General features: G+C 49.4%; 3 protein-coding genes across 3 annotated transcripts; 1 reads left to right on the top strand and 2 right to left on the bottom strand.

Moving 5' to 3' along the window:
- Positions 1-2,544: 2,544 nt before the first annotated feature.
- TUBAL3 (tubulin alpha like 3) lies at positions 2,545-10,221 on the top strand. Its single transcript, XM_014259701.2, has 4 exons — positions 2,545-2,583; positions 5,937-6,180; positions 7,589-7,737; positions 8,975-10,221. Exons 1-4 carry the CDS (start codon positions 2,581-2,583, stop codon positions 9,956-9,958), a joined length of 1,380 nt encoding a protein of 459 aa, XP_014115176.2. The 5' UTR covers positions 2,545-2,580; the 3' UTR covers positions 9,959-10,221.
- Positions 10,222-17,025: 6,804 nt separating this feature from the next.
- Positions 17,026-21,547, bottom strand: UCN3 (urocortin 3). The gene is made up of 2 exons (XM_005530980.2): positions 21,416-21,547; positions 17,026-17,581 (listed from the first exon to the last, which is right to left on the bottom strand). Exon 2 carries the CDS (start codon positions 17,570-17,572, stop codon positions 17,117-17,119), a length of 456 nt encoding a protein of 151 aa, XP_005531037.1. The 5' UTR covers positions 17,573-17,581; positions 21,416-21,547; the 3' UTR covers positions 17,026-17,116.
- Positions 21,548-28,785: 7,238 nt separating this feature from the next.
- LOC148184383 (uncharacterized) lies at positions 28,786-69,435 on the bottom strand. The gene is made up of 29 exons (XM_088055710.1): positions 69,430-69,435; positions 69,220-69,255; positions 68,381-68,506; positions 67,713-67,829; positions 66,152-66,265; positions 62,125-62,328; positions 61,306-61,341; positions 59,811-59,855; positions 54,910-54,954; positions 53,818-53,853; positions 52,954-52,989; positions 51,184-51,240; positions 51,007-51,078; positions 49,585-49,656; positions 49,085-49,120; positions 44,698-44,804; positions 43,706-43,759; positions 43,397-43,450; positions 42,030-42,092; positions 41,559-41,621; positions 40,239-40,355; positions 37,339-37,416; positions 36,281-36,334; positions 36,025-36,029; positions 34,228-34,236; positions 33,578-33,742; positions 31,167-31,223; positions 30,051-30,221; positions 28,786-28,894 (listed from the first exon to the last, which is right to left on the bottom strand). Exons 1-29 carry the CDS (start codon positions 69,433-69,435, stop codon positions 28,881-28,883), a joined length of 2,049 nt encoding a protein of 682 aa, XP_087911836.1. The 3' UTR covers positions 28,786-28,880.
- Between the last annotated feature and the right edge of the window lie 593 nt (positions 69,436-70,028).

The following is a 70,028-nucleotide window of genomic DNA, read 5'->3' as shown; positions in this document are numbered from 1 at the left end:
CAGCAGAATTATTGGCAAAAAAAAAAATCAACATAACCCAGCAAAATACTGGGAGGAAATCAGTGCAAAAATCAGAAAAAAAAAAAATCTGTAAACATCAGCAAAAATCAGCAAAAAAATTGTCAAAAAACAAGTGCAAAAATCAGCAAAAAAATTCAGAAAAATCAGCAAAACCCAGCAAAATATTGGAAAAAATCAGAAAAATATCAGTAAAAAAATTCAGCAAATATTGGAAAAAATCAACAAAAAATCAGCAAAAACAAATCAGAAAAAACCCCAGCAAAACCCAGAAAAATATTGGGAAAAAATCAGCAAAAAAAGTCAAAATCAGCAAAAATCAGCAAAAAATTGGCAAAAAAACAGTGCAAAAATCAGTAAAAAAAATCAGACAAACCCAGCAAAATATTGGAAAAAAATCCGCAAAAAATCAGCAAAACCAGCAAAAATTAGCAAAAAATTGGCAAAGAAACAGTGCAAAAATCAGCAAAAAAAATCATCAAAATCAGAAAGAAATCAGCCAAAAATCATCAAAACCCAGCAAAATATTGGGGGAAAAAATCAGCAAAAAAATCAGCAAAAGAAGTGAATTTCCAAAGGATTGGTTGGATCAAAAAGTGGATTTCCCTTGGGAAATGGAGATGGAAAAACGGGATCAGGCCGAAGTAGAGGTGGAAGATCCCTGGGATTGTTCTGGCACAGAATTCACTTGAAAAACCAACAAATGCCTTGGTGGGGGGAAGAGAGGGTGTGGAAAATTCCCAGAATTTCCACCAAAAAAAAAAAAAATTGGGAATAATGAGAGGTTGAAAAGTGATTTTAGGGAAATTCACCCATGAATCTGAGCAGATTTTAACAGGTGAACAATTAAATCTGGAATTAGAGAGTTTGGAAGTGCCTAAATCCCAATTTTTCAGCTCAACCAACCAGGCCAACACAGGGAAAAATCCCTGGAATTTTTTCCTCCTTCAATTTTTTCCTCCAAACCAAACAAAATTCCCAAAAAATGACCGTTAAATTAAATATTTTCATCTTCCCAGGGCCGAAATCTTTTGATTTTGAAGCAAATTGAAGTGGCCAAGCAGCACCTCCTGAGTTCCTCAGCTCCTGGTGAGTCTGGGCCTGCCCAAAATCCACCTCTGTGGGAAGAGGGAGGAGGGATTTGGGATATTTGGGATGGAGGAGTGGGAAGGAGGCAGCAGCTGTGAGCTCTGGCTATAAAAAGTCCTCTGGGGAGGGGGTGGTCTCGGCTTGATTCTGTTCTAAATCCAGCCTGGAGCTGAAATCCCAGGAAGTTTCTCTCTGCCACCACCAGTTCCAGCAATTCCCTCTTTTCCTTCCCATTTCCCCCCCAAAAAACCCCAAAATTTTGGGTTTGGGGTTGCCCAAAAAGACATTATTTAGTGATGAAAGCACTGAAATTCCTCATTTTATCCAGGAAAGTTGAAATCCCAGGCAGGTGCTCTTTGCCACCTCCAGCTCCAGCAATTCCCTCTTTTCCTTCTCATTTCCCATGGAAAAAAAACCCCAAAATTCTGGATTTGGTGTTGCCCAAAAGGTGATTTAGTGAATAAACCACTGAAATCAGGAAAGATTTGGGATACATCCAAGGATAAAAATTCCCCAAATCTTCACATTCCTCCTCCAAACTCTCTCCGAATTCCTCTTCTCAAGGATCAAATCCCATCCTCCCACATTCCCTGCTCCAAATCCAACCAAATCCCTGGATTTGCTCCGGTTTACCGGTGTGAGTTTTATACTGGGAAGCCCAAACCGGACCCAGGAAGAAAAGAAGATCCCAAAAATGCTGAACAGAGGGAAAAATTCCTTCTCCCAATCCCATTTGGGATATCCTTGTCTCCCCCAGTCCTGGAGAACCTGCTGGGATTGTGGACCAATCAAAGAAAATTTGGGAATTTTTAATGGGAGATGAAGAGGGAAAGAAGGGAATTAGGAAAAAAAGCCTGGAAAATCCCACGGGAACGGGGTCAAAATTGCTTCCCAATCCTCAGCAGGAGGGAAAAAATGAATCCTTAAGGAATCCAGAGGGGCTGAGCCTCCAACTGAGCATCCCAGAGGTGCAAATCCCAGCAGATTCCCATGAAATCATGGATAAAATGGTGGGGGAAAGAAAGACCAAAAATCACAGGATTTTGTCTAAAAATGAACAAAATTAAGAATATCAGCTGCAGTACCATGAAAAGTGATAAAGGCGGATTATTCCCACTGGATAAAGTGAATTATGTGGGAACACACCAAACTTTTCCAGCTTTTCCTTCTTTCTTTTAATTCTTTTTAACCAACCCCACACTTAAAAAAAATCAACTTTTATCCCGCTTTAAAATAATTTAAAAAAAATAAAAAAAACCTCCCATTACGCCGCCTTTAATCAGGGAAATCCTGCAAACTGGGCGGGATTAGATCCCGATTTTTTTTTTTTCTGGGATGGAAGGAAAAGGAGCTCTGCTCCTTTAAGCTTGGAGAAACTTTAAATTCAGGTGGAGTCAGGATTTCCTGGGCTATAAAGTTGCAGGGAGAGGCAGAGGCAGCAGCTGCTTTGCTCAGATCTTACTCAGCCTCACCATGGTAAGAGCGTTAAATTTCCAATATTTCCCACTTTTTTTATTATTATTTTTATTTTTTTTAAATTTTATTTTTATTTTAATTTTTTCCCCCCCTCTCCCAAATTTTCAGAGCTCAAAATTCCCTCTTTTCCTCCCTCTTTTCCTCCCGGGGATTTGAATTTCCAGCGGCTCGGTTGGAATCGCTCGTTACCTTCTGGGTTATTGATTCGGGGTTTGCTCCTTATAAGGGAAAAATGAGGGATGTGCTTGGAATTCTTGGAGTGGCCTCTTGGGGCTTTTCCCTGCAGAGTTTGAGGCTCCTGAGGTGGGGTCTGGAGACTTGGAAAGTTGTTGAAAAGTTGGGATTTTAATTTTTTTTAAACTTTTTTTTTTTTTTTTTCTGTGTGTGTGTGTGTAGGATCAGCATATTTTTCCTCAACTCCCAATTCATAAATTATGGATAACAATTGAATTTTTTGATCCATTTCCCCCAAATTTTCACCTTCCCGATGTGCTGCAACGAGCACAACCTTTAGGGATGTAATTTTTTTTTTCCATAGGAATGAGCTGCCATGTTGCCTTTGTCTGCTCTAAACCCTTGGGTTTAGAAATTAAATGGATAAAAAAAATCCCCCTTTCCCATGGAGTTTTTTTTTTTTCCATGGAATTCCCTGCTCCGGAATGTTTGCAGCTGGAAAACTGAATTTAAAAAAAAAAAAAAAAAAAAAAATCTGGAATCCTGATTATTTCTCAAACTTTTTGGGAAAGAGGATCCCAACTGGTACTTTTTTTTTTTTTTTTTGGTGGATGCAAAGGAGCAACTTGGAAAAATCCGGTTGCAAATGGGAGAAAACTTCAAAGCGGCTCCCAGGGATTTGGCTTTGAACTTTTCCCTTTAATCTGCGGATTTCTGGTCTGGCCTGGCTAGAAAAGTGTTAAATATTTACGTGGTGGGATATTTCCCAGTGGGAAAAATCAGCTGGACAACAATAGGCTGCCTATAGCCAGAGTCTGGAAAAGGCACTTTGGCTGGATGCAAATATTGGGAAGATCCCAAAAAAAAACCCCAAAACCTCTGGAATATTTTAGAGGAGGGGAAAACCTCCGATAAACCGCTGCGATTTTTCCCTTCCAGCAGCTCCTGGTTTTTACATTTCATTTTTGTTTGCCTTTGTTCTCGCTCCCTGAGTGAGGTTCCAGCGAATTCCAGCGCTCCCGGTGCAGCAGGTGCTGGCAGCAGGGATTTGGGAGCGGAGCAGCTGTCCCGGGAAGCGCTGGGAAGCTCGGGGAGCCGGGATGGGGAATGATTGGAACCACGCTGTGGAGAGGGCTGGGCTGGCATTGCCCGCATAGCGACTCGGCAGCTGGGCCACAGGGAGCGGATCCCGGTGATCCCTGACCCCGGTGATCCCTGATCCCGGTAATCCCTGATCCCAGCAGGAGGGAATCCTGGTAATCCCTAATCCTGGTGATCCCTGACTCCAGTAATCCCTGATCGCAGCAGGAATGGGATTCTGACAGTCCCTGATCCCAGCAGGAGGGGATCCCAACAGTCCCTGATCCCAGCAGGAATGGGATTCCGACAGTCCCTGATCCCAGCAGGAGGGGATCCCGGCCATCGCCGGTCTCAGCAGGAGGGGATCCCGGCCATCCCCGATCCCAGCAGGAGGGATCCCGGCCATCCCTGATCCCAGCAATCCCTGATCCTGGCAGGAGGGGATCCCAATGGTCCTTCATCCTGACAATCCCTGATCCCAGCAGGAATGGGATCCCAGCAGCTCCTTATCCTGACAGTCCTTGATCCCAACAATCCCTGATCCCAGCAACTTCTTATCCTGCCAATCCCCTGATCCTGAGAATCCCTGATCCCAGCAGCTCCCGATCCCGACAATCCCTGATCCCAGTGGCTCCCGATCCCGACAATCCCTGATCCCAGCGGCTCCTGATCCCGACAATCCCTGATCCCAGCGGCTCCCGATCCCGACAATCCCTGTTCCCAGCAGCCTCCCCACCCTGCAGAGCTGGGGCTTGGCCCCGCCAGGATTTGGGGCTGTTTCGGCAGCGCTGGGTTGGTGTCCCGGTGTCCCAGGAACGATCCCGTCCTGGTGGCCTCTGGAGCTGCTTGAGGGACGGGAAAATCGGCCCATCCATGCTCAGGGAAGGAGATGGAGAAGTTTCATGGGATCATTTCCCTGCCACGAGCGCCTCGGAATGTCCAGCTGGAATCTTCTGGAGACTCCTGGGCACTTCGGGTGCTCCTGGGCTTCCCTGGAGATTTGGGATCCGCTGTTCCCACCACCCCTCTCTAAGCCGGGCTTATCTGTGGAGACCCAGCTTGGTGAGGTGGGACCTGAGCCCAGCTTCCCATGGATGTCCCAAATTATGGGATCAGCTGCACCGCTTGTCCTTTCCAGGTGGGATCAGCTCCCTTTCCCAGGGATCCCTTGGGAAGAAGCTCTGCCCTGTGCCAGGCACGGCAGTAATTGGGATTCTGGGCTCGGGATCCGGGCCAGGAGGCTCTGCCCTGGCTTTGATCTTGGCGTGGTGGAAGCAGCAGGTGCCAATTCCCCAGGGAAGTGCCACCAGCAAAAATGCCCCAGGAACCTCCAGGAGACGCCGGTCCCTGCGGAGCTTCCCTGGAATCCCAGGCTGCTGGAGATGACCTAGATAAATCCGGGCTCGGAGCCGCTCCCGGGACTCAGCCCGGCCTTGCTCTGCTGCGGGGCGATCCCTGTTTTCTCTGGCCTCTTTCCTGCTGGGACTCCAGCTTGGCTCAGGTTTTCCAAGCTTGGCTTCTCCCTGAGCTTTTTTTTTCCGGGATCAAGAGCCTGGAGCTGCTGGGATGTCTTGTTGGGATTGGAGCTGCCCCAGCGTGGAGCCAGCAGCTCCTTCCTTCCTCCTTCCCTGCCCTGGGAGAGCCTTTCCCAGGAATGCTGTGTCCAGCACAGCAGATCCCGGGTTGATCCCAGGTTGATCCCAGCTCCAGCTCCCACAATGGGCGGATGCCGCCTGTTTCCCTCATCATCCCCAGGATGGCTCCAGGGAGAACCATGGGGGCTGGAGCTCCTGATCCTGATCCACAGGATGTGTCAAGTTCCCTGTTCCCCTTTTCCAGAGGGAGTGCATTTCCAGCTGGAATCCCAATCCCCAGGATGTGTAAAATTCCCTGTTCCCCTTTTCCAGAGGGAGTGCATTTCCAGCTGGAATTCCAATCGTGTAAAATCCCATTTCCCTTTTCCAGAGGGAATGCATTTCCAGGTGGAATCCCAGCCCCCAGATGTGTAAAATTCCCTGTTCCCCTTTTCCAGAGGGAGTGCATTTCCAGCTGGAATCCCAGCCTCCAGATGTGTAAAATTCCCTGTTTCCCTTTTCCAGAGGGAGTGCATTTCCATCCACATCGGGCAGGCCGGAGTGCAGATGGGCAATGCCTGCTGGGAGCTCTACTGCCTGGAGCACGGCATCCAGGCCGACGGGACCATTCCTGGCTCCAAGCAGGTGAAATCCATGGATCCCAACTCCGAGCAGGTGGATTCCTCCTTCGAGACCTTCTTCTGTGAGACAGCATCTGGCAAACACGTGCCCCGGGCGGTGTTCATAGACCTGGAGCCCACTGTCATTGGTAAAACCTAGATTTTGCCCCTGAGCCGTCTTTATCCCTAATTCCCGACCCGTTTTCCATGGGATCCCGTTGCTCCCGCTCCTCTGCTGTGGTTAAACGTCCCCAGCCATCGAAAGCAGGCAGAATTCACACTTCCAAAGGGACCTGGAGTGGCCAAATGCGGGGTTGTTGTTGAGTTGTTCCCTCCTTTTGGCACCTCCAGCGGGTGGAAAACAATCCAGGTTTGCTGGCAGTGGTGGTCCCGGCCTGAATTCCACCCTCCGTGGGCAGATGTGGCACATCTGGTTCGGATGCTGCCCACAGAGAGGGGTGCCACACATCCCATGGTGTTCCTGGTGGGCCACCTTGACCTTGGAGATCTTTTCCAACCTGATGGATTCCAAGATTTCTGCTTTCCCTCAGGGATCTCCAGGTGTTTGTGGGACCTGCCTGTCCTGGTGGGCCACCTTGACCTTGGAGATCTTTTCCAACCTGATGGACTCACAAAGATTCACAATTCCCTAACCAGCTCCCTCAGGGATCTCCAGGTGTTTGTGGGACCTGCCTGTCCTGGTTGTCCATCTTGATCTTGGAGATCTTTTCCAAACTGATGGATTCCCAAAGATTCCTGCTTTCCCTCTGGGATCTCCAGGTGTTTGTGGGACCTGCCTGTCCTGGTGGGCTACCTTGACCTTCGAGATCTTTTCCAACCTGATGGATTCCCAAAGATTCCTGCTTTCCCTTCCAGCTCCCTCAGGGATCTCTGGGTGTTTCAATTTGAGGTGTCTTCCTAGAAAATAACAATGATTTTTTTTTTTTTGGAGGTGACTCCAAATCCAACCACCTGCTTCTGCCTTCCGGGCTTCTCCTCCTATCTTTCCATCTGGGATGTGACTCATTAGCTCTAATTAAAGGATTACAGACTCTTGTTTGGGTTCTGTTTCATTTTCAGACACCTCATTGAGGTGTAAAGTGGAGAACTTGATGAGCGAGCCAGGAGATGACGGAATGTGTCAAGTTCCCTGTTTCCCTTTTCCAGAGGGAGTGTCCAGTGTTGGGATGGAGTGGATTTAAAAACCCTCTGGAGCGGGATCAGGTGGAAATGTCAGCACTGGAGGGGATTTGTCCCTGTCATTTCCGTGCTGGAGAGGATGGAGAAGCTTCCAGATTTCTCCAAGCTGCCTGTGGTAACCAATCCCACAAAAACCTCTGGAATTGTGCTGTCCTAACTCATTAAACCAGATTAATTTAGGATTCCAGGACAGGTGTAGGGTGAAGATGCACTTCTGGTAGGACCTTACCTACGGGAATTTATCCCTCCCCCTCCCGTCATTCCCACAACCCTTCCCTAACCGTGCCGTGCCATTCCATGGATTTTTCACCCTTCCTTGGGGTGTTTTGCTCTCCCTGATTTCTCCTCCCGGCGCAGATGAGATCAGGACCGGGACCTACCACGGGCTCTTCCACCCGGAGCAGCTCATCAGCGGCAAGGAGGACGCCGCCAACAACTACGCCCGCGGCCACTACACCATCGGCAAGGAGATCATTGACACCGTGCTCAGCAGGATCCGGAAAATGGTGAGGGGAAAACCCTTTGGGTTCAAACGACACCGTTTTGGGTGTTTGGGAGTTTGGGGTAGAAGTCTTGAAAGACAAAAAGTCTTAAATGAGAAGCTGTGTTTTGGTGAGGTCCAAGGGTTGTTGCTGCTGTTGGGATTTGGGGATCGGGAGAACCCCTGGATTTGTGTGTTCGTCCTAAAAGGAGAGGATTGTTGTTAAAACTGGGCTTAAGGTGCTCGGGGAGTGCTCCAAGCAGAAGTTTGTGCTGTATTACTTGGGGTAATTATTCCAGTCTTTAAATGGATAAATATCCATTATTGGGATGGTTATCCCAGTCTTTAAATGGATGAATATCCATTATTGGGATATCATTAAATGGATAAATATCCATTATTGGGATATCTTTAAATGGATAAATATCCATTATTGGGATACCCTTAAATGGATAAATATCCATTATTGGGATGGTTATCCCAGTCTTTAAAAGGATAAATATCCATCTTCTTGGGATAATTAAGAATAAGAATAAGAAAATAATAAGGACCCCAGTCCCTACAGGGAGAAATATCCAATATTCTTGAGATGGTTATCCCAGTCATTAAATGGATAAATATCCATTATTGGGATATCCTAAAATGGATAAATATCCATTATTGGGATGGTTATTCCAGTCCTTAAATGGATAAATATCCATTATTGGGATGGTTATTTCAATCCTTAAATGGATAAATATCCATTATTGGGATATCCTTAAATGGATAAATATCCATTATTGGGATATCTTTAAATGGATAAATATCCATTATTGGGATATCTTTAAATGGATAAATATCCATTATTGGGATATCCTTAAATGGATAAATATCCATTATTGGGATGGTTATTTCAATCCTTAAATGGATAAATATCCATTATTGGGATATCCTTAAATGGATAAATACCCATCTTCTTGGGATAGTTATCCCTGTCCTTACAGGGATCAATATCCAATATTCTTGGGATAGTTGTTCCAGTCCTTAAATGGATAAATATCCAATATTCTTGGGATATAATAACTATATTCCAGTCCTTAAAGGGATAAATATCTGTTTTCTTGGGATAATTATCCCAGTCCTTACAGGGATAAATATCCATTATTGGGATGGTTATCCCAGTATTCTTGGGATAGTTATCCCAGTCCTGAAAGGGATCAATATCTAATATTCTTGGGATAGTTTTCCGGTCCTTGGGATAAATATCCAGTGTTCTGCTGCAGGCTGACCAGTGCAGTGGCCTCCAAGGCTTCCTGGTCTTCCACAGCTTCGGAGGAGGCACCGGCTCCGGCTTCACCTCGCTCCTCATGGAGCGGCTCTCTGTGGAGTACAGCAAGAAATCCAAGCTGGAATTCTCGGTCTACCCGGCCCCGCAGGTGTCCACGGCCGTGGTGGAGCCCTACAACTCCATCCTGACCACACACACCACGCTGGAGCACTCGGACTGCTCCTTCATGGTGGACAACGAGGCCATCTATGACATCTGCCACCGCAACCTGGACATCGAGCGGCCCACCTACACCAACCTGAACCGCCTGATCGGGCAGATCGTGTCCTCGGTCACCGCCTCGCTGCGCTTCAACGGCGCCCTCAACGTGGACCTCATCGAGTTCCAGACCAACCTGGTGCCCTACCCGCGCATCCATTTCCCGCTCACCACCTACGCGCCCATCGTCTCGGCCGAGAAGGCCTACCACGAGCAGCTCTCCGTGCCGGAGATCACCAACGCCTGCTTCGAGTTCTCCAACCAGATGGTCAAGTGCGACCCTCGCCGCGGCAAGTACATGGCGTGCTGCCTGCTCTACCGCGGCGACGTCGTCCCCAAGGACGTCAACGCCGCCATCGCCGCCATCAAGACGCGCCGCTCCATCCAGTTCGTGGATTGGTGCCCCACCGGTTTCAAGGTGGGCATCAACTACCAGCCGCCCACCGTGGTGCCGGGCGGCGACCTGGCCAAGGTGCAGCGCGCCGTCTGCATGCTGAGCAACACCACGGCCATCGCCGAGGCCTGGGCCCGCCTGGACCACAAGTTCGACCTGATGTACGCCAAGCGCGCCTTCGTGCACTGGTACGTGGGGGAGGGCATGGAGGAGGGCGAGTTCTCCGAGGCCAGGGAGGATCTGGCGGCTCTGGAGAAGGATTACGAGGAGGTCGGAAGGGACTCGGGGGACGGAGAGGAGGAGGAGGGCGATGAGGATGAGTATTGACAAACTGCTGCCTGGTCTCGACCTCGGCTGGAATCCAAACTTCTGTCCCGAATTCCTGAGGGCCTGGAGGGTTCCGAAGGACCGGCCCGGACCTCGATGCCGCGTTTGATGTATGAAACCTCCCCTGCTTGCGTAGTTTGGGCTCACAGAGCTGCTCTGTGGCCTGGGTGTCTTGAGCTTTATCCCGCTGCTGTTCCCTGGTGAGTCAGGCCTGACATCCCGCCTAGCCGGGAGATCCCGGCTCCTAATCCAGGGAATGTCGCAAGCCGCCTGCTTTGGCTGGAATGGCAAACTCTCGCTCTGGCTTTTTCTTGTAAAAGCACTTTGGAATTAGAAACGCACCTGTAAACTTCCGTGGCTTTTTGTATGTGAATAAAAACGGGGGAGGGTGGGGGTGTGGTGTTTTTTTTGGCTTGGAATTCCTTGGATTCATCCAGGGTGGTTTGTTTTTTTTTTTGGGAGGTTCCAGCTCAAAGATGTCCTGAGGGGAAGAGCAAATGCTGATCGGGGTGTGCTGATTAGAGAGTCATCAAGCTTAATTAGTGCCGTGGGGGAAATGTCCTATTTCCTGTGGGAATTTCTGTCTGGAGCTGGATGCTGCTCAGGGAACTCCATGTCTGGATTCAGGGAATCCCTTTGGAGTAGTGGGGAGCACTTCTTGGTGGGGTTTGGCCTCCTGCCCACCTCCCCTCCTCCTCACCTGGTGAAGCTCAGGTGTTGCCTGAGCAAATCCTGGCGGCTGGGACAGTGCTGAGGATTTGGGAAATATTCCCAAAACAGGGAAATCCAGCCAGGAATGGGGAGAGGGGAGGGGAGCTGTGTCTGGCACGCGGGAGAGGGAGGTGGAAGCATCCCAGAAACTCTTTGGTGGCCCTAAAAGTCCAGGGCTGGCAGGACCAGGTTGGAGGTGGCCCCTGAAGAGTTCCAGGTCCCTTGAGCCACCCCAAAGTTGTCACCCCAAAGCCCTGATTGTCCCCTGAGGAGATTCCAGATCCAGCCAGGAACGGGAACAAGGAAGGGGAGGTGTCCCTTGGATGGAGGAGAGGGATTTTGGGGAAAATCCCAGAGTTTTTGGGGGAGCTGGAACCCCCAATTCTCCCCACAAGAGGTGAATCCTCATTGAGCGATTTCACCTTTATTTTCCCTACTCGGGAATGGCAAAGCTGCTCTCACAACATTCCAGCCAGCAGGAATGTTCCCATCCCTGTCCCAGCCCATCCCCCATTCCCAATCCCGTTTTTCTCATGGTAAATAAATAGGAATATTTATATTCCTAAATAAAATTAAGGCACGGAGTGAACGACTTCGCACCCGTGGTCAATTCTACGGAACCTTTCGTTAAATCATTATAATTAGGCCCTTAATTAAGTGCTTTTAATTTTTTTAATTTTTTTAATTGAAAGGTTTAAACCTTTAAACTGTGGATGAAGGGGCCCCCTCCGAACCTCAGAATTCCACACGGGAAGATCTCCCTTATTCCTTTTATCCATTCCCAACCTCCACACAGCTCATTTTTGTTTATTTTTACTTTCAGATTGCTCAAATCCAGGTTTTATTTGGATTTTTCCCTGAGTTTTACCCATCCAGTAAAAGCTGCAGGGCGAGCTTTGCCAAGGAGCTCTGTCACGCTTTGGCTTTTAGGTTAAATCCCCTTTTTTCCATACTTTTCCCTAAGGAATCCTTAAACCACTCGTTCCTGCTAAAGCAATCCCCGTCCTGCTGCCAGGGCTGGAAATTTAACTGGAATTGAGATGGGAATTCCAGCGCTTTGGCTCTGCCAGACTCCTATAAAACTGTGTCCGAGCTCCCTGTCTCCCTGGAAAAATTCCTTCCCTCTCCTGCTCTTGGCTGGCTGCTCCCAGACGTTATGCAAGAATCCCTGGAAGCTGCAGAGGAGCTGGAAAAGGGGATTGAGCCTGACCTCTGCTTTTCCCTGGATTCCAGCAGGGTTGTTCCTCCTCCTCCGGGGACTCCCCGCGTGCCGTGACTGGATCCAAGACGGGAGGGGAAAAAAAAAAGGAAAAATCCAAGGAAATAAAGCTGGATCGGGCTGGAATTGAAGGGCTGCCTCGGGAATGATTAACGGAATCAATTCTTGATTGGATTTCAATCCAAATTTCCCTGTGTCGTTCCTTGCTGGAGCTCCTGGAGGTCACCGAGGTGGGAAATCCCAGGAGCTGCCTCACCTCCAGCTGCCCCTTTCCTTGGAGCATTCCCAGGAGCGGGAATGAGGTTTTTCCATGCCTCCTTCCAGCCTCCCAGCAGGTTCAGGAGCTGGGAAAAGCCTCTTTAATTCCAAGTGATGCTCCAGCAGAGGACAGGGCAGAGCTCCGGGAGCTTTGGGAAGCGACAATTCCAGCTCTGCCCTCCTCTCCTGGGAGCTCGGATCAGCGGGAATGTGGATATCATGGATCTAGGATCCAGCCAGCACCCATGGAATATCCTTGGGATTCCTCCCAGATATTCTTGGGATTCCTCCAAGATATTCTTGGGATTCCTCCAAGATATTCTTGGGATTCCTCCAAATTTGCCCTTTGTGGAATCCACCTGGCTGGAAGTGGGAACACCACACCTGAACAGATCCAGAAGATCCCAAAAACCCCCCGGATCGTGCAGGAATTGCGGGAATGATGCTCTCCCAGGATTGTTTGGTGGTGGCTCATTTTCCAAACTTCCCTCGCAGCCTTCAGGGCTGGGAATGGGATTTTTGCTTTCCACCCTCGTTTTCCAAAATGTTGGAACTCCTTGGGATGGACAGGATTTGCTGGATGAGGCTCCTGGGTTGGGATCATGGGATGGTTCTTCCAGCATTGGATCCATGAAAATTTGGACTGTCCCAGCTCCAGGGCAGCTCCAGCTCCTTGATCCCAAATATTCCTGAATTTTGAATTCCAGGGAGGAACCCTGACCCCAAACCATGGATAATGAAAAGCCAAATCCTTCCCCATGGAGCTGGATCCCACTTCCAGAGGGAATGAGGGGACTCTTCCATCCCTCAGTGTCCCTTCCCTGAAACAGGGATAAAAATTCCATCAGAGATGTGGGATCAGGAATGTCCTGGAAAACCTGGAAAAGCTGTGGGAGAGGGGATAAAGCCAGGACTGAAGTCACCAGTGAGACCAATCCCATTGCAGGTGGACAATGGTTTTATTTTCCATGCAAAACAGAGGAAATCAAGGAATTCATGGATACCAGGTGTCCCAGAGGCCAGAAAAAGGGATTTTAAAACTTTATCCAGATTCAGGATGTGGGAGCAGCTCCCTGGGAATGATCAAACCTCATGGATTGGTCCCCTTGGACATTCCTGGTCTGTCCCAAACCTTGCTTGGGTTCGGTGGAGGGTTGGGATCATCTGAGGAAAGTGGGAAATGAGGCTGTTCCTGGGAAAAATCCTTAAAAGCTGGTCAGGAAGGGAATGGATGGAGAATCAAGGGAGAAGCAGATTCTTGGGAATCGTGGGAATGACATGGAGCAGATCCCAGCCAGCAGCCAACCGAGCTGGGGCTGGGATTTGGGGAAGGGTCCTGGATTTTCCATCTCCTGTCCATGTGCTGGGGAGATCCATGAGGAGCTCCTGCCTGGTGGGAATTCCTCAAATCCCGGGATAAGTGCTCCCAGCCCCACCCAGAGCAGGCAGGAATGCCAGGAACATCCCAGCTGTGGGAGAGGACATTCCAGGAGCAGGGACAGGAATCCCGGGAAGGGGATCCATTCCACCAGGGATGGCTCCGGGTGGACCTGCACCGCAGCCCTGCTCCAGAGCTCCTGACAGAATCCCCTGCAAATCCAGCCCATTCCTTGGTCACTGCTGGGAATTGCCTTGGTTTTCCCAGCCAGAACCCCATGGATGTGAATTCCCAAGATATCGGGAATGTGTTTTTGGAATCCGTCCCTCACCAGGTGGGGCTGGATCCTCCTCGATCCCAGGATGGAATTCGGGATCCTGCTGTGCTTGGGAATATCTGAACTCTTGTAGCACCTCCGGTTTGCTCCGATGGGAGTGAAAAAAGTGGGGAAAAACCTTGGAGTGTTGGCACGTGGAGGAGGAAAAGGAGGATGAGGGGATTCCTGGAGGCCAGGGAAGAGCTGGATGCCTGGGGGATTTGGGATGGGCTGGATGGGATCTGGCAGTGGGAAGGATTTGGGATCGGCTGGATGGGATCCAGCAGTGGGAAGGATTTGGGATGGGCTGGATGGGATCCAGCAGTGGGAAGGATTTGGGATGGGCTGGATGGGATCCGGCAGTGGGAAGGATTTGGGATGGGCTGGATGGGATCCAGCAGTGGGAAGGATTTGGGATGGGCTGGATGGGATCCGGCAGTGGGAAGGATTTGGGATGGACTGGATGGGATCCAGCAGTGGGAAGGATTTGGGATGGGCTGGATGGGATCTGGCAGTGGGAAGGATTTGGGATGGGCTGGATGGGATCCAGCAGTGGGAAGGATTTGGGATGGGCTGGATGGGATCTGGCAGTGGGAAGGATTTGGGATGGGCTGGATGGGATCTGGCAGTGGGAAGGATTTGGGATGGGCTGGATGGGATCTGGCAGTGGGAAGGATTCGGGATGGGCTGGATGGGATCAGCAGTGGGAGCAGAAGGATTTGTTGGTCTGGATGAGCAGCTCCAGCTGCAATTCCCAGAGTTTGGGTTTCATCCCTGTGAGAAAAGGCAGGAAAGGCCGAATCCTGCCTGGAATCCTCCCTTGGATCCTACAAAACCCCACAAATCCCCCCAGGCACCGATGCTGCCCTTCCCAAGCGCTCCCAAACTCTGGGTGCTCCCAGCCCCACAGGGGCATTGCTGGAGGTTCCAGGGCTCCATTCCCATCCCGTTCCCTCAGGAGATCTGCCCGTGCTGCAGCCCCTCCGGCACCCGGGTCCCGCTGGGCAGAGCCTGGGAGGGATCCGCTTGGGAGGGGTCAGTTTGGGAAGGGTTCATTTGGGAAGGGTTCATTTGGGAAGGGTTATTTTGGGGTTATTTTGGGAAGGATTATTTTGGGAAGGATCCATTTGGGAAGGGTTAATTTGGGAAGGGTTAATTTGGGAAGGGTCCATTTGGGAAGGGTCCATTTGGGAAGGGTTAATTTGGGAAGGGTCCATTTGGGAAGGGTTAATTTGGGAAGGGTCCATTTGGGAAGGATCCATTTGGGAAGGATTAATTTGGGGAGGGTTATTTTGGGAAGGATCCATTTGGGAAGGATCCATTTGGGAAGGATCCATTTGGGAAGGGTTAATTTGGGAAGAGCTAATTTGGGAAGGATCCATTTGGGAAGGGTCCATTTGGGAAGGATTAATTTGGGGAGGGTTATTTTGGGAAGGATCCATTTGGGAAGGATTAATTTGGGGAGGATTAATTTGGGAAGGATCCATTTGGGAAGGGTTAATTTGGGAAGGGTTAATTTGGGAAGGATCCATTTGGGAAGGGTTAATTTGGGAAGGGTTATTTTGGGAAGGATCCATTTGGGAAGGATCCATTTGGGTTCCAGGTGTGGGTGGGATTCTCCCGCCGGGATGCAGCTGGGAAGGAGGATCCTGCCTTCCCCCTCCCTCCTTCCCAGCTGTCCCTGCCTCAGCTCAGCCTGGAGCCAGCAAATCCCTGGGCTCATCCCTTCCCAATTCCCTGGGAATTCCTTTCCTTCGTGGGGAGAGGAGGGAAGCTCCAGGGGCAGCTCCAGGCAGGCGACCTTTGGATTTCCGGCCTCTCCCACAGGGTTGGGATGTTCTCCTTGTCTCCGGGGCTGGGAACGGATCCCAAGCCGGGCTGGTGGTGGAGAAAAGCCATTCCCAACCTGGACTGGGATCCTGGGGATCCGGTGGAAAATCTCTCCCGACTTTCTGCTCAAAGCGGGGATTTGTCCCTCGGCTCTGAGCAAATCCCTCTGTCCCTCCTTCCAAGGATCCTCTGCACATCCCAAGGTCCCAATGGAGCCTGGAAAACCTGGGGACACCTGGACAACCCACAAAGGGATGAGTGTCCAGCTGGACATGGAGCTGGTGTGACCTTGTTCTCCCCGTGCCTCAGTTTCCTCGGATTGGAAAACGGGGACGATGCCCGTGTCCCGCTGGATGAGAGCACTGGGAATTCGCTGGGCTATAAAAATCCACGTAATCCAAGATTCCAGCGGATTGCCATGGGAACAGACCCTCCCCGTGCACCCTTGGAGCTGAGGCCGGAGTCATCGTCCCTCTGATGATTCTCCAGGACATTTCCAACCCACCTGGACATTTCCATGTCCCTTGGTGTCCCACCTGGAACCTCCCCGTGGCCACGCCCTGGATGGGGCTGGTGGGATCTCATTTCCTCCTCTTGCTGAGCATCTCCAGGGGAAGAGCAACCAAATTTCCTCCCCAGATTTCTTTCCCAAATTTCTCTCCACCTCCCAAACCTACCGAATGCAGGGACGAGGGAAGAGGTGGAATTTCGGCGGGGCTGGGAGGTGGAGAGAAAGGTTTTGAGGAAGGAGGGCCGGGAAAGAGCAGGATGAGCACGGATGGTGTGTGGATGAAGAGCTGAAGCTGGACCAGCTGGAAAACCGAGGTCGAGCCACGGGAAAGTGGGAAGGGACAAGTGGGAATTGTGGTGGGACCCAATGGAGCAGCCATGGAGCTGCCTGCGTCTCCTGGGATCCAAACCCCCCCGAGGCCGTGGGGTGGCCCTGGTGTCCCTGTGGGGACACAGGGGCCCTGTGGGTGGGGAGCTTGATGGTGACAAATCCAGGGAAAACCCAGGAGGAGGATCTGGGAGATCCCTCCTGAGGTTGTCCCGGTACTTTTCCCTTCCCAGTGGATCGCTGGCTGCGGCAGGGACAGCTTGTGGTGGGATTTGGGAGGGTGGGGACATGGCCACGAGGCCGAGCTGGGGGAGGTTTCGGAATCCCTACGGGGACGATGATCCCCGGAGCAGCCGGGGCAGGAGATGGGACACCAGAGCATTGGAAACTCCAGAAATGGCAGCTTTAATCAGGAACCTTCCCGGGTGACGCGTCCCCCGTGCCCCGCTGGCGACGGGAACCTCTTCCCTGCGCGTGGAAATGTCCGGAAGGAACGACGGAGGAGGGCGGGGAGGAGAGAAGGGCGGGAGAAGGATGCGAGGTCGCTGGATGGGTCAGAACCAGACAAGGCCGCTGTCACACATCGGTCCCCTCGGGCGGTGGCCCGGTCACTTCCTCCGCCCGATCTGGGCCATGAGGTGGGCGTTGGCCGCCGCCTTGGCCCGCAAGTTCTTGGCCTTGGCGATGTTGAAGAGGATGTTCATGATGTTGGTGGGGACGTCGAGCGACAGCGTGACCTTGGTGTGCCGGTCGCTCTTGGCCCGGTTCTGCGAGCTCTTGCCCTTCAGCCGTGCCTGGGACGAGTATCGGGAGTGGCCGTCCCCCGGGAATGTCCTTTTCCCCAGCTCTTCCTCCGCGTCCTCCTCGGACGCCTCCTCCAGGGACAGCGACTCGGAGCCGCGCTTGTCCAGGACGGCGTTTTCCTCGGGATGGATCTTCTGCGCTTCCGACAGGGCGGCGTTGAGGCAGCTGAAGATGGAGGCGGCGTTGGAGAGGCTCAGGGCCCGGCCGGTCCCGGCAGCTCCGAGCAGGATGAGGAGGAGCAGCAGCCTGGGGTGGGACATGGCGGTGGCCTGGCCGTGGAGACACCGAGGAGAGGGATGTGAACTTCCCGTGGGACCTGGGGAGATCCGGCCTCTCCTCATCCCTTCCCAATCCCTAAACTCCCCTCCCTGCGCCCTTGGAGTCTCCTGCCAGGTCCCATCTAAAGGTTAGGACAGGTGGGAATGAGCTTCCTTGAGATTTGGGGTGCTGGTGGCAGGTGGGATGTCCAAGGAGCTTCCCTTCCATGGAGCTTCAGTGGAGCTTCCATGGAGGTGAGGATTTAACCTTTGGAACTTTCATGGAACTTCCATGGAGGAGAGGATTTGGCCTTTCCTTCATGGAACTTCCATGAAACTTCCATGGAAGGAAAGATTTGGCCTTTCTTTGGAGCTTCCATAGAGCTTCCATGGATGGGAGGATTTGGCCTTTGTGGAATTTCCATGGAACTTCCACAGAGTTTCCATGAAGGTGAGGATTTGACCTTTGGAGCTTCCATGGAACTTCCATGGAGGAGAGGATTTGGCCTTTGCTTCCATGGACCTTCCATGAAACTTCCGTGGAAAGAAAGATTTGGCCTTTCCTTGGAGCTTCCGCAGAGCTTCCATGGAGGGGAGGATTTGGCCTTTCCTTTGTGGAATTTCCATGGAACTTCCACAGAACTTCCACAGAAGAGAAGATATGAACTTTGCTTCCATGGAACTTCCACAGAGCTTCCATGGATGAGAGGATTTGACCTTTGCTTCCATGGAACCTCCGCGGAGAGGAGAATTTGGCCTTTCCTTCACGGAACACACGTGGCTGCTGCTGGAGACCTGGTTTGGACCACGGGGACGATTCCCATGGATCCCTCTCCACCTCCTCCTACTTGAAATATCATCATTTTTGGGGTCATTTTGGGGTCATTTTTTGGTCTTTTTGGGGTCTTTTTTTGGGTCATTTTTGGGTCTCTTTGGGGGCTGTAAATCCCTGGAAAACTCTCCTGCTCCACAACCCCTCCCCATCTCCCTTTATCCCCAAAAAGCCACCAAGGATCTGCGGGGCTTTTTGCCCATTCCCAGGATGGAAAAATATCCCAAGCTCATGGAATCCTTCTGGAATTCCCAAAAAGCTGGAATCCTTCTGGAATTCCCAAAAAGCTGGAATCCTTCAGGAATTCCCAAAAAGCTGGAATCCTTCAGGAATTCCCAAAAACCTTGAATCCTTCTGGCATTCCCAATCTTCTGGCCCCATCTTGTGGCCAGCGGCTCTCACGACAATTCCTGGCTGGGGAAAATCCCCAGGGATTCCAGCTGGGGCTGGAATTCCATCCTTGATTTTGGGGTTGGGAGCTGCTGGTTCCATTCCCGCGCGGGCTTGCGGAGCAGCCGGATTTCTTGGGAATATCCCTGGGAATGAGGGATCAGATCCATCCAAACTCAATCCATGGCCCGGGATCTGTCATGCTCCCTGAAAATGCCCTTCCCTGTCCATGGAGGTTTGGGAATTCTCATCCTCTAAATTCTGCCTTTTGTCATTCCTTGGAGAGGGAATTTTGGAAAGGTTTATTCCCTGAATTCTGCCTTTTGTCATTCCTTGGAGAGGGAATTTTGGGAAGATTTATTCCCTGAATTCTGCCTTTTGCCATCCCCTGGAGGAGGAATTTTGGGAAAGTTTATTCCCTGAATTCTGCCCTTTATTGTCCAGGGAGGGGGAGATTTGGGAAGGTTTATCCCCTTAACTCTTCCCTTTTCCATCCCTTGGAGATGGAATTTTGGGAAGGTCTTTTCCCTTAAATCTGCCCCTTGCTGTTCCTCAGAGTGGGAATTTGGGAAAGTTTATTCCCTGAATTCTGTCCTTTATTGTCCATGGCAGGGGAATTTTGGGAATTTTCATCCTCTAAATTCTGCCTTTTGCCATCCCCTGGAGAGGGAATTTTGGCAAAGTTTAATCCCTGAATTCTGCCCTTTGCCATCCCCTGGAATGGGAATTTTGGGAAGATCTCCCCCCTTCAATTTTCCCTTTGCTGTTCCTCAGAGCGGGAATTTTGTGCAGCTTTATCCCTTTGATTCTGGTCTTTGCTCTCCACAGAAAAAGGGAGAGATGTGGGAATTTTGTTCCCTTTCCCACCTTCCCGAGGCGAGGTTTGGTTGTTCCAATCCTCCCTCAGGATTCAATTTCCGCTTCTTTCCCTCTCATTTCTCCCTTCCCAAAACTCCTCAGGGCTTCCCAAAAATCCATCCCCTCAACCCTTCCCTGGATCCGGCTGGGAGAGGATGAGGAAGAGCCATGGAATGATCAAGGGAAAGCAGGAAAACCCTTCCCAGGATCCCACATGGGAACATTTAGGACCCCAAACTTTCCATTCCTCCAGCCCCAAATCTCACATTTGGAGATTTAAACATGGGAATATTCCAGGATTTAATTTTTCTTGGAAAAGAGGATGGAGATTTGGCAACAGGGATTTTTCCATGTGTTCCAAGGCTGAGGCTCCTGAAGGACTCAGGATTTCTCCCACCCCAAAATTCCCCTTTTTTTTTTGTTTTTCCCAGCTGTTTCACCTCGCTCCACCCTCACCAAATTCCCGGAGCTCCTGCGGGATGGGATGCTCGGGGTGTGAATTTTGGGATCGGGGATTTTCCCAGCCCTGGGGGATGGATCATTGCGTGATTCCCAAATCCCGGATGGGGAATGGGAATGTTGCCAAAAACTCTTCCCGAGCTTCCTGGGGGACTCCTGGGATTTTCCTGCCCCGCCTGGAATCCCGGAGCTGCATTTCCTCCGCGGCTCCTTCACCACTGACTGAATCCAGCGCCTTTTCCTGGGATTTTTTTTCCCAGCTTTTCCCGCTTAACAAAACTCTGGGAATTTCAGCTGAGTAAAGGGTAAGGCAGAACAAGAGGAAAATGCGGCTGGAGCCATCCACACCCATTCCTGCACCTCGCCGGGATGGATATCCTGACAAAACGAGCAGAATTCAAAGGAAAAAAAACAAGGAAAAGCTGATTTTTTGGGATTGGGTGCATTTTTGCCGGGGGGTTTGTGCCCCACCGCTCCAGGAAGTTTTTATGGAGCAGGAAAAAAAGCTGGAATTGGGTTTTTCTCCTCTCTAAAAAATGGCAGGAAAAGGAGGAAAACCCACCCGCGGTGGATCCGAGGAGATGGGAATGAAATCCGCGCTGCCGGAGGGAGCCGCTCCTCCCGCTGGGATACCCAGGAGCGTTTTCCAGGAATTTTCTCGGGATGCTGCCGAGCCGGCAGGAGCGTTTGTGTCTCCTGGGAAATCTCCCGCTTGCTTTGGAAGGAGGAAAACGCCCAAATTCCAGCTCTGGAAAAGCGGGATTGGAGCTTTCCGGCCGCTCCTCGGGACCGGGATCGGGATGGAGCGGGATTCTCCCTGATCCAAAGTAAGTCTGGGATAAAACTGTGGATGGGACCTGGAGACTTCTTAAACTCTGCCTGCCTCCGCTTCCCTGAGGAGCTTTTCCCGGTGCTGATTACCAAAATCCAGTGCCTCGCTCTCCTCCCCATCCCTGCGGTGCCAGCAGGGATTTATCTCCCGGTTTTTCCTTTTCCCAAATTTTCCCAATCCTTCCCCATGCTCCCTATTCCGATCCACCTCCCAGAATTACCGGAATAATAATAATAATAATAATAATAAAAACAAATAAATTATTTTTCCTAGGAGGGACAGCGATGGGAATTTTGAATCCCTTGATATCCAAATACCTTGGATTGCTTTTCCCAATTCTGCCTAATTTTATTTTTCCCTAAAAAAACCCCAAAAAAACCCAAAAAAACAACCCTGGAATCTGATTTCCCAAGGAAAACACTGAAATATTGAAAGTTTCTGGAAACTGGGGAATAAATAAAACCCCTGCACTCACCTGCTTCTCCTGGATTCTTGGGATGGGAAGGATTTGCCGTGGAATCACTCCCGGGAAAGAGGCATCGGGAGCCTTTCCCGAACTTCTCCTCCCTGGCTCTTCCCTGATTCCTTTTTCAGGGACCGGGATATTTTTTTCCCTCTCTCTGGAAACCTTTTCCCCCCTCCCTGGTGTATTTATAAAAAATGAGGGATCACGGGGTTGGAGTCGTAATTCCAGACGCGGAGCCGTGCTTTGGGAATGATTTCATTAAAATGAGATCAGAGCGAGCCGGCGACGTCACGGAGCCTCTCCCCATCCATCCGCAGGGAAAAAATCCGGGAAAAGGAGCGGGGGGAGGGAAAAGACGTCGGATCCCAAAAAATCTGGGAAGAGTCACCCCAAAGTGGGGCTGGCATTTTGTAGGATCACGCATGGCTTTGTCCCCGGGGTTTTGGGGGCAGGGATGTTTTAATTCCAAAGGTTTTTCCGGCTCTGAAGATTGTTGGCGTTCCAGCATGGATTGACGTTATCCCAATGAATGTGGTTTTATTCCCAGAGTGGGGATTTGGGAGGGTTTTCCCTGTTTTTCCCCATTTCCAGGGAATTTTTCCCATTCAAGCAGGGAAAACCCTGGGAAATGGAAATTTTGGGAAACTTCTTCCGGGATTTGTTGGCACGATCCCGGGTGGAGCTTTGGAAGAGGATGGGAAGGACGAGGTGTGGGATGAGGGAAGAAATCTCCAATTCCCTGAAACTCCAGCAGGATTAATTTGGGATTAATCCCAAAAATCCAGCAGCCGGGTGGGAAAAAATTCCCAGTTTGGGCTCCCAGCACCAGACTGGTCCCAGTGTGGGATTCCCAGAGAGGAAATTCCTGGAATCCCCCAAGGTTTGGGAGCAGGAGAGACGGGGATGGGAATTTGGGAACAAGGATGGGGATTTGGGAACAAGGATGGGGATTTGGGAACAGGGATGGAGATTTGGGAACGGGGATGGGAATTTGGGAACAGGGATGGGGATTTGGGAACAGGGATGGAGATTTGGGAACAGGGATGGGAATTTGGGAACGGGGATGGGGATTTGGGAACAGGGATGGAGATTTGGGAACAGGGATGGGGATTTGGGAACAGGGATGGAGATTTGGGAACAGGGATGGGAATTTGGGAACGGGGATGGGGATTTGGGAACAGGGATGGGGATTTGGGAACAGGGATGGAGATTTGGGAACAGGGACGAGGATTTGGGAACAGGGACGAGGATTTGGGAACAGGGACAAGGATTTGGGAACAGGGATGGAGATTTGGGAACAGGGATAGAAATTTGGGAACAGGGATAGAAATTCGGGAACAGGGATGAGGATAGGGATTTGGGAACAGGGATGGAGATTTGGGAACAGGGATGGAGATTTGGGAACAGGGATTTTCCATGGGATCCAAGGAAGATCTCAGGTCTCTGGTGCTCCCTCCAAAGGGTCCCACCATGGATTTGTGGCTGGGCCGGGTTCTCCTGGAGGCTCCAGGACCAAATTATCCAAACTTCCTTCCTGAAACTTCCTTGGGAAAGCCATCACCGAGCTGGAGGGGAGCTGTTATCCCTGGGAAAGGGGAAAATCCTGCAAAAAGTGGGAAAATCCATGGAAAAACCCCCGGAACTGGCAGAGACCCAGGATGGGCTCTGATTTTGGGTGGGGAGATGTTCCCACTCCTGGCCTGGAGAGAAGGAGCCAAAATCATGGGAATTCCTGGATGAGGATCCAGGATCTGAGCTGGGAATGGTGGGAGCTTCCCTTTGGCTCCAAACTTTGGGAATTCTGCCCAACGGGATCCGCCTCTCTGGCAATTCCTTCCTCTCTCACCGCAATTCGGAGCTTCCGGCTCCTGGAATGAGGTTTTGGCTTCCCTCCTTCCCCGAGGTCTGGGTGGGAATTTTCTTCTCCCAATGTTTGGAATTTTGGAGCTGTTTCTGGCAAAGAAAACTCCCAAAAAACTTCAACACAAGGAGCTGGGTGGGAAAATCCATGGAAGGGATTTTTCCAAGGAAAAGGATAGGGGCACGGCCCCGAGAGATTTTTCCACCTCCGGATCCAATCCTGGGGTGTTTTCCCGAGTTTTATTCCCCCACAGATTTATTTTCCCGTGAAAATCTTTGCTGGGAAGGGAAAAATGTCCTGGTAGGAGGCTCCAGACCCGGGAATTTCCGTGTTTCAGACATGGAATTTTCACGGTGGTTTTCCTAAGGAAAAATAGGAAAGAGAGGGGAAAAAAGAAGGAATTTCCTGGTTCATCCCTTGAAAAGTAAATCCGACTTTTTTGGCTGCCACGGTTTGGATTTCCCCAGGAGGAGCAGAGAGGAGAATTTGCTGCAGGAAAATTGTATCTCCAAGGGAAAAATCTGTAGAAACATCCCTAGGGAAAGATGGAGCTGAGCCAGGAACATCCAGGGGCACCCAGAGGCCTCAAACTTTCCGGAAGTTTCCCCGATAAATCCCAAACTTTTGAAAAAGGCAGGATGAGAGGAGCATTCCCACACATCCCTCGGATTCCGGAGGATCAGGACCCTTTTCCCACCTCTCCTCACCTTTCCCGGGAGCTGAATTTCCGGGAGTGAATCATCGCTTGGAGCTCATTAAAGTTTCATCTCCGCAAGCCGGGGAAAATCAGGGATTTGGGCTCTTTTCATCCCAGGAACTTCGAAAACCAAAATAAAATCCCAAATCCAGGAAGTTTTTCCAGGCCCAGGAAATCCCGTTTGGTGCTTCCAGCACTGGAATTCCATGGAGGAGTCAGATGTGGATGCGCCGAGGGACAAAAAGGATTTTTCCGCTCGGTTTTGTCCCTTTCCCCCCAATTTTTAGGACTCGATTTGCGTTTTCCAGGCTGTGGAAGGAGGAGAATTTCCCTGGGAAATTCCCAGTTTCCCCAAAATCCTACAATGAACTCTTCCTCTGCCTCGAGGCTGATTTAGGGAATTTTATGGGATTTTATGGGATTTTTTTTCCTTAAAATCCCATTTTGGGGGTGGTTTTCACTCCTTCCGACAGCTCAAATCCACAAAGTTTTCCCAAGGTGGCCAAATATTGGAAAGCTCCATCCAATGGGAAGAGAAGAGCCGGGAAGAGAGAATTTGGAGGAATTATTTTGCCTTTTTTGCGCTTTTTTCCGCCTTTTCCGAGGGGATTTGCATCCCTGGATTTCCACAAAGCTCTCCTTGTTTCATCTTCTGGGGAATTAATGAAATTAATTCAATTGATTAAATTAATTAAAGCCTTTTGGAGCTTTTGGATGCCAGTGGGATGTCAGGAAAACTCCTTGGGATGAACTGGATTGGGGCTTTTTTTGGAAATTCCCAAAAATCCCTTGGGCCAAACCCAAAATTCCAACTCCACGGGCAATGGGAATGATTTTAATGGAATTAAAACTTGGATTTTGCGGCTTTCCCTCCAAAGGAAGAGGAGAAAAAAGTGATGGAAAAGGAAAAATAATCCCAAATCCTCCACATTTTTCCTGGAATGTTTTTATTCCTTTCCCTCATCTCCTTCCCCTTTTCCAAAGGGATTTTTGCACCTCCCTGAATGCACATTCCACGTTGGAAGGACCAAAAAAAAATCCAGGAAAATGCGAAGGGAGCCTGGATCCTCACACGGACTCCGGGAATTTTCCCTGGTTTTGTGTGTCCCGATGTAAAATCCGCTTTTATCCCAAGGATCTGAGTCTTGATGGAGCTGCTCCCGCTTTTTCCTGCATCCAGAGCTGGGATCCGATCCCACTGCTGAGGCTGGGAAAGGCTGGAAAAGGCTGGAAAAAGATGGAAAAAGATGGAAAAGGCTGGAAAAGTTCAGGGAATATTTTGTTCCCTCCAGGTGGGTTTTGTTGCCTTTCCAGGATTTTTTCGCCAGGATTTTCCGGGTGGTTTCAGGTGCCAAATGGAGCAGGACAAACAGCCCCAGGTGGGTTTTTCCCTTGGTTTTCCAGGGGCAAACCCATCCCAATTTTTCCCTCTGGCAGAGCTGCCTGGAATTGGGGTTTTTCCAGGCTTTTCCGATGATTTTTCGCCTTCCCGGGGATGCTGGGATGCAATTCCAGCCATGGGATGGGATGGGATGGGATGGGATGGGATGGGATGGGATGGGATGGGATGGGATGGGATGGGATGGGATGGGATGAGGATTTGGGAACAGAGATGAGGATTTGGGAACAGGGATGGGGATTTGGGAATGGGGATTTGGGAATGGGGATTTGGGAACAGGGATGGGGATTTGGGGACAGGGATTTGGGAACAGGGATGGGGATTTGGGATCAGGGAAGGGGATTTCACCCCAAAAGGACTGTGGATGGCAGGAAAACCTCCTGGAGAGGATGGACAGAGTCACGGAGGCTTTTCCAAGATTTAGGCCAGGCTGGATGAGCCGTCCTTGCCCATGGGATGAGCATGGATCCATGGGCTGGATCCTTTCCAAGCCAACCATTCCATGATTCCAGGATTAAATCCAGCCCTCCATTAACGGCATCTTTAATTCCTCCCCTTGTAAAAATCCATAATTAACGAGCCTGGCTGAACGCAATTCCAGCTGGGAACGATCCCACCCAATTCCACCGGGGATTTGCCGGGCTGCTTTTCCATCTGCCAGGATTCTGTCGGCTCCTTCCCGACGTATCCAAGCGCATCTCCCGGCACATCCAGAGGGTGCTGGATGAGGCTCAGCCGTGGCCATTTCAGGGCTGGCTCATTATCCAATTACCGAATTATCCCAATCCAGCCTCTCCTCCCTCTCCATCCCTTTTCCTTTGTCAGGGTTGCTTAGGAACTGCTGCGGACATTGGAGGCTGTGGACGGGAGAGTTTCAAGATTCCCTGGCTGGATGCACCGGGAATCTCCTCCTGGAAAGGAGCTGGGAGCACTCCTAAATCCATGGATTCGCATCCCTGGGCTCAGCGCTGGAGCCGCAATTCCCTTGGATCGGAACACGATCCAAAATCCCTCTTTATTCCCAAATTCCAAGAGGATTTACCAGCGTGCTCGATGTGCTTTAAATCCCAGAATTCCAGTGTTCAGCTTTGCTTTTTCCAAGGCCAAAGGATGTTCGGGAATTTTCTGGTTCAGAGCCTGGACAGCCCTAAAACCTCCCCCCCCACTCCCGCTCTGAAATCATTCCAAGGAACTCGATTAGGCCGACCTGACATTTCCAGGGAAATGCCGGCGCCCCTTTCCCGGAATGTTTTGGCCCTGCCAAAGCCTAGACGGCAAATCCATAGGGAACATTTGATTAATCCAGGGGGGATGAAAAGAAATTCCAGCTCTCAATTTCCCCGAGCTCTGATGGGGATTTGAGCTGGGTTTAATCCACTGAGCTCGACCTTAGGCCTGCCTAAATATCGGCTCTTGCTTCCCGGCTCTTCCAAAGCTGGATTAAATCACTTGGATCCCTCAGGAGCGTGGACTTGGGTGCAGGGGTTTGAGCCAAATCATTCCCTTGGGAATTCCTTTGGATGCTCCTGGACCAGGAGGCCAAATCCTTCTCCAGCCTTGGATTTGGGATTTGGAGCCAAGAGCTGCCGAGAAATTCCAGAGCCAGGGAGGTGAGGTCTGATTTTTTTAGGGATGGCACTGGGCTGGAAAGGGAAAATGAAGGGATTGTCCAAAATATTCTGGGAATAACAACTCAGGAAAGGAAATTCCCAGATCCCACAGGTCCATCCCTCCCCTCCTGCCGCCTCCACCCCTGTGGATTCCCAGCTCTAAAACTGATTTTCATGGGATTTCTGCTGCTTGGCGTCTCCTCAGCCTCGGAGACAACTTCTCACACCTGCCAAAGGATCCATAGAGGGGGATGAGGGATTTTTCCTCTTGGATTTGGGAAAAAATTCCACTTTGAGCTCTTAATGAGCACTTAATTACTGAATAGGCTGTTATCCCTAATGGAATGAAGAGGATTTTCAACATGGATGTAGAGCGATAGGACACAGGGAATGGCTTGAAACTGGAATGGGGCAGGGATGGAATGGGATCTTGGGAAGGAAATCCTGACTGGGAGGGCAGGGAGGGGCTGGGATGGAATTCCCGGAGCAGCTGTGGCTGCCCCTGGATCCATGGAAGTGTCCAAGGCCAGGCTGGACGGGGCTTGGAGCAGCCTGGGATAGCGGAAGAATCGATCCCAACCATTCCATGATTTTATTTTCCCACCAGGAAACCTCTGGCTCCTCCAAGTCTCTGTTTCCCGAATGATTTTTCCCCATTTAATTTGGGAATGACATTTTCCCCCTGATTATTTCAAATCCTTTGTTTCCCTGGATGGGTTCAACCCCCCAGGGCTGGAATTCCACTCCTTCCATATTTCCTGGAATGTTGAATTCCAGAGGCTGCAGCATCCCAAGATCATCATCCTTCAGCATTCCTGGGTAAATTCTCACCGGGAAACCAGGAAAATGGGAAAAAGTAGGAATGTTTCTCAGAATTCCAGGATTTCAGGAAGAGAGGCTGGAATTGTCACTCTGGAAATGGCACTCGGCTCCTCACCACGGTTTACAGAATCCCATGATTTTCATTTCTTTTTGGGAGGAAAAGGAAGGAAAGTCCCCAAATCTCTGGGTGAGCAGAATCCTGGGATTTTGTGATTGGGAGAATCCTTTTCCTGCCTGTGCTACCAGGAGCAAAAAACCAGCCCCGAATCCTGGGAAATCTGAAATCTGGGAACTCTGAACCCTGTGAATTCCGAGCTGAGTTTTACCAAATTACATGGAAAACCTTTCATAAATCCCTGGTTTTCCATTGGAAGTCCTGTAACCTTTCCAAGGGATTGTCCCATGGAGATTCCATTGGATAGGATCCCTCTCAGCTGTGTCCGTGTCTCCATGGGACCAAAATCCAGGGATTTAGAAACCCTCTTACTGGATTACCACATTATTGGAATTCCACAAGTTGCAGCTCCAAGCTCCTTGGGGAATTGGAATTTTTTTAGGGAGAAACCTGGCTTGCATCCCTATTTTTTCCTTGGAGATTTTTTTTTTAACCTGCCCAGGGAATTCCCAAGTGGAGAAGAAGGTGGGAATTCCTAAAGGCTCCAGGAAATTCCTAAAGGCCTCAGGGAATTTCCAAGTGGAGGAGGAGGTGGGAATTCCTAAAGGCCCCAGGGAATTCCTGAAGGCCTCAGGGAATTTGGAAAAACAGATATTCCCACCTTTCTCTGCCATTCCCAAGTTTTCCTCCTTCCAGACGAACGACCCAGAATTCCACGGCATCGAGACGCTTTTATTTTACAAAAATAAAACTCGGGAATTTGTGCCACCTGGATTGGCTCAGGAATTCTGCCCTTCCCATCCTCCTTTTCCTGCGGTTTCCCCTCTCCTCATCCCATAATATCCGTCATTCCGGTTTTCCGACATCTTTTTTTCCCAACATCTTCGTGTTTGTTTTTCCTGTCCCTCCCGGAGGCGTCGGATTCGCTCCTCCCAATCCCGCTGGATTTAAATGAAGCACTTGGAGCTGCTCATTTCCCTCTGCCTGGTTTGGGAAAAAGAGGGAAGAGGAAACAACGGGAATGCTGGAAGTTGGCTGCCGTTTGGGGTCCCCCTTGGAATTCCCAGGTGGCTTGGGAGGTCCCGGACACCGCAGGATTGTCCCATCCCACATCCATAAAAAGCAAATATCCCAGTCCTGGCTGAATCCTGGCTCTGTTTAGGATCAGCCAGGAAAAAATGGGAACACAGAGGACTCAGGAATTTGTCTTGGATTGGGATTAATCCATTCCTGGTGGTGGTTTCTTCCCTCAAACAGTGCTGGATCTACCTTCAGCTGCTTTGTGAAATTCCCAGTGGTTCCTAAAGCGAATTCCCTGGAAAAAAATAGGGCAGGAGGGGCTTCACTCATTTCCTGGTGCTGCTGGGCCTGGATTTCAAGCCCTTGGAGTGATTCCCAAAATTATGGATCCGAGCCTTTAATTCCTCTCCCTTTTTTAAGTTTCCCTCAAACCCGGAGCAAGTGAACCTCAGCAGAGAAATTTTTAATGGATTGTGGAGAATCGATGGATTTTTTTTCCCCAGAGGTCTCCAGGCAGAGGGAATTCTGAGAGAGGAATATTTTCCTTGGAAATCCGGGATCAGCCACAGCTCCTGCCCTGCTCGGAGCAGGGTTTGAATTCCTGCCAGGGCTCGTTTTTCCCAGGATGACCTGGAGATGAGGGAGAATCCACAGAAACTGATCCCAAAAGCCCTGGATCTGGCAATGGAAGCCAAGTTGTGCTTCCAGGAGTTTTTCCCATTGGATCCCTGGATGAGGTGAGATCCCGATCCTGGGGTGTTAATCCAGACCTAAACAGGTCTAGACCAGACTCCAGGTTCTGCCTGGGGGCTGGAGATGCCCTTGGAACATTCCAGGCTTTCCAGGGCACAAATCCCCAAATTCCTGCCAATTTCAGTCCTTGGGAAAGCCCAAAAGACACCCAAAAATATCAGGACGTGGTGTCCAGCTGGATCCATGCACACATCCATGCCCATCCCACCCATGGAATTGGCCCAAGAGAGCTCCTGGGAATCATCTGGGAATGGGAAAGGAAGAAAACTCTGGAACTTCCTGGCACTTCCCAGTGGGGCCCCTTCGGGAAATGGGAGTTTGGAGGAATTTGGAGGAATTTGGAGGAATTTGGAGGGCCCAGCCTCACCTGCGGAACTCTGGCAGCGCCGCTCACATTCCCGCCGGGATGGGAAGCGGTTGCTGTTCCCTCGGCAGCCCCCGAACAGGAAGGGCCGGCAGGAGTTTGTGGGGCCGTGGAAATACCAGAGCAGGGAATGGTGGTGGCAGGAGCCCTCATCCATGGGCTGCAGGCACGGGGCTGCGGGAAAACACCAACATTCCCCAGGGATTGGATCTGGATGGGAAAACACCCCCAAATTCCCCAGGGATTTGATCTGGATGGGAAAACACCCCAAAATTCCCCAGGGATTGGATCTGGATGGGAAAACACTGACATTCCCCAGGGATTTGATCCGGATGGGAAAATACTGACATTCCCCAGGGATTGGATCCGGATGGGAAAACACTGATATTCCCCAGGGATTTGATCTGGATGGGAAAACATCAACATTCCCGAGGGATTGGATCTGGATGGGAAAACACCCCAAAATTCCCCAGGGATTGAATCTGGATGGGAAAACACCCCTCATTCCCAAGGGATTTGATCCAGATGGGAAAACACCTCACATTCCCCATGGAATTTCTTGGTGGGAAAACACCCCACATTCCCCAGGGATTGGATCCAGCTGGGAAAACTCCCCCACAACCATTCAGGGGTTGGATCCAGGTGGGAAAAGGGCACATCCCATAACCATAACTATCCATGGGTTGGATTTGCTCTGGAAAAATCCCACACCCAGCCAGGGGTTGGATCCCATACTGGAAAAAGGAGGGAATCCAGCAGGGAATTCCCAGAGTGGGATGAGCTCCTTGTTGCTCCATCATCCACCCTGGTGATTCCCACCATGGCTGCCCCTCACCTATCTGAAGGGATTATCCCACCTGGATTCCGGGTGGGATATTTCCACAGGAATGTTTGCATTCAGGGAATTCCAGGAGGATTCTCCCACTTTTCTGGATCCAAACCCCCTCCAGTTCCTTCACCACCAGCTCAACACCCCTGGGGGTGCTTTCAGCCAAGCCCAAACTGAGGTTTAACCTCGTCTAACTCCTTCGGTGCCACATCCCTTGATCCCAAGGCCGACCAGTCCTTCCCACCTGGGAAGTGACTTCCCTAAATGCCACTTAATTCCCTGATTTTCACCTGGTAATTGGCTGTCGCCTTCCGGCTGCGAGCTTCCCGTTGTCTGCTGCGCCCGGGCTGGGGAGGGGGGAAAAAAAAACCCAAGGAAATCACATGGAACGAAGGGCGCGCAAACAAATTATCTCTCATTTAAATAAAGATCCTCGGAGCCTTCCGTGCCTAACGAGCTCTCCCGATAAATGTCACGGAGCAACCGGCCACGGGGAGCTGGGAACCGGCGGCAATAAAACCCTTAATGGTGTTAAACAACTGTGGGAAAGGCCGGGCGTTCGTCAGAGAAAATGGAAGCGTTTGCGGTTGTTTGCTGGAGATAAATGTCAGGCTGGAGTTCGGGAGCCTTGGAAAAGCCGGGAGCGATTGGAATCTGGCGGCAATAACGCTCCGGCTGCAGAATCCTGTTAACATTTGGAGCCGCTCGGCGCTCGTCACTTAGCAGAGGGATTTATGAGCCCTCCTGCCTCAGCCCCGGTTTTTAATGGGATTGTTGGCTGCTGCTGTGATTCAATAACACCTGGAATGTCCCATCCGTCTGATCCTGAGTGCTGCCGTGGTACAAATCCAGTTTAGATCCGGATGGGAGACTCTGACGTCCGGCACAGACGTCGGGAGTGGGGCGGGAGGGGAGTGGGGATTGTTGGGCTTTGGTTTTAGGCTTGGCTGGATTTTTTGGGATGTGTTCATTCCTTACATGGGGCCATCATCAATGGGTTTGACTTTAAACCCTTCCCAAAGCTCTTAAAGCTCTTCCCAAAGCTCTCCAGCCTGGGGAATCATGGAATCATGGAATATGAGCTTGGAATTGGATGGTCCTTAAGGCCCCTTCCAACCCAAACGGTTCCGTGTCTCAAGTTGGAAAGGGAGCTGTAAAAACCCTGGAATCCAAATCTCTGCTGGACTCCTGGGATTGGAATTGGAAGATTTTTAAGGTCTCTTCCATCCCAAACCATTCCATGTCCCAAATTAGAAAGGATCAATAAAGACCATTGAATCCAACCTTCTGTTGGAATCCCTGGATGGGACAAATCCTGTTGGAATTGGATGATTTTTAAGGTCCCTTCTATCCCAAACCATTCCATTCCCCAGATTGGAAGCGTCTGTAAAAACCCTGGAATCCAAATCTCTGTTGGACTCCCTGCCTTGGAGTTGGATGATTTTTAGGGCCTTTTCCATCCCAAACCATTCCATGTCCCAAGCTGGAAGGTTTGGAAGGATCACGGAGTCCAACTCCCTCTTAGACTGGAATTTGGAGCATTGAGACCTCCCCTAGAGGAAATTTTTGGGGTGACAAAGAGGATTTAATGACAGTATTTGATCAAGTTTAATTAAACCCCGAACCCCCCAGGCTGGAAAACCATTCCACTGCTCCATCCCCCTAATTTCGAGGAAATTCCCAAAGAACATCACGCTTGCATCCCATAATAATCCCATACCTGTAAACTGTAGGACAACCCCACAACTGATTTTGGGGTGTAAAGGTGACAACACTGGGGTGTCCTGCTCGGTGCAATGGGATTTTTAATTTATTTTATTTTAATTTAATTTTAATTTATTTTTAATTTATTTGATTAATTTATTTTCATTTAATTTTAATTTAATTTTATTTTAATTTTTATTTAATTTATTTAATTTATTTCTCTGGCTGTGCCATCCATGGTACCCAACCCTCCTCTCCCTCCTCCTGGCGACAAAATCCGAGCATCCTCATTTGCGGAACGACGAGAAACGTTCCCAAACTCTCCCTCCTTTTTAATCCTGTCCTGAAGTTTGGATTTTGAGCTCCAAGTGGAGGAATCCTGCCACAAATTACTCCAGAATCCCTCGATTTCCCCCTCTCCCGTTTTCCCTCTCTCCCACAAATCCAGAGGGAGATCCAAGCCCTGATGAGGAGATCGGGAGGTCCATGGGTGGCTCTTGACCTGCTGGAGGAGCAGATCTGGGTCTCCCAGAGCTTTTCCCTCTTGGAAAACACAAACAGGAGCAGATCCAGTTGTTTATCCATGAGTTTGAAGCTGTGGTTTTACCCTTTATTAAAATGTTCACGAGGCCCTGGACAGAAATAGTCTGGGATGACTGTTTGGTCTCAGAGATGCCATTTCTGCCTGCTTGGAACTTTTACTGGAACTTGCCAAAGGATGTGCCGGGAAAAATGGGACAAAACCAGCCTGGAAACAGCTGCCTCCCCCCAGCCTTTAAAAAGAAACCCTTTGGAATGTTGGGATCACCACCAATCCCACAAATATTTAGGTTTTTCTCACCTTCCAGGGTGAGGTCATCTCCCAGAGCCCTCACTGGGAATCCCATCCCTGCCTCATTCCCGCCCAATTCCAGGGAAAAGGATTTATCACGAGGCTCATGGAATGCTCCAGAGGATTCCGTGGCTGGAAGGATGGGAAGGAGGAAGCTGAACTCACCTGCAAGGAGTGGAGGTGGCTCCACGAAGGGCTTCACCGCAGTCTCCAATGTGGTCTGGCCGGGAGTCGTGCCAAGCTTTTCTTCCCGATTTCCACCATTGCCGGCATATTCCCGAGGCTGGGAATACCCTTGGAGCTGCCTGTGGACTTCAGCTGCATCCAGACCTGCGGATTGAGGGTCACTGAGGATGAATCCGATGCTCTGGGGTCGGCAGATCAGCTCTCCAGGCTCCGTGGACCATTGGATTTGAGGATTCCATGAGTCCTGGAGCTCATCCTGGGGATGGTTTGGGACGGTGGAGCGATCCCGGAATTTTGTGGGCAGGGATTGGGATTTCTGTGGGTTCAGCTTTAAAATCTGGGAGTCAGGAAGGGATTTGATCATGTCCTGGAGGGGAGGGTGAAAACAAGAGACTTCCTGGTGTCCCTCTGATCCCTCAGATTCAGGAAGACCCATCCCCCTCCAACCAGGATCCAAAAGCTGTTGGTGATCCAACATTTTCTGCACTGAATCCCAGGAAAAAAAACCAAACATTTTTTCCTAAAAACAACTTTTCACTTCCAGTTTCAGGCTGGTTTGGGGCAAGAAGATCCTTTCCTACAGGAATTCCCATCCTTACCCTTTTCCATGGACATCCTTCCCAACTCACCTCCACAACCTGCAGGCAGAAGAGACAAGAGAAAGCTTTGGTTTTAATACATTTTTTTCCCAACATAAATAAGATTTTTCAAGGAAATAATTATTTTTATGGATTTTTATTATTTTTCATCCTTTTTTCCCTCCCCTTTTCAAGGACCCTGATGCTTCCTAAAAACTCCAGTGAGAGTGAACCTAAAAATCTTCCATAGCTGTAGGGAAAGCTCAGGGAATAGCGCAGGAAGGTTCTGCTGGATCTGAAATAAAGGGATTTCTGCAGGGCAAGGAAAGCAAAGCCCGGAAACATTTAATGTTTGGATTCTGGGATAAAACCATTCCCAAATTTTGTTTTGTTTTGTTTGGTTTTTTTTTGTTTTTGTTTTTTTTTATTGGGGTTTTTTTTGGGTTTTTTTTGTTTGTTTGGGTTTTTTCCTGTGGTGCTGCTGTCAGTTATTCCCTGTGGGAGAGGAGAATTCCATGTGCCAAGGAATGCCACAAAAAAACGGGAATTAAAAGGTTCAGTGAGCCCCAAGCTTCCCTCCGTGAGCCAGCGCCTTCCCAATCCACCAGGAAAAGGGGGAAAGATTTCCTGACAAAACCAAACGGGAATGGGAACGGGGTTGGGGGGGTTAAGGGATAAAAATGAAGAGTTTCAGGAGGTCAGGAATCTGCAGGGCCTGGAATTCCACACTCCTGGAGAGGGGCCCCAGCTCCACCTGCTGCTAATGGGTGACATTTGGATGCGTGCTGGCACGGAAAATTTATCCAATTTATCCGCTGGCAGGGTCACCGCGGGGTCAACTCACCACAAATCCCTCTTATTTCACTCCTGAGCACTTCCTTCACCTCTTCCTCCTGTGCCAGAGTGGGAAAACAGAATTTAGGGATGAATTCCAACCCCGGCACCATCTCCCTGTTTGTCCCACCGAGGCGGAGCCACCTCGTTTGGGGTGTAATCAGAGCAGAGATTTGGTGTCACGGGGAGCTCGGTTCAAGATTTGTGGCTCATTCCCTCTGGAAATTCCTGGTTTTCCTGCAGCCAGGAAAACCTCCAGGTGCGAGGAGTGGGACCTCAATCCATGTCACACCTCCAACCTGGGCTGGTTTTCCAAGGAATGTCCCTGCCCTCCTGGCACTGTCCCCGAAGCCACAATCTCCCAAACTTCCCTGAGCTCTGAAAAGCCATGGAGCCACCCACATCCAAGTTTTCCTCCAGGATTGCCCTCGGGAGCGAGCTGTGGAACCACATTCCATGATTTGGAGCGTTGCCTCCTCCTGCTTTCTCTGTTTCTTTCCCAGCCAACACCATTCCCTATGGAACCTCCAATCTCATGGATCTGGAGCCCGTCCTTCATCCCTGGGACAGCCAACAGCCACTGATCCCATTGGGAATCTTCCCTGTGGGATGGTGGATGCCCTGCTGGATTTTCTGGGGTCACCACCTCTTTTCCTTCTTGGGATTCCAAATCCGGGGGCATTTTCCATGTAGGGAGCTGGAATTTTCAGCAGCCCGAATTTAGGAGATCCTTTCCCACCACCCCCCTGCTAAAATTAATCCTGCTTGGAAAATTAATCCACACCCTGGAAAAACAGAAATACTGCCTTTGTGTCAGTCAAGTGGCACAAAATGCAGGATGAAGGGATGTGGAGGGAGCTGCAACAGGAATTTTTTCCTGATCCGTGTGGGCCAACCCCTCCTTCTTCCTCAGGATTCAGAAGCCCAGGGCAGCAGCTTTTCCCTAAAGGCTTTGAAAATGGGGCACATTTCCCTCTCCTGCTTTTCCTTTGCGTTGGATCAGCCCTGGAGCACCGATCCTGTCGGACAAGCGGGAGTTGGGAGTCATGGGAAAGACAGGGAAAACCTGCCTGGGGCTTTAGGCCTGGCTTTGGAGAGCCCAGCTCTGCTCCCACCCTGCTCTAACACCAACAGCCTCATTTCCCAGATATTCTCGGAGCAAATCCGTTTCTCAGCATTTCCCTCCTCCCCTCGGCCTCCCAGGGCCAGTTTGGCCGATTTTCTCCATTTCTCCTGGTAATGGGAAGCGATCTCGGGAGAAAGCACTCACGGAAAGGCCCGGATCTCCCTTGGCTCCTTTCTGCCCGGCCGGACCATTTTCCCCCTGTTAAAAACACTTAGATCATTACCAAATCTCCGGAGATTGTCCATGAAATGCTCCAGGAATAAACGCTCCACAGGGATGATAGCTCGGAAGGGTAAAAAGCCTCACGTGTTTTCCTATAAATTTTAGGGATATCTGAGAGTAGCTCAGCAGGCAGACAGGAACGGCCTCATCCATGTGTCCATCAGCTCCCAGATTTTTTTAGGAGCTCTGCTCCATCCCACTGTGGGTTTTAACACTGTAAGTCAAGTTTATTTTCCAGTTGGAAGAGATGGATACATGGAGAGGGTCCAGCCTGCACAGAATCTTTGGGAATCAGCTCAAGCAGAAGATTTGAAACTGGAGCTGCAATTCCAGTGCTGGAAAGACGGAAAAACCAGGAGCTGTTGAGCTTTGTCAACAAGGGATAAAAACACCCTGACAAATTTTCCACTCAGAACTGCTGGAAACTGGATTTGTGGATTAAGGGTACTTAAAAATATTAAAGGACAAGGAGCACAAGAAGGATGATCCCAATTAAAGCTGGGAGGATCATTTTTCTCAATCCACGCTCGCTTCCAGTGCCAGGAAAAATCACATTATCCACCAGCAGCACATAGAGTTAAAGCACTGCCACTCCTGATCCTGAAATCCCTCCGGACACTGGGATTTGCAGGGTGGAGGGACTGACCCCAAACAGGTTGGGATCGGGATCTGAAGTTCCTGTTGGGAATTCTCTGCTGAGCGTTAATTGTGCGTTAATTGCCCTGCACTGATTATCCCTCGATTCCTGCTCTGATCCAAAGTTTGACGTTTTCCCAAAGGAATCTTCCCCCAGCCGGAGACACCTCCAGGCAGAAATTTGGGCAGCAAATTCCTGGAATTTGGGATTCCGACCTCTCCGCTCTTGTTGTAAAATCCGGAGAGCTGAGAAATGAAACCTGGAAGATCCAAGGTTCATCCAACCCCCAGTTTGGAATTTTGGGAAGCGCTGAGGAATCCCACTGGATCATTCCCATACTGACCACTTCTCCTTTCGGCCCATCCACGCCCGGGGGCCCCTGGAGGCAGAGCTGGGATCTCCCTCTTTTCCCTGGTGGGCCCTGGAGAGGAAAAGGAGAGTTTGGTCAGCACTTCCAGAGATATCCCAAATTTCTTTGGGATTTTCCCCCTAAAACCCAGCCTGGGCATCAGTGGAAGACACTCCAAACTCCTCAGGTGCTCTCTGGATGGGATGGGATCAGGCTCTGGAATTTTTTCCCTCTGTCCCAACCCCACAAGCCATTCCTGGAGTTTCTCCTTTAATTCCAGGAGAAGCCAAGGAGCAACGTGGGTGGAAAAAGTGGCACCTCACAGCCTCTCTTTAATCAGTGTCCAAAACAAAAAAGCCATTTATTATCCCAGACAGGCTTTTCTGGGCTCGCTAATAGCATCAAAAATTCCAGCCCTTTTAAATATCCATGAGGGAATCTTGTACTTTCGGCTCCCTCCTCCCTCCTGTGATTCCTTTGATTTATTTTTCATGGCAAGGCACAGCCTGGGGAGCAAGAGAAGGAAGAATAATTTTGTTTCCATGGGCTGGAGCGGGATTTAATCCATATTTTATTGTTCTGGAAAGACCTTTTCCCACCTTCTTCCTATAACCACCCTTCAAAATTCCTTTTAAAGATCCCTGTCACACTTCCAGCATCTTTATTCAGTGATTTCAAGCTTTTATTTTTAAGGAAGATGCCAATTTCCAGAAGTATTTTCCAGGTAAAATTCAGCTTCCTTAAGGCAAATTTTCAGGGAGAAAATCCAAGTCTCTTTGGGAGAGAAAAAAAAAGAAATATTTGGGAGTTGTTTTAAAGTTGATTTTGTGATAAAGGAATTGATTAAGGACATCTGGTGCCCTCCCCTCCAAAAAAAAAGAAATTATTGGGAATTGCTGGATGTGGATTGAGTTCCTTGTTCATCCTTTCTGCTCTGCATCCCTCTGTTCTTGCCTTAAATCCCATTTTTTTCCCTGTGAATTCCATGGGATCACACATTTTTTTGTCTTTCCAAAGAGCAGCCTCATATTCTCATCAACATCTCCCATTCCCGATATCGATATCGTAGTTTTTACTTACTTAATTAAAACATTATTTTTCATGTGGAATTTGCCCAAATCCCGTCAATGTTTGATCCTGATGGAGCTGATGTGGTGCAAAAGTTGTCAATGGATTTTGGCTTGGGAAAAAAGTAGGAAAATTCTGGAATGAGGTGGAATAGAGATTTTTTTTTTAGTGACCCATCCATGTCAGAATTCCTGAAAAAATCTGTAGGATAAGGACACCTTGGAGATCCAGGAGAGTGGATCTGATGAGATCCAGACTCACTTGGATTTTCCCAGGAAATTGGGAATTTTCCCAACTTCCAACCTCCAAAATCCGAATTATTTCCGTCATTGTCAGGAACCAAGGAGGATTTATGGATAAAATTTGCTTTTTCAGGTTATTTCATTCCAATTTTTCTTTTATTCTTGGATCTTCCAGGTAATTCTTATATTCTTTAATCCAATCCTGAAACTCCCAGCAAAACCACGCTGGGAATTTTCATTTCCAGCCTTTTTTTCACTTTGGAAAGTTCTTTATTTCTCAAAGCTGTCTCAAGAAAACTTCCAGGGCAGGGTGATCCTGCTCATTGATGGAATTAACATCTCATTTCCCTGGATTTTTCCCCTACGTTTCTAAAGGTGCCCAGCGTGGCTGGAATGCAAAAATATTCATTAAAAAACGGGAGCCGAGAGCCACCAGCTCCTTCCCAGGCCTTGGCATCCTGATCCCGGGATAATTAACGACTTGATGTCCTGATCACTTGGAATTATCTCTCCGTGGAGAGGTCAGATCTTCCCCTGAAGAGATGGGAAAGGAGGGGAGGAAAGGGGATGGAAAATCTCTGGAGAAAAACAAACCGGGAGATGAAATCCGTGGATCAAGATCCCGCAGAAAGAGGGAATGTGGGAGAGCTCGGGAGGCAGCTCAGGAGAGGTGGGAGATGGGGACAGGGGGACACTTCAGGGGGGTTGGGTCACACGAGGGTGGCCAGGTGTGGATCCCTGTGGGATTCGGGATCTTGGGATTCTTTTGGGATTCTTGTGGGATTCAGGACCTGTGGGATTCAGGAGCTGCTGGGATTCCTGTGGGATTCAGGAGCTGTGAGATTCAGGACCTGCTGGGATTCAGGACCTGTGGGATTCAGGACCTGTGGGATTCCTGTGGGATTCAGGACCTGCTGGGATTCAGGACCTGTGGGATTCAGGACCTGCTGGGATTCCTGTGGGATTCCTGTGGGATTCCTGTGGGATTCCTGTGAGATTCAGGGCCTGCTGGGATTCCTGTGGGATTCAGGACCTGTGGGATTCAGGACCTGTGGGATTCAGGACCTGCTGGGATTCCTGTGGGATTCAGGACATGTGGGATTCCTGTGGGATTCAGGACCTGCTTGGATTCCTGTGGGATTCAGGACATGTGGGATTCCTGTGGGATTCAGGACCTGCTGGGATTCAGGACCTGTGGGATTCAGGACCTGTGGGATTCCTGTGGGATTCAGGACATGTGGGATTCCTGTGGGATTCAGGATCTGTGGGATTCAGGACCTGCTAGGATTCCTGTGGGATTCAGGTCATGTGGGATTCCTGTGGGATTCAGGATCTGCTGGGATTCAGGACCTGTGGGATTCAGGACCTGTGGGATTCCTGTGGGATTCAGGATCTGTGGGATTCGGGACCTGCTGGGATTCAGGATCTGTGGGATTCTTGTGGGATTCAGGATCTGCTGGGATTCAGGATTTGTGGGATTCCTGTGGGATTCAGGATCTGTGGAATTCGGGACCTGCTGGGATTCAGGACCTGTGGGATTCTGGATCTGTGGGATTCCTGTGGGATTCAGGACCCGCTGCTCACCTGTGGGCCTGGCTCGCCCTGGGGCCCTCGAGGTCCAGCTGCTCCGGCCCCTCCAGGCTTCCCAGGCCATCCCGTTTGTCCTTTGAATCCTCCCAGTCCAGGAACTCCCTTGGCTCCCTGGGAATCACAGGGGGATTTTAGGTATGGGGCGGCCAAACATCATCCAAACACTTCCATGGCATTGGGAATACGGGAACACCTTCCACATTCCACATTCCACATTCCTTTGGTGTGGGAGCTCTGCTCTCCACATTTCCCTCTCCAGAAGGTGCTTGGTGACATGGATTTTCCATCCAGCTCTTCCCAAGAATTCCTAAATTCCAAGCTCTCCACCCAAACAGAATCCTTTCATTTATAACCCTGGGAAAAATGAGTGAAGAGGAACATCCCAAACCTATAAATTTCCCACTCATCTTCACCACTGAGCTTTCTCCCGGAGCTGCCGGAACAAAATATTCCCACGAAACCCAGCAGAAGGAAAAATCCATCACCCAGCAGTGGTGGAAAACAAATTTCTGGGAGAGGAGAAGACCAGGAGCAGAAGGGAATGAGAATTCCCTGGGAATGATCTCCAAGCCTCCATCCCGAGACTTCAGGAGGTGTTCGACCATCGGGGAATGCGGAACAGATTTGTTATCCATGAAATCCTTTAAGATCCCAAATCCACTGGAGACTGGGATGCTGGAAGGGCCTGAGGGGCTGGAAAATGCCAAGAGATTTGATGGAGGCTGTTGAGGTTGTGTTTGGTTTTTGGTTTTTTCCTTAGAAATGTACGGTTTTAACAGAAATCACTGATTTTTTCTCCCTCTGTGGAAAAGTACAAGTTCAGGTGTGTTTTTTTTAAGGAATAAAGCAGGAAATTCAGGAATTCCGAGAAGGAAGTTTGGTGGGGAGTGATCCAGGTGGGAATTCCTCAGGGAGATGAGAGCAGAACTTGGGATCAGCTTGGAGACCTTTCCCATTTCCCACGCCAAGGTGGCCACAGCCCAATCCACTTTTCCTACCCCAGAGCATTCCCAGGGTTTTGTCCTGGGAATGGTGATGGAATAACTCTGACAATGCATCCCAGCCCCTCTGGATGGCTTTTCCTCACACTAAACTGGCTCCTCCTGGGATTTTATCCATGGACAGAGGTGAATTTAAGGAAACCTCTCTCTCCTGCCCTTTTCCAACTGCATTCCCAACCCTAACATTCCAGCCAGTTGACCTTTCCCCTCTGGAAAGGGCACCAACGATGCAGAAAATGTTAAATTTTGTTAACTCCTGATGGATGTGGGATTTCTTCCTTGGGAATGGAATAAATCTGTGGTCAGTACCAACCTTTTCTCCTTTCTCCCCAGGAATTCCCGAGGTGCCGTCGTTCCCTGAGGCTCCTGGTTCGCCCTGGAAGGAGCCAAGGTAAAATCATGCCCAACGTGGGCTTGGAAAGGCTGGGATTTTGGGAATAAACTGGTTTTTCCTTGGATTAGGGTTATTTACTGAGTGTCATCTCAGTCTGGGCACTGGGGGTATTCCAGGAGAGGGAAAATTCTCATGGAAAAGAGTCTGTGGAGCATCAGGATTGGGATGGATGAGGTCAGTTGAGGAGGTGAGTAAATATCCCAATCCCAATATCTGAGAATCTTCACCCAATCCATGCTGATTTATGGGAAGAGATCCAGGAAAACCCAATTTATGCCCTTTGGCATTTTCCAGAGGTGGATTTGGGAAAACTTCTGGGGAAACTCTTGTGGGATGATTTTTAACCATTCCCAAACCATTCCATGATTCTGTGACGATTCAAATCCTCACCTTTGGTCCATGTTGTCCATTCGATCCTGGAATTCCCGGTTTTCCAGGACTGCCAATTTCTCCCTGTGGATGGAAAAACAGTGGAAGGGCTGTGAGGACAAAGAACCCCAAAGAACCGGGAAAACTCTGGAAAAGCAAGGAAAGGGATAATCCAGGGATGCCACTCCGAGATAAAGGCTCACCTCAGCCTGGAAATTTCAGATCACTAAAATTCAACCAATAACGAAGGAGGCAAATTAACTAATTAACGCAAATTTAACTCACAACAAAGATAATTGGAAATCCTTAAAACTGGAGATTATCCCAACTCCAGGCTTGCCTCAAGAAAAGTACGGTGGGAAATTCCCTGGACAAAAATTCAGTTACCAAATTCAGATACCAAATATTAACAGCAATAATAATAATAATCCAAATAATATTAATTAAAATTGATTATGACCACAATAACAACGACGTTGCCTCTGTCACCAACAGCTCCCATTTCCCTCATCAAGCTTTCCAAACCTTCCATAAAAAGCCCATCAAGGCTCATTAGCGTTGTTTACTGATAAGGGAGTAATGGTGCTGATAAGATCCTGGCACCAATTTAGAACTGAGCCCAGGCTGTTGCTAAGGCACGGATCAGGAGGGATTTGGGCAGGGTTTAGTTTAGTTTTTAACCCCAACTATCCCAAAGTTCCCAACAAGCCTTAAAACTTCCCAGTCTGAGATTCCCTGCTCTTCATCAGCCTTCCAAGAGGGATTTTCCAACAGGAATGAGGTGGATTCCTCGGGATTCCTCAGGATTCCATGCCATGGATCAGGAGGGATCTGGGCAGGGTTTGGTTTAATCCCAGATTATCCCAAAATTCCCTCTAAACATTAAAACTTCCCAATCTGTGATTCCCTGCTCTTCATGGGCCTTCCAAGAGGGATATTCCAACAGAAACGGGGTGGATTCCTCAGGATTCCATGCGATGGATCAGGAAGGATTTGGGCAGGGTTTGGTTTAATCCCAGATTATCCCAAAATTCCTGACAAGCCTTAAAACTTCCCAATCTGTGATTCCCTGCTCTTCATGGGCCTTCCAAGAGGGATTTTCCCTGGAGAAATTAGGTGGATTCCTCAGGATTCCATGTCATCGATCAGAAGGGATTTGGGCAGGGTTTGGTTTAGTTTTTAACCACAGATTAACCCAAAATTCCTTGTAAACATTAAAACTTCCCAATCTGTGATTCCCTGCTCTTCATGGGGCCTTCCAAGAGGGATTTTCCCACAGAAATGGGGTGGATTCCTCAGGATTGCATGCAGGAAGCTTTCCTGGGAATGAGTGGGAAGGAGTTCTGGGAATGGGGCGGCTGGAGGGCGGAAAGCCGGGCTTGGCTCACCTTGGCACCTTTGGCTCCGGGAGCACCGATCCGGCCTGGAAACCCTCGCAAGCCCTGGGAAGAAAGGAGATCACAGGGAATGAGGGAAGAGGAGGAATTCTGAGGGTGTTGGAAGCTCCTTCCCCATCTCTGCTTGTCCCAACCTTTATTTCCCAGGATTGTGGAGTGGTTGGGGTTGGAAAGAGCTCTGGAGAACTTTTCTCCAGCTCCTAATCCAAGCAGTGCCACCCAAAGCTGTTCCCCCACATTCCCAGGGATTTGGGGCATTTCCAAGGATGGAGATTTCACGGGATCTCATCCATGTCCTACCTTTGTCCCTTTCTGCCCGGTGTCACCGGTGGTCCCAGGGTCACCCTTCCCTCCCTACATGGAAAAAAGGACGAAAGAGATGAATTTTCAGGAATAACAGCCCAAAATCCCATTGGTGTGCCAGAAGGTTTTTTGGGAGCCTCCCTGTTGTGAGGGAGCTGATCCCAGGAAAATGAGATCCAGGAGGGATTTAGTGAAGGATTCCTTGGTTTCCTGCTCTCCAGCAGGCAGAGAGGGACTTGGGATGTGAAGGAAATTGAAATTTGGGCTTTGGTCAGAAACAGAGGAAAACTCAGGCTGGGAAACATGGGATAAGTAAGAAATTTTGGGATATGGGAACGGGAGGAGGACAAGTCCCAAAAACCAGGCCAGGATGTGCCTTGGAGACTTTTCCAGGATTTGGGAAAGGCTTCTGAGGAAGACTGTGAGAAAGGCCCTGAGGCCTTTAGGGGGAAGGGAAAGGAATGTGGGATCCAGGAATGTCCAGACAGGAATGTGGGATCCGGGAAGGTCCAGAGTGGAATGTGGGACCCAGGAATGTCCAGACAGGAATGTGGGATCCAGGAAAGCACAGACAGGAATGTGGGATCCAGGAAAGCAGCCAGGAATGTGGGATCCAGGAAGGAACAGAAAGGAATGTGGGATCCATTAAAGCACAGACAGGAACGTGGGATCCATTAAAGCACAGACAGGAACGTGGGATCCAGGAAGGAACAGAAAGGAATGTGGGATCCAGGAAGGAACAGACAGGAATGTGGGATCTGGGAAAGCACAGACAGAAATATGGAATCCATTAAAGCACAGACAGGAATGTGGGATCCATTAAAGCACAGACAGGAATATGGAATCCATTAAAGCACAGACAGGAATGTGGGATCCAGGAAGGCACAGAGAGGAATGTGGGATCTGGGAAAGCACAGACAGGAATGTGGGATCCAGGAATGTCCACACAGGAATGTGGGATCCGGGAAGCAGCAGAGACTTTTCCAAACCATCCGTGTCCTTTCCTGCCACTCACCGGCTTCCCCTTCTGTCCCTGAAGGCCTCTGTCACCTTTGGCTCCCTTGATCCCGTTCTTCCCATCCAGTCCTGCTGCACCCTGCCAGAAAGTTGGGAAAAATCCATTCCAGAGCCCCTTTTTTTTTCAGGAGAAGGGGGATGAGGACAATCCAGCATGGAAACCCAACTGTGGGATCCCTCAATCCAAGGTCAGAAGCTCCCCCAGGAACAGCCCCAAAACCTGAGGCAGGGATTTAGCTCCCATTCCTCACCCCAATTCCATGGGATTGGAAATCCTTGGCAAACGAAAACCTGGGAGGGCATGAATTTGTAATTCCAGCTCAGGAAAATGTGGCAGCAAAAGGCTCATTCCAGAAGATTTGGATGGGGTTGGGAATGGGATCTCTTTTTATGGAGTTTCCTATTGTTGTGGTAACAAATAAAGCTGCTAAAAATCCTCATTTGTTTTTCATTCTTAAATTTCTATTTTTTTTCCCCAAGGTTGTCACAGTCTCCTCATCCATCCTGGCCAATTTTGATGGCATTTTCCAGCACCTGGATGTGAAGGAAAAATTGGATTTATTCCCACTTGAGCCCCTCAGCTCTCTCAGGGGAGAATGAATCGGCTGCTGGAGCAAATCAGGAGCTGAACAAGGGAAATTCTCTGCTTGGAATTAGTTTGCTGTGGTTGTTGGAAGGAAACAAATCCATTAAAAATAAAATACAGATTAAAAAAAAATAAATCAAGATTTATGTGCCAGGGACTCCCTGGATTAGGGAAAATCCATGTTCCTCCATATTCCAGGTGCTATCAGGCACAAATATCTCTTTATTGGTAACTATTTATTGACACGATCAATCTCAAATTCCATCTGGAGAGGTAAATAAACCATAAAACCCCGGGAAAATGGGAATATCTCTGTTTGCTGGGATAGATTGGAGGGTAATAATCCATTTGTGTGGTGGTTAAATCCCACAAATCCGGGATACCTTCAAGTGCCTGGAGTTTTGAAGGAGCTGGGAGCTGGGATCAGACCAGGGATGGGTCAAAAATCTTCTTTTTGTGCACTAAAAAACCTTAATTAAGACTTCTCCTAATTAGCTTTAATATTTCTCTTAATTATTTAATAGTTTTTAATATATATTATTTAATACAAATGATTTATCATAATAATTAATTTATTAATATTAACAATTATTTCAGTATTATTTCATATTTTTTCTCCATTATCCCAAATATCTCCAGTGCCAGGTTTTCCATGTTTTCCTGTCTGTGTCCAAGTCGTCTTCCTGCTTTCCATGAGATCCTTCTCGTCCTGAGAGGATCTCAAATGGTTTTAGGAAAAGTTAAACTCACTTAAGGGTAGGCTGAATGAAAGCTGGGTCTAAGCCTGGCCTACTTAGTCCAGGCAACATAAATAAGGTTTAGACCCGGGTTTTATCTTTTCATAAGTGGTTTCCTGCTTATCCTGGGCTGGAAAGATTTTGGAATATGGATTGGAAGGTTTAAAATCGGGATTGGACCTGAAGGAGAAGAAGGTCATGAAAGTGATGCTTTCCCAGGAGAGGAAAAAGATGGGATAGGAGGAATTAAAAGAGAAGAAAAAAAGAAAAATAAGGGGAAAAAAGAGAAGAAAATGCAAAGAGACCAAATGGAAATTTGTTCCCTCGGATTTGCATCCCAGTGTTGTGCCGGAGAAATCAAGGCTGGACAATAAATGGGAGTAAATGAAAATTTAAATGGCAATTTAGAGGCAATTACTGCGGGAATACTGGAAACGGCTCCGGCTCTTTGGATTTGGGGTTAAAACCTTGCTGGAATTTAACTGCGAACGCTCTGGCAGAGAGGCTGAGTCACCAATCCTGTGACGCAGAGAAACCTTGGATCCTCCGCTTCCAGGCAAAAAATTCCCGCGGAGCTCCAGGCTGGAGCCAGGGAGGAGCCAGGGAGAAGCTGGGAATGAGCAGGGACACCCTGGGAAAAGCTGGAATCCATCGGGATGCTCCCCCAAAAGGATGGAGCCGTTTGAAGCCGCACATCAAAAGGAGGATGAATTCCCAAACTTCTCCTAAAAGGTTTTCCACCTCCCAGGCTCCTGCTCCTCAATATTTGATGGGATGACGCAAATGGAATCTTCACCTCGGAGCTCCAGCTGTGGTTTTATCCCTTCCCTGCCGGGTTTTGGTGGAATGGGTCTGGTCAGGATAATTTGCTGCAGTTTTGAGCTCCTTTCCTTCCCAAAAATTTGGTGTTTGGGGTGGGAATTGCCTGATTTAGTGGAAAATTCCCCTTGGCAGGGGGTTTGGAATGAGAGGATCTGGAAGGGAATGATCCAACCCTCAGCATTTTAGGATTCTGTGTGATCCCAGTTTTCCTGGGAAACTTAATATCCGTAATAAGCTCTAATTCCTGCTTATAAACCATTCCCACCCCTACTCAGAGTCCGACGCTCCAGAGATTCAGAATCCCTGGAAAAACCAAAACAGGGAGCAAGAAATGGGGGGAAAACGTAATAAAAATTCAGAGTTTTGGGGAGAATAGGTTAACCCATTGTTACTTTGATGCACAATCTCAGGGAATAAAGAAGAGGAGCTGGAAGTTTGGATCCATGATCCAAACAAGGAGTTAATTGGGATAACGGGCGGCAACTGGAAAAGAAAAGAGGGAAGCGAGGTAGGAACAGTGAAATAAAAGGAGCAGAGCTTTTAGGAAAGGGGAGAAAGGAGGAGGAGGCGCCTGGAATATCAAAACTGAACCCATTTGTGAGGTCGAGCGGATCCATTGAATTTTTCCCAGGAATAATTGCAGGGAGAAGACACAAGTGCCATCAGCTCGGTTGGGAACTTCCATGGATCAGAAAATCAGGAGACTAAATGGATGAGGGCGCTGAAATCACTGCCAGGGAATTCAGCGGGAGCAGCAATTTGTGGGAATAAAAGATGGGAAATGAAGGAAAATGAGGAGTGTGAGGCTTTACCTGAAAGATTTGGCGTTGGATCCAGGCAGGATGGGAGTTCTGTCCTCAGGAAAAGGGAAAAAGAGGAATTGGGGAATGATGGACAGCTCGGGAATAACTCAGGGAAGGAATAATCAAAGTGGGAGCACTTAAGGGATAAAGTGGGGCCTTAATTCCCATCAGGATCCTCCCTCAGGTGCCTGAATGGATGGGAATGATGGGAATTCCCTAAATCTTCCAATAAAACCAGTGGAAAGTGAACCTGACAGAGGTAGCCCCAGGAAGGATGAATTCCAGAATTTATCATGGATATTCCAGCAGCTCGGGTCTGGCTTTTGCAATTTTGGGAATGTGGTGAAGGATCAAATCCCAGCTTTGCCCTGTGCCAGCAGAATCCCAGGGTATTTCCAAGAGAAGGATTCCTTTGTTTTGCTCGGATGGTGGATGGCAGGACATCACTTTGTGGGAGTTCTTATCCCTAAAATCCATGGAAAAATGGGATGCTGGGATCCCTTTGCACTCGGCAAACTTTGCTCTGTTCCTGGATGGATTCAGGTCTTCCCTATAAAAAAATTCCATGAATATCTTCAATCCTACCAGTGCTGATCCCAGGTCTCGCAGCAAGTTCTGGCCTCGAGGCTTTGGCCAAGTGCTCAGAGGGTTGTTTATAATTATTAATAATAGTTATTAATAAAATAATTAATTGGATGAAGGCCTTTTCCTCAGGGAGCAATTCCCACTCTGGATTCCAGGCCTATCAGTAATTCCGTGCTGTGACCAGGAACTGATGGGGACTTATTTCTTTGGAAAACCTTGGAAATTTGGAGTTTGGGCCCTTAATTTAAGAGCTGGACTTGATGATCCTGGTGGGTCTTTCCCAACTCCAAATATTCCATGATTCCATGATTCTGAGAGTCTTTGGGGCTTGGAGACTTTTCCACTTGGGATGAATCCACCAAAGGAATTACAAACATTAAATAAATGTATTTTCCTTGTGTTCCTTAATGCAAAATCATGGATTCGTGGAATCATGGAATGGTTTGGGGCGGGGAAGGGACCTTAAAGCCCATCCAGTTCCAATCCCAAGGGCAGGGACACCTCCCATTATCCCAGGTTGTTCCAAGCCCTGCCCAACCTGGCCTCGGACACTTCCAGGGATCCAGGGGCATCCATAATTTTTCCAGGAATTATGTGCCTCCCCATCCTCACAGAGAGGGATTTCTTCCACAAGCCATAACCCCAAACCTGCCATCCCTGGTATCCATGCTGGTTTTCCAGCAAAACCTCTCAGAACACGGACTTTGGGGAGCAGCTCTGAGTTCCCACGGCCTCTTCCCACCCCTTCCCACATTTCTGGTTGTGGAACAGAAATGTCCAGGCCACACAGGCCTTTGGAAAGACAAGGGAACATTTTCTGACTCACGGAAGATCCCGGTGAGCTCGGTTCTCCTGGCTCCCCCTGCAAGGAAAACGGGATGAGTTATCCTGGGGAAGAGCTGAGATCCCTCTGGAAACAGGGAATGCTGTAGGAATTCTCGGAAAGGGAGAAGGAGAGCTCTGAGGAGCTCCCTACAGCAGCAGCTGGAAGGACAGTGGGATATCCCAAATATCCCGGCTGGAAAACAACGGATTCCACTGGTTCTAAATGGAGCTTGGAGATCTCTCACCTTCCTCCTGGAATGTTGACATTCCAGAAACTCCTTACTGACCATTCCAGCCTGGAAAAGCTCCCAGAGCGCTCTCTGCTCCTTTAAAATCTTTAGGATTTTCCTGGAAAAGTGCAGCTGCTCCTGCTTTTCCAGAGCCTCAGTCATTCCAATCAGCAATTTTGGGGAGGGAATGGAGGATTATATTCCAAGGGAAAACCAGGGTGGGATTTTCCATCTCAGCCCTGGCAGGAGATGCCTCAAGGTGGGAGCTCACCTTCTGTCCCACAGGTCCTCTGCTCCCAAAAAGTCCCATCATTCCCTTGGCTCCAGCTTCTCCTTTGATTCCCTAAAATGTTAAAATCCCAGTTAAATGCCTTTTGAGCACCTACTCTCTGGAATTTATCCATGGAAAAACCCATGGAGATAACAAAGATGACCAAAAGCACCATTTCCATACCAAAATTCCATCCCCAGGGGTCGGGAAGGAAGCCGCCAGTGCCAGGACTTGGCAGGAACCTCTGGGAATTGTTATGGAAAAGATTCCGTGCCCAGTGGTGGGGATTGAAGGAAAACAGGCAGGAAGGGGGTTTGGATCCTTGGGATGAGCTTAACCTATGCCAAAAATCCAGGAGAAGACCCTGAGGGGTTCACTGGGGCCGGAGATTCCACTCTCCAAAGTCATCCGGATATTTATCCAAGAGGAGACGTTTGTGTTATTTTAAGGAATACTTTATGGGTAATTTTTACTGGATTATTTTTTTTTCTGGAATATTTTTCTGGATTACTTTTTATGGAGTATTTTTCATCGGAGTTCAACCGGACAAATAAAATATGTGGAATTTGATTCGACTTTAAAACACAGGAAAACCTCCCTCCCTCACGGGAGAACCTCCAAGAGTTTCCTTCACTTTGGGGAGCGGGATCAGAAAAGGTCAGGATCTGCCTCTTCCCAAAGGACGTGCCCACCTTGGATCAGGCAATTGCCACCTGGACTACACCGGGATCCAGCTTCCCATGGGAAATAGCAGGAGCTGGATGTGTCACTGCTGCTGTAGCAGCTTCAATTTATTCAGTCCTGGGTCAGGCTTGTGAAGCCAAAGCCATTTCCGTGAGATGGAAATTGGGATGAGTAGGACATGGAGACAGGAGCTGTGACTCAGCTGGGAGTGGGAGAATTCCGTGATTCTTCCCAGGAAAACAGGGCCGGGTTGGGACCTGGGATGAGCTCCCGGGGAAGCAGAGGGAGAGGGAGGAGCTCTGCCACCACCCAGGGGACACAAGAGGGACACGGGAGCCACCCAAGCCTTGCCAAGAGCATTCCAGAGGCTCCAGGAGCAGGGACAGCTCCTGGAGAGAGAGGGGGATGTGGGAATGGAATTTTCCCAGTGGGACACCGGAGAAATGGGATGTGTTTGGTGTCCCCAAGCCCTGCCCAGCTCCCTCCTCTCCCTGTCAGTGCCAGAGTTGGGTGTGGCTGTGTTTTCCAGCAGAGACTGGAGAATTCCAGGATGGAATTGGGATGGATCCACCCAGTTCCAATCCCAGCTGTGGGACACCTTCCACTGTCCCAGGCTGCTCCAAACCTCATCCAACCTGGCCTTGGACACTTCCAGGGATCCAGGGGCATCCATAATTTTTCTGGGAATTCCATTCACCACCCTCAGTCCCTTCCTCATGGGCTTTGGGAAGTTCCCACCTTTTCTCCTACGGGTCCGTCCTCTCCCTTCTCGCCTTTGTCTCCATCAAAACCCGGCAGTCCCTGCTCACCCTGAAAGGAAAACCAGGAATTGCTGGATTTGAATTCTTCCATCTCTCCTGGAAGGATCCAGCTGATCCCAGGCAGGGAAGGGACACCTTGGAAAGCCAAACTTACGGGATCTCCTTTGGTGCCTTTGTAGCCCTGGGGTCCAAAAATAGTTATGGACTCACCCTGGAGAGAGGAGAGACAGGGAAAGGGATCCACCAGGAGCTCACGGATCCCACTGGGAATGCAGTGATTAACAATTACATTAATTGCTAGGGTTAATCACCCCTAATTAAAAGCTGGAACGCGCCCAAAAAACTCCAAATCCTGATGTTTCCCAGTGACCTCCCGTCCCTAAAAAACTCCCTAAACCTGGAATTATCCCAGTGTAGTTCTCCCGGATGGAAAGGGACAACAGGATCATTCCCTGATCCCAGGCTGCCACTGATGGGACAGAATCCATGAGTGACACCTGGGGGTCGGCATTTCCAGCTCTCCCCAGCCGTCGGCAGGGTTGGGAATGGAGCTGTCCATGGTGTTTATGGATGCACTCGGAGCCGAGGAATGGGAATGGTGCTGAGGTCACCCCTCAGAGGGAGGTTTTGGGGGGGTGACACCCCCAAAGTGTCACCTGGAAGCCACAGGAACCCCCTGGACACATCCATGCTGAGCTCCTCAGAGAGTGGAATCCAGTCTATTCCAAGGAATGTCTCTGCTCTGGAGAAGGGATGGTTGTGTCTCCAAAAGGGATGAGGCGCCTTCTGGTGTTCCCTTTGGAAAAAATTCCTTTCCCTCAACTCCCTCCAGCACAAATATTCCTGTTCTGGGTGATTCTGCCTTGCTGGGCTTTTACCAACTCCACATCTGTCAATATTCCCAAAAATCTGACATTTTTTGTACTCCAACCCTCACCACAGGACCCTGCCCAAATTCTGCTTTCAGACACATTCCTGCTTCCCAGCTCTCTAACAGAGGCAGGATGGGGCTCAAGAAATTTTGGGAATAAAAGGGAGACTGAAAATCCTGCAGTTTAATCCAACCCTGGGATTCGTGGAGTTATTCCCACACTGATCCAGGGAGAATGAGATGGAAAATTAAGCTGCAATCAGGTGGAACAAAGCCAAGCCAATTTTTCCCTCCTGCTCCCGTTTTATCTCCGATTCCACCTCCTCTTTTATGAAGGCATCCCTTGGAAAATGCATCCCACATTCCTTCGGCTTGGGAAGAGTTTCGAGGCCTCCTCACGAAGCAAATTAAGAATTGATTGGTCTCCGGAGCGAGTTCCTTTCCAGAAGAGCCTCCTCGGAGACAAATGGGCCTTAATCACTGAATATTGCGTGACTCAAAGGCGGCATCATCACAGATGCATTTCCAAACCTCATTTTCCAACGAGCCATTCCGGCCAGGAAGGAACTTAACAAAACGCCGGGCACGAGTTCAGAGGTTTCGGAGCATTTTCCAGGAGCACTTGAGGAGTTATTTTCCCATTACCTGTCAGGAGCCAGCTCGGGCTGTTGGAAATTAAGGTTGGCTTTGGGGTCAGCTGCTCATTCCAAAAATCAGGGGGAATTTTCTTCCTCCCTTAATTCAGGATTTTTTTTTTGTGCCTCAGCAAATCGTTCCCAAAATTACTTTAGACTCTTTTTTCTTTTTCTTTTTCTTCTTTTTTTTTTTAGGATCAAATCCATCCCACAAACTCAGCTCTGAGAAATGTTCCCAGTGCAAGGATGGAATCAAAAGATTTAAACTGGTTGAAACCCCCCCCTCAAAAAGGAGGGGCAGAATCCAGGTGTTTCCTCCTCTTAATTCCATTGGCACAACAAGGAGAGGATGGATCCAGGCTTTTCTTGGAGCCACACAGTGAAAGGAAAACCCCAAAAATATCTGGAATGTCCTTACTCGTTCTCCCTTTGGTCCCAGAAGTCCCCGATCACCCTAAAAACAGGAAAATAAATAAAAAAAAAAGAATTATTCCCTTTTTATTCCCTCTCAGGCCATTGATTCCCACTCCAAGCCACTGAAACCTCCCGGAGCTGGAAGTCAGATCCTCTGGACACTCTGGAAAACCTTCAGCTCACCACAAAATGTTGTGGAAAACCCAAATTTACGGCACTGACAATGAATAAAAACCCCAGAGGGCTGAGCTGGTTTTCCTGACTCCACGCTCAGCACAATGTGGAATTACTGCTGGAATTCCCATCCCAGTGGGATTCAGCAGGGGTGGGATGGCATCTGAAAAATGAAGGATTTCCCAAATTTCTCCCTCAAATCTTTTAATGGAATCTGTATGGAATAGGAGCTGGAGTGCAGAGCACATGAGGCTGATCCAGGGGCTCTCCCAGTCCATTCCCGGGAAATCCTGGGATGATTCCCAAAGTGATCCAGGGGCTCTCCCAGTCCATTCCCAGGAGATCCTGGGATGATTTCCACTGGTTTAAAAGGCTCCCACAACACCAGGAACTGTGCAGAGAAGATCAGAGCTGCAGATAAAAGTTTCAGATAAAAGTTTCAGATAAAAGTTGCAGATAAGAGTTGCAGATAAGAGCTGCAGGTAAGAGCTGCAGGTAAGAGCTGCAGATAAGAGCTGCAGGTAAGAGCTGCAGGTAAGAGCTGCAGATAAGAGCTGCAGATAAGAGCTGCAGATAAGAGCTGCAGATAAGAGCTGCAGATAAGAGCTGCAGATAAGAGCTGCAGATAAGAGTTGCAGATAAGAGTTGCAGATAAGAGCTGCAGATAAGAGTTGCAGATCAGATCAGTTCTTACTCTTTGGCCCTTCACGCCCAGGAAGCCTTTTGGACCCTGGAAAAAAACCACACAAAAATCACGTGAGGATCCACAATAACAGGAGGAAAGTGGGAAGGTGGGAATGTTGGGAAAGAGAAGCCTCCATCCAAAGGCAGAGCTGCTTCCAGCATGGAAAAACCTCTGGAAGAACCAGCACTGGAGCTCCTACTTTAATCCTCTGCCCAGCACCGGGATCTCCTGGCAGGTCGATAAATTCAGCCAAATTCCCTCGTTTTTGAGAATCCCACTGGGATTTTTGGACCCTCAACATCAAGGAAAAGCCAAGTTGCTCCAAGATGTTCCTCCAAGGTGGGGGAGGATCCTTGATGGGGATCTCCAGATCCTTTGGAGGCCAAGCCAGGATGGGGAGCACATTTGGAGAGGTGAAAAGCCACCGTGGTCACCCCTGCTTGCTAAATTCCCTGGAATATGCAGGAAGAAGGGAATTTTCATCTGCAAGGATACTTTTTCCTATCCCAGGGTTCTCCAAGTCTCATCCAGCCTGGCCTTGGACACTTCCAGGGATGGGGCAGCCACAATTTTTCTGGGAATTTTGTGCTAGGGCCTCCCCACCCTCACAGGGAAGAATTTCTTCCCAATATCCCATTTATCCCTGCACTATTCCAGTTTAAAACCATTCCCCCATTTCCTATTGCTCCGTGTCCTTATTAAAAAAACCTCTTCCTTTCATTCCATGAAAAATAACAGCCTAATAAATAATAATGAATAATTAAGAAATAATGAGTTTATCAAAATTCCAGCTGTCATTTGTGTCTCCAGTGGAACAAGAGCCTGAAATCCCTGTCCTGAAATCCCTGAAATTCCCAGAGACCTGACAACAGCAGAGGGGGGATTGATATTCCAGGAGGGCTTCCAAACCTTGGGATGAGCCACCCAAATGGACAAGGACAGCAAGGAATTCACACGATTTTCCACTCCCTCATCCCACTGGAATTCAGGTTCCCAAACCTCTATTTCCCAATGGAAGAATCCCATTTTATTTCTCTCATGGCTCGTGGGGATTTTGCCAGCCGTGGATCCCGTGATTTTCCAGGATATTGGAACACTCACCATCATTCCAGGAGGACCCCGCATTCCCACGATGCCCTCGTCGCCCTGGGGGATGCGGAGGGGCGGGGATAGCAACGAGGAATGCAGCACACAGGGAATCCCAAACCCACAAACCATCCCGCTGGGAATGGGGCAGGCAGAATTCCCTGTGCCCAGAGGATTTTTCCAGCCTCTTTCTCCCTCCATCAGGATCAGGTGCCGGGTGTTTTTATGGATTGGGATGACAGAGCTGTGCTGGAGGGTCCATGAAGGCCTTTTATGACCTGCTTGAGTTGACCCCACAGGACCTGCCTTTAAACCTCAGGAATTGTCCAAATTCCAAATAATTCAGGCCAAATTTGGATGTCCCACATGAAGCCAAAGCAACCCGAGATCCTGGGATTTAGATTTGTGCCGGAGTCAGAAGAGCAGAAACATTATTCCATCGTTTCCTTTGGATAACGAAGCTCCAGCAAGGTTTACCCACAGCTGTTGACATTTCCAGGGAGTGTTTCGCCTCAGGGGCCTCATCCAAAAGCAGGTGGGGAGTTCTTCTTGGGCCATAAAATCCCAATTTATTTGTGGGACAGCCACAGGAGCAGCCAATTTAAACACCATTCTCCGATTCTGACTCCGTCTTTGCCGGAAGGAGATCAAAACTTCTCAGGGAAAGGAGGAAAAGGGAATTTTTGCTACCTGAAACCCTTCAGGAATTTCTGGGATGGGTGGGAGGGAGGTGATGGATAAAGCTGTCTCCAAAGGGGGCTGGAGGCTGCAGGAATCCAAGCCTGGAATATTTATGGATGGACCTACCCGAGGGCCAGGGAATCCACGGGGACCTCTCGGGCCAGCAACTCCAACACCAGCTTCTCCCTGGAAAGCAGAGAATTCCAGAGGCGTCACTCAGAGCAGGGAAACCCCACCACAGAATCCCTGATTATTTTGGCCAGGACTGAAGTTCCAGGAAGACTCAGGAGACTCAATTCCATGGATTTTCTGCTGTTCTCTTTGGAGGGTGCTCCAGCAATCATGGGAATGAGGGTGGAATGGGATTAAGAAGGATGGAGGCAGGGACTTGTCCCATTCCCATTCCCATTCCCATTCCCATTCCCATTCCCATTCCCATTCCCATTCCCATTCCCATGATTTCTGCTCATGACTTTCCAGGGAGGGTGGCACTGACCTTGTTGCCTTTGGCTCCAGGGGTCCCAGGAATTCCCTGTAGGACAAGGAGAACAAAATAAAGGGGAGGATTTCCTTTGGAAGTGCTCCGTGCTCTCCTATCCCAACATTCCCAGAGGATCAAAGCCCATCCAGCCCAGATCCCTCATCCATCCCTCCCAAAAGGCACAGGGAATGTGTACAAATCCACCTCTTTTCCTGGGGATCCCGATGGTCCCACGGGCCCTGGAAATCCACTCCGGCCTCTCCTCCCACGTTCCCCCTGGAAAACAAAACCCTTTGAGAGGAGAACACGCGGATGGGAAAGGTCCTGGTTTCCCTGATCCGGACAAAAGCAGGAGCTGGTGATCCAAGTGTTCCCTGCACTGGCAGGAATTTCCTCATGGAAAGGGTGGTCAGGCATTGGAAGGAGCTGCCCAGGGAGGTCTGGAGTCCCCATCCATCCCTGGAGGTGTCCAAGGAATTCCTGGATGTGGCACTCACTGAGGATTTGGCAGGTTTGGACTCCATGACCTTGGAGGGCTTTCCCAACTTCAGCGACCCGGGGATTCTGGGATTCCTCCCTCTATTCCAAGGGATTAATGACCCCAAAATTCCAGCTGCCATCCCGATGCTATGGCCGCTCCTTCCCAGTCCCCTCCTCCAGTCCCACCATTAAATTCCCAGGAAGAGAAACTTCCCAGGAGCTCCCCTGTTTTATTCTGGAACCTGAGGATCATCCCATCATTCTAACCATTCCTGGTACCTTTCCTTTTCCAACTGGGATTTGTTCCCACTTCCCTGACAACATCCAGGAGACCTGGAATTGTGGGGGTTTGACCCACAGGGGTCACCTTGAGGTGACAAACAACCCAAGGTGTCCCCTCACCTTCTGTCCTGGAATTCCGGGAACACCTGGAGCCCCTCTGTCCCCCTGGGATCCGGGAGTGCCGGCGTTGCCGCGAATTCCTTGGATGCCCTGAGCTCCTGGAGGTCCCGGGGCCCCTGGCTCGCCCTGGTGAAGGAATCACAAGGAATTGGGATATTGGGTGGGATTTGCTGGAGCTCCTGGAGAAAGTCTGGGATGTCTCCTTGAATTCCCATGACCGTTGCATGGAATTTGGGACACCGCTTCCAGTCCTGATCCATGAGGAGATCCGAGGGCTGGAGGAATTGTCACCAAACTTTGGGATTTCTTTTCTTCCCAAGTTTTGGTGACAAAAGGGCTTTTCCATGGCTAAATAAGGACAGAGCCTTTAGCTCCAGACTTGTGGTGAATTCCAGCACCCCAGGGAGCCCTGGAACTCATTCCTGCTGAACCCACAATTCCCTGGATTTTTTTTTTTTCCCAGCCTGAGGATGTCCCTGCTGATTGCAGAGAGGTCAGCCCAAACCCTTCCACGATTCCAAATTTATCCTCAGGATGTCCCTCTGAAACGGCCCTTTGGAGAACACAGAGCATTCCCTCTATCCCAAATCCTTCTCCCGCCCTTCCAGGATGATTTTGGTCCTTCCTCTTTACAGCCATTTCCATGCTCCACATCCAGCAGCAGAAAACCAGGATGACAAAGAGGAAAAATCCCAGGAAGAAATAAATCCAACCTTACCTTAAATCCAGGTGGCCCAGCCTGGCCAACCGGACCTCTGAACCCAATTCCTGGCTCTCCCTGTGAAAGAAAAGTCAGGAAAAATCAGGAATTCTTCCAGTGAAAACCCAGGACAGGGAGAGTTTGGTTTGTGCTGCTCCATGGAGATCCAGCTGAAATCCCACAGGAATGATCCCATTCCAAGGGTTCCTACAGAGCCCTCGTCTCCTCTGGATGATCTGAGCTGGAGAGACAAAGCTGCTGGGAATCACCTTTGGAAAAGAGGGAGCTGGAATATTCCTGGGAATGGTATCCCAGGATTCTGGGACAGACTCATTCCTGTCTGTGTGATCCTTCTGGAATATTCCTGGGAATGGTATCCCAGGATTCTGGGACAGACTCATTCCTGTCCTTGTGATCCTTCTGGAATATTACTGGGAATGGTATCCCAGGATTCTGGGCCAGACTCATTCCCAAGGTGTCCTGTCCATGTGATCCTTCTGGAATATTACCGGGATTGGTATCCCAGGATTCTGGGCCAGACACATTCCTGTGCGTGTGATCCTCCTGGAATCTCATCCCGGTCCCCAGCCACACCTCAGGACACCGATCCCGAGGTGGGAAGGTGGGAGTTGGGAAAAGGAGGAAAAGCCACCCCTGGCTGGCACCAACTTTGTCCTTCACCTTTTGGCCTTCGTCCCCTCGGTCTCCTTTGGTGCCCTGGGGAATAAAGAGAAGATTCCGAGGTCATGGAATTGCCACCCCTGAGCAAGAGATTCCCAGGGATTCTTTGACTGGAATGTGGGGGGGGAAAAAAACTGGGAAAACGCCCTCATTCCAAGGAATTTGGTGATGGGATGAGAGTGGACATCAAACCCCTCTCAGGTCATTGTCTGGGTGAGGGACATCAATCTCTACTTCAATTATTGGGGTTTTGGGCTAATTTTAATTGCTTTAAAATAATTAATTTCAATTTTCAACCAGCAAAATAATTAATTTATATTAATTTAATTTAATTACTTTGGTATTGTGCACTCTTCTGTCTACTGGGAGACTCAGCTTCTCTATAAGAAATAATACTGATGAAGATTTTTTTTGTCAAATTATTATCATTATTATTATCATTATTATAATAATTAATATTAACATTATATTAGCATTAATATAAATATTATATTAACATATAATTATAAAATAATAATTATTATATATAATTATATACAATAATTATAATATATAATTATAACATAATATAATAATATATTAATAATCATTATAGCATTATTATTGTTATTATTATCGTTAATAATAATAACAATAACAATAACAATAATAATAATAATAATAATAATTTAGATCAATATTTTTTTTTTCTGTCATTAATCCTGCTGGACAAAGGTTCATCTGCAGCTCTGTAATTCCTTAGATTTAATCCATCGATATTCCCAGGGTTGGGATTGGATCCAGCCCCACCTGGGCTGCTCTTGGAGGAGATTCCCAAATAAACTTTGGAGCTGATTCCAGCACTCACCTTCTCTCCAGGTTCTCCCACATCCCCAGGCTGTCCCTGCAAGACAAAATTCCCTTTCCAGCCACTTCTTTTCCCCCTCCTTTTCTCCCAGGAATCCACCCAAAATTCCCCATGGGATTCTTCCTTTTACCAACCCTCCCTTTCTCCTGAAATTCCGTGTCCCCCTTCCCTGGATCTGCCACCTGCTCCCAATGAATTTTCACAGCCCAAAGCAGAAAATGAGGATTTTTGTGGCATTTTTTTCCCACCCCTATCCTCGTGCCAGGGCTGGATTTTCCTTGTCCTTCCCATCTTTTCGTTCTCTTATCCAGCAGAAAATGAACATTGGGAATCCTCCCCTTAAACTTCCGGTGTCATAGAACACAAAAATTCCGTCATTTAGGCTGGAAAATTCCTCAAAAATCACTAAATCCAACCTCTGGATTTCGTATTTCCTCCTGAGCGTGGCAGATGTGTGGAAAAACCGCTGGAATTTGGGAACAAAGCCCCCAGGAAGGTTTGGGGATAAAAGTGGGAATATGCCAATCCCAGTTTCCATTGGACCTGATCCATGAGCATATTCCCAACTGCCTTTCCCTTTCCAGGCCCTCTCAGCACAGGGAATTCCGGTTCCAAAGGATCAGGCTGGAAAAGCCCATCCCTACCTTTTCTCCTTTGTCTCCACGGGCTCCAGGAGCTCCCATTTCTCCCTGGAAAACAACCAATCCCCCAAAAAATCAATCCCAAAAATTCATTATTCCAAGGAATTTTCCCTTCCCTCTTTGCACCAGGCAGGTGCTGCCCTCATCCCCGCTCCAGTTTTTGGCAAATATCCATGGAGGAATCCCTGATTTCCAACACCTGCATTCCCACAATGGATTGGGAATTACCCTGAATATTGGGAATGCAGAGGGAAAACCAAAAATCCTGGAGCAAAGACCAGGGAAAAGTGACAAATCGAGGGTTTCCCTATCCCAGGATACCGCGGATCGTAAAGAATTCCATGAATTTGAAGGAGACAGGAGGAATCCCAAACTGACTGAGGATTCCCAAAACACAAATCCCATGTTTGGATCAGCTGTGAAAGATTCCATCCTGGAATTTCTGCTCATCACCAATGGCAAAACTGTTGATTTCATCTTGGATTTCCTGATTTTTGCCTGAGATTCCTCGGTTTCCAAAGTGAGACAGCTCTGGGAAAACGGATCATTATCCTGGGAATGCGCAGTAAAAACATGGGATAACAGCACTGACCTTTGGGCCACGGGAGGAGGGATCTGCTGGGCCACTTCCCTCCTTCTGCCAGGAAAAAATGCACTGGGATGGGATGGGATCCATGGGATGGGATGGGATGGGATGGGATGGGATGGGATGGGATGGGATGGGATGGGATGGGATGGGATGGGATGGGATGGGATGGGATGGGATGGGATGGGATGGGATGGGATGGGATGGGATGGGATGGGATGGGATGGGATGGGATGGGATGGGATGGGATGGGATGGGATGGGATGGGATGGGATGGGATGGGATGGGATGGGATGGGATGGGATGGGATAGGATAGGATAGGATGGGATAGGATGGGATAGGATGGGATAGGATGGGATAGGATGGGATAGGATGGGATAGGATGGGATAGGATGGGATAGGATGGGATAGGATGGGATAGGATGGGATAGGATGGGATAGGATGGGATAGGGGGATGAGATCCATGGGATCCATGGGATGGGATTCCTGGGATGGGATCCATGAGATGGGATGGGTGGGATGGGATCCATGGGATGGGATCCATGGGATGGGATGGGATCCCTGGGATGGGATGGGATTGATGGGATGGGATCCCTGGGATGGGATTGATGGGATGGGATCCATGGGATCCCTGGGATGGGATCCATGGGATGGGATGGGATGGGATCCCTGGGATGGGATCCCTGGGATGGGATCCATGGGATGGGATGGGATGGGATCCCTGGGATGGGATCCCTGGGATGGGATGTGATCAGTGGGATGGGATCCATGGGATAGGATCCATGGGATCACTGGAATGGGACTGATGGGATGGGATGGGATTGATGGGATGGGATTGATGGGATGGGCTGGGAGAAAGGAGCAGCTGTCTCCTCCCAGGGATGAGAGCAGGACAGAAGAAATTCCGTACCTTAATTCTCCTTGGATGATGAGGGCCTGGATATGCCTTGGATTAAAAAGAGAAGAGGGAAGCGTGAGAGCAGCTGGAAAAACTTTTCCTTGAGCCATGGAAAAGACACCTCTGAGGAATGGGAAGTGAGGAATGGGAAGTGGGGAATCCCAGAGGGAAGCTGGGGGTTTCCAGGGATCACCAGGATCCTTTGGAGGCCTCCAGGCTCCCGATCTGCTCCAGCCTGGATGGGACATCTGGGAGCTGCCAGGACCAAGGAATTCCTGAGCAATTCCTGAGGAATTCCAGCCTTTCCAGGTGTCCCATTTTAACCCTGGAATTTCTGGAAAAGATGTGGATGAGCTCAGCTCATTCCTCCTCGGAATGCAGGGTGAGGGTCACTCCCTGCTTTCAAATAAATCCATTCACAGGAAAACCATCCTGAATTTTCCATCCTTAATTCCTGGGAATGGGAATTTTTGCTCTTAAATTTTATAAAAATCAACTTTTTTTTTTTTTTTTTTTTTCCCCCCATTTCTGGGATCTCCTGGTAAAGATCCCTGGAATGTCCAGGCATGTCAGGAATGGGTTTATCACCACCCCCACCGGGAAATATCTTCGACATTCCCAGGGGATTCCAGTGGTTCTGTTTTCCCCAAAAACTGGATTCTGTTCGCTAATTTCCCCGGATAAATTCATGGAGAAGGATCTTTTTGTCCATGAAAAATGGTTCCTGTAGCAGCTGTTTCCTGCTTTATTTATGGATATTTATCCCTAAATTTCCACATTCATTGTGTCTTTGCCCGGGTGGGAAAACAGGGATCCACTTCCATTGCTCACCGTGGATCCCGAGGGGAATTGCCGAGCTCCCGGAGCACCGGGGGGATGAGCTGGTGATGGAGCCTCCAGGAAAGGGGCACTGCTTCCTCCTGGATCACAGGGATGGCTCTGGAATGGGATCCTTGTGGGGTGTCCCTCATGCCCGGGAGATCTCCTGGATCTGTGCCTTGGGATCATGGAACTGTTGTTGGAATTCCCATTTTCCTGCGGGAAGGGAAACACAGCGCCTGATCTATGGACAAGGAATGGTTCAAAACCAACAGAGGAGAGAATTGGATTGGATGGGAGGAAAAAATTCCATCCCCAGGGAATGGAGAGTTTGGAATTCCTGGAAGTGTCCAAGGCCAGGTTGGAAGGGGCTTGGAACAACCTGGGATAGCAGAAGGTGTCCCTGTCCACGGAACTGGATGGGCTTTAGGATCTCTCCCGACCCATTCCGTGATTCCACGAAGTTCTAATCATAAAATAATAATAATAATAACAACAACAATAATAACAATAATAACAATAATAATAATAATAATACCACCAACAAACCACAATGAGCTTTTCCAACCTTAAGAATTCCACGATTTTCAAAGCGATAGAACCCCACCTAAAATATTCCAGCTTGGAACTTGGAATCCTGCCCTACTCCGGCCATTCCCAGGCAACTCCGTGTTTATCGTGCCTGGAGCATCCAATTGGAATAAACCATCAATTAATGCCAATTAACGGCCATATGTTAATCAGCCCCTCGCTGATAATTTGGAATATTTACGGCACACAAAGTAAAGAAAATAATTCCTGACCTGGCTCCTAAATTGTTCCTGCTTTTCCATAGCAGCAGGAGGAAATGATCCATTGGGAAAATGGGAATATTCCTATCGAGAATATTCCCATCGAGAATATTCCCAGCAATTCTTTCCTGAGCCGAATATTTTGGGAATATTTGGATCTGAAAGCAAAAATTGCATTTATTTGCCATAAAAGCCTCAATCACTTCCAGGAGAATAAAAAGGAGAAGGAAAAATCAGGATGTGGTGCAGTTTTTTTAGTGATATTCCCTTTTTTTTCCTTTTTTTTTTTTTTTTAGGAACAAAGATCTGGATCCACCTCCATTAATTTCATGGATTTTTGGATAGTTTAAGCAGGGAAAATAAATCCTAAACTTCCAGGGAATGTTGGTGAGTGCGAGCTCGGTGAGGTTTTAAGGGATGATCATCCCGTTTTCCCGGATTTTAACAAACCACGGGATAATTCCATCTCATGGATAATGAACACAGCAAATTTCTGGCTCACAAGGGAAAGAAAAAAACCCAATTTGGAGCCAATTAAAACTGGAATTCTTCACTGGAAGAGCATGAGGGGAAAAGGGATAAAAGAGGGATGAAGGATACACTGGCAAGGGGAAAACCCATCCAGGGCGGGTTTTTTGGGATAAAAAAAAATTTGGGGATAAAAAAGTCTCCCAGATTCTGGGAGATTTTTGGGAAAATCTCCCAGAAATGGCACCGTGGGATGGCACCACCTGGATTTTCCCATCCCTCCTTCCCGGGCACTGCTCATTTCCCTGGGAATGGCTTTAAAATGCTCCACAGATCCTCGTGGAGGCAATTCCAGAGATTCCAGAGGTTGCCAAGATCTGGCTGAGGTTTGGAATGTTCCCTGGGATCCCATTTACTGGGAAATTGCTGGAGGTAATGGGGCTCCATTAATTCCGTAATTCCTTCGTAATTTTGGCAGTTTCCTGCCCCAGGAATGAGGCATTTCCAAGAAAATTTGGGAGGCTGCTGCTTCCTCAAGGAAGGATTTGTCACTGGCAGAGGGGGAAAAAAAAAAAGGGGAAGGAAAAGAGGGAAGGGAGAAAAGAAGGGAAGAGAAAAATATAAGTAGGAGGGAGAGGAAAAAAAATATTCCTGCAAAAAAGGAAAGGGAAAAACAGAAAAAATCAGGATTTCAGGGAGGAAAAGGGAGCAGTTGTGGGTTTAGCCATATGGAGATGAGGGGGATTTATCCAAATTAACTCTGGAAAGGAATAATCTGTGGGTGGAGGAGCAGGAATTTTTTGGGATGGTCCCGTAACCCCCATCCATGGATGAGCATCCAGCCCCAGACACGTGGATTTGGGATCATCCCGCTCTTCCCAGGAGCGACTTTGCTTCCAATTAATTCCTGCCAGGAATTGCTCCTCAGGGATGGAGCTCCTGGGTTGTTCCAGGCTCCATGAACCTTGGAGCAGGTGGGAATTCGTGATTCCTGCTGCTGCTACTGGGAAAACAGGCAGGAAAAACGGCAGGAAATCCGGCTCCATCCCTCCTTGGCATCTCCAGGGTGTGGGAGCTGCTCTTTCCCAGCCTTTGGAATCCGCTGTTCCCTTCCCATGAGGATAAACAGGATTTTACTCCGAATGCAAGCGAGGGAAACATCCTTGGGATGCAGATCCCGTCCTGCTGAGGGAGTCTGGCATGTCCTAAAAAATCTGTGGCAATTGTTCTGTGTTTGTAAAGCTCCTGATGAAACAGGGATCCCTGGAGGAGCTGCTGGAGCAAATCCAGAGGAATCCACGGAGCTGCTCCAGGGCTGGAGCCCCTCTGCTCTGGAGCCAGGCTGGGAGAGCTGGGAATGTTCCCCTGGAGAGGAGAAGGGAATCCAGGGAGAGCTTCCAGCACATTCCAGGACCTAAAAGGGCTCCAGGAGAGCTGGAGAGGGACTGGGGACAAAGCCTGGAGGGACAGGACACAGGGAATGGGTTCCCACTGCCAGAGGGCAGGGATGGATGGGATCTGGGGAAGGAATTCCTGGCTGGGCTGGAATTCCCAGAGCAGCTGTGGCTGCCCCTGGATCCTTGGAATGCCCAAGGCCAGGCTGGACATTGGGGCTTGGAGCAGCCTGGGACAGTGGAAGATTCCCTGCCTGTGACAGGGGGATGGAATGGGATCATCCTTAAAATCCCTTCCCACCCAAACCATTCCATGATTCTAAAAACCGAGGGATTTGGGCTCCGTCCTCTGTGGTTCTCCAGCTTAACCATTCCCAGGAGAGGGAATTGCTGCATCCAGGTGGAAAAGCAGAGCCCTGGGATGCTCTTGGCACATCCCGGCGTCTCCAGAGCCGCAGATCCCGCTCCAGGTTTTTGCGTTTGAGCCGGGAGCCCTCTCGTGGCTGCTGAGCCTTCGTGATTCCAGCTCCATGATTAACCCTGGAATTCATCATCCCAGGGCAGGGATAAAGGGATGGGAGCAGAAGGAAGAGTTCGGCAAACTGGATAAACCAGAGCGGGATTTCCTGAAGTTCCTCTTCCAGTTATTGCCGTCTTGCCATCCTTAAAAATATCCCTGCTGATGCTGTTCCTGCAGCTCCAAGGAAATATCCAAGGGATTTTTCCCTTCACTTTTTAAAGCTGCTGCTGTCCTGCTGCTGGGTGTTTCCAAGAATTCCACAGAGATACAATGTCCAAACTGGAGAGTGCTGGATTTGGAGCAGGATTTGGGAAGGGAACCTCTGCACAGGAGTGCAGGAAAACAGAGGGAAATGGGATTCTAGGGATCAGAGAAAATCTCCAAGTTCCTGCCTAGGCCCTAAAATCCTCCTCTTTAAGTGACTCAGATGCTCCAGAGCACAGCAGGAATATCCTGGAATATCGGTGGAATATCCTGAGACCGTATCCATGAATTCCCATATCCATGGAAAGTGGGAAGGAAAAGGAAACTTCTTGTAGGAGGCATATTTTAAATTCCCTGTTTGGAGTCTGCATTATCCCTGTTTTAAAAGTCTTGGGAATCATCAACTCTTCAATTATTCCAAGCTGGAATAATACAAGGATGGCATGGCCAGTTGGGATCAGATAAAATGGGATTATCCTGGTTTTCCCCCCAAAATTGTGGAATTAACCAACAAAATATTTCCCAAGGGATTTTTGTCACTGCCATCAGCCTCCTGCCCATTCCAGGAGCATTCCATATCTCCAGGGATATGGAGAAGCCACATCAGGATTAAGTTTCGCATCCCAGTCCATCACTGGTCTGAAATCCTTGGAAAAACGTACCTGGCTGGTGTCCTGCTGGGATTGTCCTTCCAGCCTCTCCTCCAAGGGTTGGAGGAAATCCAGGGAATGGTTTTCCTGCAGATCTCCTGGATGTGGTGGGGGCACAGCCAAGCCCTGCAGAGCAGGATGGATAAATGTTGATAAAATTCCAATAAATACTGGAAAAAATGGAAAAAATGGACAGCAGGACCTTTTCCCAGGCCCTGACACTGATCCATGCTGAAATCCTCTCTCTAATTTAATTTTCATCTGCAATAAAATAGAGGAAAAACTCAAAATTCCAATGATCTGTCCAGTCAAACTCTGGGAATTTTAACTCCTTTACATCCATCCAATCAGCATCAATGGAAAAGGAAGGATTCCCTGAGGGATTAAGGGATGTTCTGATGGTCCCAAATCCTTTCTTCCAGTTTGGGTTGGGCTCCCAAAGCTCAGCAGAGACAGTTTTGGGGTCTCTGTATCCCAAATCCCAACTTTTGCTGGCTCCAGGGTTGTGTCTCTTGGTGCAAACCTCCCCTCCCAAGGCCCTAAAATGTCCTAATCCAGGTTGGAAAAATCTGGGAAAAACCTGAGGACATGGGAGAAGTCTGGGGCTGAGAGTGGATGTCCTGTCCCAACTTGTCCAAGTCTCTGAGGAATTGGATCATCCTGATCCAGCCACAGAGTGAGATAAAACCCCAGAAGATGCCTCCTACAGGAAGCCCAGCATGGAGAGAAGCCTTCAAATTGTGGATAAATTCCTAATTCCCATAAAGAGGAGCAGTTAATCAGGATGCAGGTGGCTGGGATTTGTCTGGTTACTCCAAATGAGGGCTCTGGAGTCACGGAATATCTGGAATCATGGAATATCCTGAGTGGGAAGTGACCCACAGGGATCATCCAGTCCCAGCTCCTGGCCCTGCCCAGGACATCCCAACAATCCCACCCTGTCCCTGGGAGCGTTGTCCAAGCGCTCCTGGAGCTCCGGCAGTCCCAGCATGGACAATCCCAATCCAGCCTGACAACGGGATTGGATCCATCCCCTGCCAGGGCAGGAGACACTCCACAGAATCCCAGGACAGGAAAGAATTCCAGGACCATGGAGTTCCAAGCTGTGCCTGATCCCCACCTTGTCCCCAGCCCAGAGCTCTGAGTGTCACCTCCTGGTGCTCCTTGGACACCTCCAGGGATGGGAATTCCAAACCTCCCTGGGCACTTCCAGGGCCACCCTTTCCATGGGGAAATTCCTGCCAGTGCTGTCCACCCTGAGGCTCCCCTGACCCAGCCTGAGGCCGTTCCCTCTCCTCCTGTCCCTGTTCCCTGGGATAAGATCCCAAATCCCCCCCGGCTGTCCCCTCCTGGCAGGGAGTTGTGCAGAGCCAGAAATTCCACCTGATCCCCCTTTTCTCCAGGCTGAGCCCCTTTCCCAGCTCCCTCAGCCTCTCCTGGGGCTCCAGACCCTTCCCAGCTCCATTCCCAGGACACCTCCATGTCCTCCCTGATTGGGAGAGCCCAGAGCTGGATGCAGTAAAACCCCAAATTCATCTTTCCTGCTCAGGGAACCCAAATTTCATCTTTTCACCTCAGGGAATCCTCCGGACAGCGGCACCTCCAGAGCCTCCAGCTCCAGGCTCTGTCCTTCTCCTGTCACCTCGGTGCCGGTCGGGACACGGTGGGAAGTGTCGGACACCAGCGGATCCTGCAACACCAAAACAAGGGATTGGTGTGACAGTGACAGCCCTGAGCTCCCAGGATCCACACCCGTGAGGAGCCGGATCCTGGTGGCTTCATTCCAACCTTTCCCAACCTTCCAGCACACTCTGTCCCGCTTGGTGACACTTCTGAGCCAGGATGGGGTGAGTGGGCAGCTGGCCACATCCAAACTTTCCTTCCAAGGAATTCATGTCCCTCCCTGGGATCACTTTTCCTGTCCAGACCCCCTCATTTTCACTTTCAGCGCTCCCATCCCCACACCCACCACTCCAAAAGTTCCCAGAGGGCACGAGGACACCTTGGTGGCTTTGGGAACGGTTTCTATGGACAACAAAGCTTGACTGATTCCTTCATTCCCACTAAAAAAATGAATGTTTTGTATCCTTTTATCCCAAAGATCCCAGATCCCGCTGCCAGCTGTGGCCTCTCCCGAGCCACCCGCTTGAGGACAGAGGTGACCCTGCCACCTCAGGTGGCTCATTCCCATCTCCCTCATTCCCTGGAAGTCTGTCACCCCCAGCAGGTGACACTACTCACGGTGACAGGCACGGCTGCCTGGTTTTCCCTGGAAGTTTTGCTCGTCCTGGAGCCACCCCGGTGCCACAGGAGCTCATCCAGCCCATCCCGCAGGATCGCGTTGGAGAGGTCCCTCAGCAGCGCCAGCTGGAACCGGTGCACACCAGTGAGGCAGCCCAGTGCCACCCTCCTGTCCCCAAGGCGTGACAATCTGAGAGCAGCCACCCCAAAACAAGGAATGACGGATTCCCAGGGGCTCACAGGGCAGGGACAGCCGAGGGATGGTTTAAATTCAGGTTTGGGATCAAGGAGCTGATCCATGGGTCTCTCCTAAATAAAAACCCCACATTCGTGGCCTTTCAGAACTTTCAGAACTTAAAAAAGAGGGAGGGTGGCTTTTCCCATGGGAATATGGAGATATGACAAGAGGGAAGGGTTTGAAACTGAATGAGGATTTGGGTTGGATATTGGGAAGGAATTTTTGGCTGTGAGGGTGGGGAGGAGCTGGAACAGAATTCCCAGAGAAGCTACGACTGCCCCTGGATCCCTGGAAGTGTCCAAGGCCAGGCTGGATGGGGTTTGGAGCAACCTGGGATGGTGGAAGGTGTTGAGGTTGGAATTAGAGGGGCTTTAGGGTCCAAGTGTCACTGTCACAGAGGCCTCAAAGCCACCACCCACCCCATAAAACGGCAGCAAAAAACCTGTCCCAGAAGTATTTAAATACAACCCGGAAAAGGAAATGGAATTAACCTTCCTGGGATTGCTGGGGGAGCAAATGTCACCTCCAGGATTCCAGAGGGAAGAGATGGAAAAGTCAGATTACAACCCTTGCTCAGGAGGAAGGACAAAGGATCTCCTACCTTGATCCCATATGCCTCAAAAAGCTTCTCCAGGTCCTGCAAAGGGGAAAAAAAAGGTCCCAGATTCTCCCCCTCTGCTCTCCAGGAGGTTTCTCCTGGAGGTGGCAGATGGCCAAGGGGACACACATTGGGTCCCCTCTGCCATCCCAACCCAGCCAGAGAGGGAGGCACTTCCAACGTTCATATGGTCTTTAATTTTGATTTATTTACCTTCATTTCCACTCCTTTTCCTGGCGGGCCTGGTTCTCCCTTGGAATAAACAAGATCGGTTCATTAATTCCATCATTCCCATGAGGAGCAACAAGAGGAAGGGGAGTAATCCCATATCTGGCCCTTCATCTGCCACCAGCCCGCTCCATAATCCCGGATAAATCCCATTTAGGGGTTTGAATCCCACCCTGCTCCATAGGCTCCTTCCCTCCTCCACTGGGCACAGGCACAGCTGGATTTTGTAGGGAAAGGCTGGCCCGTGAGCAGCATCCAAGTGAGGTTTGGATCAGAGCTTTGCTCCATCCCCTTCTCCACCTCCTGGCCACAAATGTGTGGAAAAGGGAAGATTTCTGAGGTCACTCAGTGCCACCAGTGCAGAGGACACCAATGAGGGGCCAAGGTGTTCCCGAGGTTGGTGGTCGCTTCTGGAGGTGGCCACGGTGCTGCTGGCCCCACACGTGGCTGGGTCCAACATCTCCAGTGGGATGGGCTCCCACAGCGATGGAATTCCAGCTCCAGGTGAGAGATCTTGGATCGTGAGCAGATGAAATCATGGATGAGCTGCAGGGGTTTGGGAAGTCCAGCCTGGAGGCTCCTGG

The sequence above is a fragment of the Pseudopodoces humilis genome, chromosome 5 (genome assembly GCF_049639895.1).
Source record: "Pseudopodoces humilis isolate 2021_Gansu_Grassland_sample_001 chromosome 5, ASM4963989v1, whole genome shotgun sequence".
NCBI classification, from domain to species: domain Eukaryota; kingdom Metazoa; phylum Chordata; class Aves; order Passeriformes; family Paridae; genus Pseudopodoces; species Pseudopodoces humilis.
This window is presented reverse-complemented; position numbering and strand designations above follow the sequence as displayed.

What these genes read in the sequence shown, in the direction of transcription:
- TUBAL3 (XM_014259701.2), top strand. An exon ending in CCTGGAGCCCACTGTCATTG is followed by an intron (nt 6,181 to 7,588) that starts GTAAAACCTAGA and finishes CTCCCGGCGCAG; the next exon opens with ATGAGATCAGGACCGGGACC. An exon ending in TCAGCAGGATCCGGAAAATG is followed by an intron (nt 7,738 to 8,974) that starts GTGAGGGGAAAA and finishes GTTCTGCTGCAG; the next exon opens with GCTGACCAGTGCAGTGGCCT.
- UCN3 (XM_005530980.2), bottom strand. Translation starts at nt 17,572, where the DNA reads ATGTCCCACCCCAGGCTGCTGCTCCTCCTCATCCTGCTCGGAGCTGCC.
- LOC148184383 (XM_088055710.1), bottom strand. An exon ending in CCGGAGCCAAAGGTGCCAAG is followed by an intron (nt 42,093 to 43,396) that starts GTGAGCCAAGCC and finishes TTCCATCCACAG; the next exon opens with GGAGAAATTGGCAGTCCTGG. An exon ending in AGGCGACAGCCAATTACCAG is followed by an intron (nt 30,222 to 31,166) that starts GTGAAAATCAGG and finishes GTTTTCCCGCAG; the next exon opens with CCCCGTGCCTGCAGCCCATG.